The 68,536-nt window shown below is 38.1% G+C and overlaps 2 protein-coding genes, 1 long non-coding RNA gene and 2 pseudogenes across 3 annotated transcripts in view; 4 read left to right on the top strand and 1 right to left on the bottom strand.

The window, feature by feature from the left end:
- Positions 1-9,936: 9,936 nt before the first annotated feature.
- On the bottom strand, positions 9,937-12,399 carry LOC149038099 (uncharacterized protein KIAA1958-like; annotated as a pseudogene).
- Positions 12,400-24,525: 12,126 nt separating this feature from the next.
- Positions 24,526-39,772, top strand: LOC149038098 (uncharacterized). The gene is made up of 5 exons (XM_089187177.1): positions 24,526-24,657; positions 25,642-25,803; positions 26,065-26,142; positions 32,647-32,714; positions 33,723-39,772. The coding sequence occupies exons 1-5, from the start codon at positions 24,561-24,563 to the stop codon at positions 37,752-37,754; spliced, it is 4,437 nt and encodes a 1,478-aa protein (XP_089043303.1). The 5' UTR covers positions 24,526-24,560; the 3' UTR covers positions 37,755-39,772.
- Positions 39,773-43,798: 4,026 nt separating this feature from the next.
- LOC149038097 (uncharacterized) lies at positions 43,799-45,565 on the top strand (annotated as a pseudogene).
- Positions 45,566-51,736: 6,171 nt separating this feature from the next.
- LOC149038096 (uncharacterized) lies at positions 51,737-53,079 on the top strand. Its single transcript, XR_016181055.1, has 2 exons — positions 51,737-52,097; positions 52,584-53,079. It is a non-coding gene; the product is annotated as an uncharacterized LOC149038096 (long non-coding RNA).
- A 3,940-nt stretch (positions 53,080-57,019) lies between these two features.
- LOC149038095 (uncharacterized) overlaps positions 57,020-68,536 on the top strand; it is a 13,101-nt gene continuing 1,584 nt past the window's right edge. The window contains exons 1-4 of the mRNA XM_089187149.1: positions 57,020-57,177; positions 57,440-57,517; positions 64,665-64,732; positions 65,448-68,536. The exon at positions 65,448-68,536 is cut by the window's right edge and continues 1,584 nt beyond it. Coding sequence (XP_089043275.1) covers positions 57,108-57,177; positions 57,440-57,517; positions 64,665-64,732; positions 65,448-68,519 — 3,288 coding nt within the window. The 5' untranslated portion in view covers positions 57,020-57,107 and the 3' untranslated portion in view covers positions 68,520-68,536. The remainder of the gene's footprint in view (positions 57,178-57,439; positions 57,518-64,664; positions 64,733-65,447) is intronic.

Here is a 68,536-nt window from a genome sequence, read left to right as displayed (position 1 = left end):
GCTTCATGAAACGAGTTCAAAGAAAAAGGAGCAAAAGTTAGGAACAGTTAATCACTCGGAGTTGGAAAACATAGGATCAATAAAACTTGAAGAAAACACAGGCCAGTATTAAACTGGATATATCAAATATTTCAAATATAAGTAGAAATCTGTAATAGCAACGAGAAAAATATTTTGTTTACACGCCAATTGCACGACGATGATTTCTGGAACCCTATTTCCTACATGACATCTCAAATAAAAACTTCTTGACTACTGTTTACATGTTTGAAATACGTCTGAAAATTGTTTTCTGTGTCAAAAAAGTTTTTGTTTTGTGCCTAACTTGTCACTGATGAACATCACGTATGAAATAACAATAAGGGGCAAATATTTAAAGACATCTTTAAGATTATTTTTTTCATGTTGCAACAAACAATTCCGCTTTATTTAGCTTGCGAGAAGGCACTCACTATCAAGGCTTCAGTACGAGTTACTTCGCCCGTGAATCAGTTTGAGACTTTGAGCAGCATGAACCGAAGCGAAGGAACGTCGTGCCGCAGTGCTAATAATTCGAACATGGAACCATCGAGGGCCGATGTTTACAGTTTGATCGATATTGGGTGGCAATCAAATGTCCATATCATTTGCGTGAATAAGGTTGACCCATTGCCACAGATGCAAACTTACTTCAAAATGTTTGAATTAAACAGTGTCATTAGTAACATTTAGTGGCTCTTTTAGCTCCGTTTCGTCTCGGACAAAACGAGAAACAAAACAGAAGAAAAGCAGGAAATTACTTTTTTAAACAATTTTTCGCTGTTTCTTTTACATTCTCTATTTGTTCTCCTCCTTTCGCCAAAAATTTTAAAATGATAGTCCTGGAAAAAATTACATAACAAATTTCGCCTAAATTTTTCTCTGCCAACGCTTTCATGTATATAGCAGTGACTGAATTCTTCATGTCGTAATTCCCCTGAGCGATTGGCAATTCTCCTCCGATAACCAAAGTTATATATGAATGTGCTAAATTGGACACGATAATCTATTGACCGAGACGGAAAATGAAAGAATGGATACTTAAAAACTATCAACACTCGATAAAAATATTTAACAATTATTTGCCGAAGATGAAGTGAATAATAATATTGCTGATTATTCCCGCGACGATGTCGAGTTAAAAACTACACCTTGTTAAACATACATAAACAGCATTTATTATTTATGAACCTACGATCACTCTTGGTTGCGTGTTAAGTAACTCCCGCGTATCTTTCAAGCTCTCCAAACTTCCTGCGTTTATCATATATTTAATGACCGCACAGTGACACACGAAACAACTGTTAAAAATACCCTGTTAAAGTTTAGGAAAAATTAGTTAAGCACCACAAACACGCCGCCTCATTTTAAGTTGGAAAAATTTTCGTTTTTGCAAAATGATTTCTCTCTATCGATTTAATATTTTATTCCAGCTTCAAATTCGTCATTTCATTTACCAACGGAGGATTAGCTGACAGAAAAATCAGACGAAAACTTAATCGCTGAACATGCGTCAATCCCTCCCTTAACAAGAGTTCTTTCCCAGGGAATTTTCTTTCTGATCCTCTATGATAATTCAGTACCTTGATAAATAAACAAGAACATGTTCGTCGCAACCAGCTGTTGATTTCAGTAAATAAAGTTTCAGTTTAATTTCAAATTAGCACTGAAAGTGAATTCCCTTGACAAACACAAAGACATGGGCTATGTTTTTTGTTTTACAATACGATATGGGCCTCCTAAGTCTTAAAAGATCCATTTTGTCACTTCTTTAATGGGTGAAATAAACATGTCGTTTTTAGGGCGATAATTAGATGATATGATATTGAAGCAAAGTCTGAGCTTATACAAAGCCTTGAAAACGACTCAAAAAAAAAAATTGTGGAACTTAGGGACAGCGGTTAGTCACTTGGAAATGGAGGAAATAAAATCCGTGAAACTCAGAGACAACCTAAAGATACATAAGCGACAAACTGGACATATGGTGACCTCTATACAAATGATGCGAAACTTGTTTTTCGCTGTTGCCAACATAATTTCAGAGCATCAATCGATTTGTAAAAAAATTCTGTGACTAACAGAGATGGTCAATTTTATTCCATTTACTCAGACTTCTTCTCATGAGCTCTACGGATATTTTTTTGATTACAAAACAAATTCAAGACTGAAGCTGGACCGTCCCTTTTGACAATATGGCGTCAACATCAACGCCAAGCGCTTTCTTTTAATTATAGGAAAACTATTTGAAATAGTTTTCTCGTAACACACAACATCGGCCTCAAACACATCTCTCAAACTACTCTTTGAAGTTTATCTGATACCTTCTTATTGCTAAGAGTAGAAAACTCGACAGTAAAATGTTTGCATATATTTTCTTGCGTTATGACATCTTGTCTTTTAGCACAGCGACAAGAAACCTTATTTTTGAAAACACATAGCTGGGGCTACTTAGTCCGTCGTTAAATTGTTCACGGAGATATAAAGACTATCGATAACAGCTTGCGCAACTGTTTCGTTGAGCCACTTATTTGGCTTTATCCAATAACTTATTTAACGACTGCTCTCTAATCAGACTTCAAAGCAGGCTTATAAAGTCTGATGAACAACTCAAGAAAGACCTATTTTAGCAAAGAGCTTCTTTCAGTGTCCGCTTCACTGCTTGTCTCACTGCACTAATCTTCCAGCAGTATAGGAACGGGTTTAAAGTCGAATTAAAGTAAAGTAAAATAATTGCTACTTTCCGTACGACGACTAAGAGTAATGAGTATTTGTTAGTGCGAGTGACCACAATTTCCACTGTATACATTGGCGCATAACAAACAACTAATGCTAACTGCACCCACAGTGCACTGTCCACTGCCTTTCTGAATCGTGCCATGTTCAGTGCATTTGTTTGGCTCGTCCGTTGTTGGTCTCCTACTTGTGCTTGACGATTTCTGAGAGTGCAAAAAATCTTTGTGTACGATGCGAAGAATATTACCAGGCAAAATGGTGAAACTAGGCAGCTGTACAAATAGATTATACTGGGATAAAAAATTCCACATAAAGAGGCGACAATGTTAAAAACCCAAAAGGTAGTTACAGTGATATACGTGCGCTTCAAAGTTACAATTTGTTTGTATCTCAGCCCCAACAACAGGGCGAGAAGTCTGTCCACGCTTATGGCCGTCATCGTCATCAAAGACACTAAAAACAATACATGGCTTGTGACGTAGCCTGCGTCCCTGGCGTATCGACAACGGCTCCAATGTTCTTGAAACACGGACATCCAATATGTAGCATAGAGAGGCTGGGCAACAAGACCAACCAACAGATCAGTGGTTGCCAGACAACGATACAGGAGTTTGGACGGCGGATGTAGGGAAGATTCTTTATAAAGGGCAATAAGGATGAGAGAATTCCCAGCAAATGCTGTGATTGAGAGGAGAATGTAAACTGCTAAGAAAAAAATTGATAGTTGTTGATGCCCACCCATCAAAGAGGGAGAGCATATCAGTTCTTCATATGATTTCGTGTGACTTCTGCCGCTACTACTGTCGTCGGCTTTTCCCTTTTCTTGTGGGTCTCTGTTCTTGCAACGAAAAATGGCAGCAATGACTCCTTAAGCCTAACTTTCTACTTAACAGGCGCATAAAGACTTACTTATTTAAAATGCATCAGGAAATTTTCTTTTGGGTCAAAAAAATATTTTTTTCCTCGGGAACCTTTGGGTTCCTCAGTTATGAGATAGCAACTAAAGGCAAATATAGAAACATCTGTTATTTCAGTGTTTTTACAATGCGGCAAAGAGTCGCTCTTTATCAGTATCAAATTCCATCAAAAAGAGACACTTTGTGATGAGAAAAGAAAAAATATATACATTTATACAGTCTATTGACAAAGTTTTTTTTAAATGGCAAAACATTTTCGAAAATAGGTTTATATATATTCATATATCAACTTTAGATTCATTGTTTTAATTCTGGACGGGAAGACTGCTGATAGACAAACCAACAACTCATCCAATTCTTTAATACAGAGTAAGAGTTTTATGCAGAAATTTTCAATTTTTGCAGCCGATCAAACTACTAAAGGCGTTTGTGTGGGCTGCGACAAGTTTTGAATCTCAAAGAATTTCAGTTTTAGTACAAATTAGCACTAAAAGGTAATTTCGTTGACAAACAAATAGACATCGGTTGTATTACTGTTTGACAATACGTTAGGAAAACTTTTTTTGTCATCTTTTTAAATGATGAAATAAGCAGTACATCAAGATAAGATGTCATCTGAGTGCCCAATTGAAATATTCTTCCTTTATTGAAGACAATACTAAACAATAACGAGGAAAAGTTAGCCTATGTGACCCTTTGATCTAATTTTCTTTCTTCCTACGTCTGGTTATTGAGATAATAAAAGTGTTTTTGTACCAAGAAAGCTCTCGTGTAAAAGGCAGGTAATTTTGCGATGCTCTGGGGCAAATGTCAAAATTTCCCTTTCATCACAACAGTTACATCTTAATACTGAAGTGAAGAAAACAATTTATAAGTGGTGGTCCAAAATCAATGGACGTATGCTAAGGAATTATCAAAACTCGCTGCACAGTTCTTCAATTCTACCTTCATCAGCAACATTTACTTCAGACTCCCTCACTAGCGTTTACTCTTTGAAAAGATTATTGACAAAAGATCGATGTACAACGATTCCATTGAACTTCTAATTTTCTCCGCTTAAGCAATATAATTTTTGACGAGCGCTCCCTAACAATTATCGTGACTTAATGAAAGTCTTACAAGACCAAACCGAGGAGGAGGTGACGCTAAGGACAGCAAAGTGCTTCTCTGATTGTCTGTTTTACTGTTTGTCTTACTTCACTAATTTTCCAGCAGTTAAGAACGGATATAACTTCAAGTTAGAGTAAAGTAAGACAACTGATGTTCTCCATATAACGACTAAGTGTGATTGATATGTTTTACTATAGATTGGTGTGCAACTAACGCTAACTGCACCCGCAGTGCACTGTACCTAGCCCCTCTGTATCGCGCCGACCGACTAGCGACTGCATCTGAACCAGTAAACAGAGTGTGTTAACCCCTTAACTCCCAGATCAAATTTGTAATTCTTCTTACTATCAGTCATACAATTCTTATAATGTTAGTCCAGAGAAAATAGTGTTGTATCAACTTATTATCACCAAATGGATATTTTCCTTGATACTTACCGCTTATCTGGCTGATTTTGTATTGATATTGTGAGGAGAAATTCTCTCTTGTTCACTCATGGGAATTAAAGGGTTAATTAATCACGATATTAAGCAAGCAGGAAGATGAGGAGACATCATCCAGCCATGACACCTACGGCCTCGTTTTGAGTACGAAATTTCATCAAATACTAAATTATTCATTTCGTAACATATTTACTTATCTTTCGACTCTACGTTATTCATTTTAACTTTTAATCAATTATTTTGTTCACCGATGGGGAAATAGCTGAGAATCAAACCACACGAGTGCCTTCATTGATAAACAAAATTCAACAACTTATTTGATTCTTGTGTATAAGTTCTTTTCCTGGCAATTCTCCTTCCCACTTTTCTCCTCTTTAATTATTCCGAATAGCGACTGCAGCTTGACCAGTAAACAGTAATAAATGGGCAACACAGCGGTCAAATGATTACGCATGCGCTTTTATATGGATAATTTGTTACTGTAAACATTGCGAATCTAAATGATGCGTAGTTTTTCGCTATTTTTGGGAAAGTTCAAAGTTTCTAAGGCCTAGATTTAGACCTGGACTCCTGTTATTCTAGTTTGGACTCTCGTATTTTTTCTACACTTTACTTGGCGGCGTGATGAAGTCGTAAGCTTGGCCGTGCTGGCGATGGTACAAGTAAGATTCTGTAATTTGCCTTCATCGCCGGAACAAGGCGTCTGCGTTAAAAATAAGTTGAGATATCTCACAATAAAATGAGACCAAGCTTTAAGCTTTCTCCAAAAACCCTCTTTCAACTGTATTACGCATTCAATTTGGAATAGTTAGGAACTTAAACTCTCCTTCTTCACTTTACGCAGTAAACGCGTTAGAAAATTTCCCGTATTCTTTTCAATACACGCGCATGCGCAGCGTTTGACCGCTGTGTTTAAATTGGCCGCTATTAGCTGCTTACCTCAATCAGTTAAATTTACTTCAAGTACAAATTAGCACTTAAGTCAAATCTCTTGGCAAACATGTCGACATTAGCTATATCAGTGTTTTAATACAATAGAGGAACTCGACTATGACTTTTTTAAGTAAAGAAATAAGCAGTCTATTTACATGTACTGCTATTTCTAGTCCCGATAATCAATTGGAAATATCCTCGTTGTATTTTGGTCAATTCTGAATTAAATAAAACTTTATGAAACGACTTGAAAGAAATATAGGGGGACGTTTGGCACAGTTAATCGCTCGGAAATGGTAAACATAGAATCAAAATCACTTGGAGACAACTGAAAAATACACTGGGAACAAATTGGTTATAAAAACGACCCATTCTAACTAATATTTTTAAAAGTCGATAATTTCTTTCATTCAATATTCCTTTTTCCCCGTTAGCATACAATTCCAGCAAAACGGTGAACCTGAAAGAGTACTTTGTACTAACCGTTCTTGCTTCAATTTTGTTCTTTACACTTTCTTATAATAACGAACGTGTGAGTATGATCATGCGCGCGCATATCTTTCCTTTCCTTTCCGAGGTCTTGAAAATACTGCCCGAGGCCGCAGGCCGAGGGCAGCATTTTCAAGACCGAGGCCACAGTTTTTCACCATACGGACCGACCCTTAGCCGGTAAATAACATATTTATTTTTTTAAACTTGACGAGATTCTCTCCGAAAGAACCCGAATGATTTAGGGCTGTAAATACGGCAAGATATTCCATAAACTGAACAATTTTTGAGCGAGTAAATGATAGTTAAAATAGAGGTGATGCAGATTAAAGAGAGATGCCTCACCGAAACATCTTCATTTGAGTAAGGATAAAGGTTATTTAAAAGGCTTCCAAACAAACTTTGAAACATTATTTTTGCAAGTATCTGTCACAATCTGACACCTGTCAATTAGAGAGCGTGTAAGAAAAGAAAAAGCGCAAGAACATTTGAAAAACAACGGAACTAGTTTGGCAAGGACTGTCACACATGCCAATGTTTTCTTCCAAAACTTTCAATGATCTAACGGAAAGTATTATTCACTCTCATCGACGATTCATTCATGTACGAAGATTTACCTCTGTTCGCTAAGTAAACGGCGAGGAAAGTAATTGTGAGTAAATTCAAATTGAGGTTGTGAAAGTTTGCTCGTTTGTTTGCTGCAATGGCGTGTGTAAATCTGGTCTTTCTTCCACAAAAACTAAATTCGATGGCACACTCCAATGAGACACAAGGGGATTTAATGCGGCCTTTTCTCAATAAATTCCTTCAGTTTCTATAGTACAATTTACGGTACAAATGTCTAAATTGAACGGACTCGGAAAGACTCACCGAGAGCGTATATTTGTTGTAAAACTGAATTTAAAACTTTGCTCGCTCTTTCACTAAGAACAAATTGTTTGAGAAAATTCAGATATTAAATGAATGAAGTTCCTTCGTTCAGTTTAACTGTAACCAAATACCTCACGTTTTAACTTTCTAGGTACTTTTTGTGAACGATTAAAATTAATTGCAGACGGTTTTCAGGCTGCTAGTCAACCAACGTAATGACACTATTGCTTAAACAAATTCTTTCTGAAACCAATATTTTTCTGTCAACCACAGTGATTTGAGAGAGAGAAAAGAGAGGATTCACAAGTTATTTATCGGCTTGAGGTAGTGACCGACGTGTTTGCATAAAAATACTGCCCAGCCGGAAAAACGAGATATAATTATGAAAAATGGCAACGAAATTTGGGATGTACTCGGCGACTCAAGAAAGCGTTACCGTGGCCCGTGGGCAGAGATAGGAAATTATTTCATGGGTACTGAGATTTACCCACAAAAATCGTAGTGAATAAAATTCGTACTGATTCTAAATGTAGCCAATCAGGAGTACGAACGACAAAATTTCACCGTGAAAAATTATCGTTCGTCCAATCAGCAACGCGAACGACGAAATTTCACTAATGATGAATGAACGTACTGAAGAGAACGTCATGCGAGAGCCGTTGCACAAAACCCGCGCGCTTTGAAAAAAGGGCGAGGGAAGGTTCGCTTCTGTTTACTCAGTTGAAGAATTCATTTTAGAACACGAAAACAAAATACCGCTCAAAAAACTGAAAGAGATATAAGACTGCTTGAGAGATTTTTGAAAACGAAGGACGAAGACAGGAAAATTGTAGATATTCTAGCGGCTGAGTTGAATGAATTCATTAGCGAATTTATTATCTCCGTACCCACTAAAGATGTCAACGAGTACGAGCCGACCTCGCTTGGTAAGCTTAAGTGTTATGAACTTTATGCACTTTTATTAACTTGTTGTTGAGAAATTTTTAAACTACTTTTTACGCTTTTCATCGCCCCGTTTGTGCTATTTGTCTACCAAAGACAACACGAAAAAATCTCAGCACCTATGAAATAAACACATTACAGCATGGAAAATGCTTTGTACGATTTTCATTCACTCGTTGATACGTATCAGAAAACTCACTCGTTCGCTGCGCTCACTCGTTCGTTTTCTGATACTACACAACTCGTGAATAAAAATCGTACGCGCGCATTTTCCATGAAGTAATCTCTATATATTGACCGGGTTGAGAACCAATCAGGTTGCAGGATTCGTTACCGTGCCCTCTAAAAAAGAAAAGCAATTCTTTCTCATCGCATGTGTTCTGTATGATCTCTTCATTTGCACGAAAAGACTTAGCCTTTAATTCCTTCCGGGTTTTCATTGATTCAAATAAGGTTCATACAAGTCAGGAAGTCCATCGGCACCATTTCGACTATATCTACAAACAAATGTTATAAATATAAGTCTTCTTCACTTTTACGAAATATTTTGCCATCAAACCAAAAAATTGCTGGTTAATATTGAAGGGATTTCTTCAAGAATTAAGTGTATGAAACTTTTACTAGCCTCAGGAAAGACTACAGAAGACTACAACATCTCGAAAGTTGATATTTCACTAGGCTTTCATCTTTTGACACTTAGGGCCAGTTGTTCAAACAAAGTTTAGTCGTTCTTTGACAAAACTGCGTTCTGAGCCATCTTTAATTTAAATGCACCTTTTATCCGAGCATATATTTTTGTGAACAGTATATCAAGAGAGCCGAAAGCTAATAGAGGAAATATATGTTATTCACCAGACGTGAGGTCCGTATTGGGAAAAACTGTGATCGAGGTCTTGGATACCTCTATAGACACAAGACGGAGGGCACAGTTTTTCCCAATACGGACCGACCTTGGCTGGTGAATAACATTTCTATTTTTTTCTAAAACCTAACAAATGGTTGCGAAAAGAACCTGAATGATAAAGGGCTGTAATTACGGCAAGATTCTCCGTAAACGGAACAATCTATTAGCGAGTAGATGGTAGAGAAAACAAGGGCAATGCAAATGAAAGAGAGAGGTTTCATCAAAACATATTTATTTGCGTAATGCTATTAAAAGGTGATTTAAAAGGCTTCCAGGAAAACTTCGAAACATTTTTGAAAAGTATTTGTCACGATCTGACACCTGTCAATTTAAGAGCGCGTAGGGACAAATCACATGCGCATTTTTTAACAAACAACAGTTCTGATTGTCAGCGTGGCAAACAAATTTAAGCTAAATGACTCTGCAATGATGAAATCTTGAATGAAAAAAGTCAAAGGATCCGAAGGAAAGTATTTTCCGAAGACAGTGGATTAAGTTCAGTTAACTAATCAAAATCGGAATCATCGCTGGTGATGATTCTTCTTTTCTTGGGCTTCGTGGACTTTGGGCTTTCTCCTTATTCACGAGCAATGTTGAACATGAAGGTGTAGCCTTCAATTTTCCCGATGCAAGCGCCTGAGAAAACTCCTAATTTACTGACATCTTTGGGAAGATTCGCCGGCAAAGTGGTGTTCTCGTAGACGCTTACTGTCGATGTCTGAATACTTTCTTGGCCGGAGCGGCTTAAAATTAAGGACATTTTTCGCTGATGGTCGGCGGACGCTGCTTTGTAAGAATCGAGGCTCTTCAAATTTCTGTGCCCGCTTAATTGAGCGACGTAATTTAAGGAAACCTCTGCATCCATCAGGCGAGATATACAAGTTTTTCGAACAGTGTGATTGGTAAAATTTCCCTGCAAGCCTGCTGATTGCGCAGCCGTTTTCATCAGCTTACAAATCTCGTTCTTGCCGAGTGGTGCCCTCATGTACCAGATGTTGCTGCCAGGTCGTCGCCGATAATTTATGGCCTAGTAAAACGGGCTGTCAGCGCTATTCATTTCTTCTGGACGGTGTCTCTTGAATTCCTTGTAATAGAAAACTGGACAACGTTCGTTGTTTGTTGCCTGCGCGGTTGGATTAGATGCTCGTGTATCACCATTGCCGCGGCGGGTCTTGGATCCTCTTTCTGATTTCCAAATCAGAAATTCCTTGCCCGTTCCGCTGTCTGTTTGAAGAACAATGTCGCCCCATTTTAGTTTCCTGCTTTCGTCTCGGGCACGGAATCCAAAGTGCAGTGCCAATAACCACCAAACTGTGCGTTGGAGGGCTTCAGGGTTTTCAGCGCCGAATTTACCGGTGCGAAACAAGAAATCTTCTTCGGCGTTGGATAGTTCTTTTGCAGGGCGATTTCCTTTCGCTTCTTCAAAAACCAGCTGTTTCTTTTTAGAGAGAAGAACTTCCCTGGACTTAAGGAATTCTCAGTCTTTGAGAATGTTCAGTTTGGAGTTCTTATCATTTAGATATCGTTGCAGGCTTCTTTGAAATGATTGTAGCGTTGCCGGCTCATACGATCGGCCATCTTTCTTCTTTATCACTATCAGGAACTGACATATCAAGATGTTGAGCTCGTCTGCCGGTATTTCTTCAATTTTTCTGGCCTCGCCCACCTCAAGAAAGAATCTTTTCCAAACGTGTAGGTCGTATTCTGTTTTTTTCACCGTGTTTTTTTTGCACACTAGCCATCGTAAACTGAGCCTTCTGTTAGTTTTCTTTCCGTTGCGAACCGATATTTTCTTTGTCACTGAACTTTTCTACCTCATCAGGGTAATAAAACTCGCTCTCGCTCTAATCTGAGTCCATGCCGAAATTAATATTTGCCGTAAAAAGTGAATCGTTTATACGATAAGTATCAATTTGGTAAATAAAAAGTTGCAGCGACGCAATTGATGTAATCTCATCACGCAAAGAATCGGATACCGCCCGCTGTGAGCGGGCCAGATGGGGACAATACTGCCCGCTCTCGGAACCAATCAGATTGCAAGATTTGTAGAATACCGCCCGCCCATGACCTGAGAAAAAAACTAGAACATTTATTTTACTAAATCAACCCTCTTGTAGAAAACACCCGAGGTTCACTGCTTGAGTAAATCCGTGGTTTGGGTTAGACCTCGGGTCTTAAAGTTTTGATTAAACATACAATCTATATTGCTGCAACACTTTTCAGTATTTACAGTAAGTTTCCTTCTTACTAATCAGTTAGTTTCATTTAACAAATAGAGAAATCTTGACTGTGCTCTGTTCTGTTATAAAGCACGCAGGAAGCGGTTAGAGCACGAAAGAAGTGTAGGGAGAAACACGAGACGTAGTCGAGTGTTTCCCTCTCCACTTCTTTTGTGCTCTAGCTGCTTCCTGCGTGCTTTATAACAGAACAGAGCACGGTCAAGGCTTCTCTATTTGTTTTATAATAAAGAATCCGTTAAATTTGCCAAGCAAACTCCCAAGCATTACTTTCAATTTTCAAAACAAACTTTAATTGTAAAGCGAACAACAGTGTTGTCAGCATGCTCTATACTCCCATAAAGCACGCTACAATAAGCGAATCAGAATCCCTGTTAGAATGGTTCAAACAATCTGATTGGCTGTACAAGACGAAAGCTGTCAAAAGTGTCAAACCATCAAAGTTCACAATATGCGATAGTTTATACACTAAAATAGTTCGGCAGGTCGAATTTAACACTTTTGCCTGAAGTTTTTAAGTCTAATACAGAATCTTGAGGTGAAATGTTCAGTGAACTTCAGCCGAAATATGGCTCATAAAAACACGCGAGTTTTTTTCACATGACAAGGTAGAAAACAAACTGTTTTCATGTAGAAAACAAACTTTTTTCCTATTGTTTCGATCGTCTTGCAACTAAAAATAGAAGTAAAATCTATTGGTAACGAATGAGGAACGAAGAATAAAAAAAACATGGAAGTCATCAAGAATAATCTCGCCAAAGACCTTCCTATATACCAAGGAGTTATACCACTGGATTCGACATATGTTAGTAAGCTACTTTCACATAACATGACATCCAGTTAGGATCAGCATACTGTTTCCCCTATTTCTCCATTTAAACGATTCCAATCCTAATAGTGGTATGATATTTTTTATAAAAAACTCAGTGTCAACTCGAAACTCTTCATTCATTTTTTTTTTTAGGAAACGAAACGCAACCAACCAGAGATGGCAAGTATTTAAAACAGTTACCGTTTAAACACTTTCTTCCCAATGACGCTCTTAATGGGCTCAATAAGCTCCCAAAATTCTCTTAAAATGCATTTTTGTTCGTGTAACAGCGGAATGTCTCTGATTCTCGAAGTCGATGTTGCCGCAGCAACTGAGACTTATATTTTGATTCTGTTATTTCGCGACGCAAAACAACCCATGGCATTTACAGTTTGACTGTTAAACCTAAAATGAAGATGTGTAGACACTAGCTGAATAGGTTAATGAATCTAGCTGTTTTCCCTTAAGAAAGCTGTCATACGCTGTCATGATGGGTGATGTATAAAAACTCTGACGTTATCTGTGCAAAACGTATGTCTTTATATCGACCAACATCTTGACTTGTTGTACACACTAACTGAAAAGGAAAAAATTCCGAATGTATGCTCGAAAAAACTGCCATTTGGTCGAGAAAGAGCAGATCAGCCCTGTCTCCACCAAAAGCCTTGATACAAGGCTTAGTGATTCGTGCATAAGTGACCAGTTAAGATTCTGAGTTGTTCCCCTGATATGTTTCGAGTCTAAACCTATCGCCGAATAGTCTCCCTTGGCGATTGGGCCTCTATGATGAGGTATTTTGAAATGTTCTTACTCTTATTTATTTGCAGATGTTGTTGGACTAACCATCAGATATTGATGGGAAACCGCTAATTTTCAAGCACAGTTAAAGCTAGTTCTATAAGTATAGACAATGTGCAGTTATACGCCATACTTATGTAATTGGAAGAATTCATTTCGCGACCTTCAAACCACTAATTGTCTAATATTTTTGCGGTACTTTCATTATTTATTCATTACAATTTCTTGCAAATGTAAAACGTAGACTAAAGCTGGCTCGATATGTCTTTATGGGGCATCCGGTGAAAACGCGTGAACCATTATATTGGTGCGGAAGAATTATACTTCTTTAGTTATTTCGACATCCCTCAACGCACGAATTCAGGCGAATTTATTCATTCTATAAGTTGTGGAGTCCGAAATTAAGAGCGTCCCATCTACTAGAAAATATTGCGCTGTGGAACGTTTGCGCTAAAATGGAACTTGATACCTGTTCAAGACAAAGGGATTTTTCATAACATCTTTGCTTCGAATAGTCAAATGATGATTTGAACCCTTCCAGACAAGTAAAAGTTTCCCTTCGTCCTTAACGAAGTGATTTGTGACAGTTATATTGCTGTGTGTAGTTTTGAAGTGATCCTTAAGTGACATACTCCAGTACATGACGAGATATAACCTCTCTCAGTTAGATTAACTTTGTATTCTTCCCTGATGTGACATAATGATAAATGACGTCACAAACTTGGGCTCCAGGCTTCTGCAGTGATCATGATGCTGACGAATAATGCAATGAGCGTATGTCTGTGACGAGAAAATTTTTCAGGGATTTTATTCCACGCATTAGCATTAGTTCATGTCTTGTGTGAGCAAATTAATTTGATTTGAGTCTATGGAATTATCTGCTGAGAACTTAGCGATTAGCGATTTCTTGCTCAACCCGACAGAAAATTAACGAAAGGAAGAAAACCATGGAGAAAAATTCTCAAACTAAATTTTCACGCCACTCATTGATGTCTAAAAATGTAAAAGAGAAGGAGAGCTCAAAAGAAACTTAGGAAAGAAAGCAGGCCAGGGGCACGCTCCAGAGATGCAAAAAAAGGTGAGGATCTGAACGGTAATTAGAAACGACAACATAAAACATTAAACCTAAACTATCATAACTTACAAATCAATTCTTTTTTACTTATTCAGCACCACGCTTAGAAAGAGAATTGAGAGGTAATTATTTTTGCACTATAAAGAGAGCGGCTTTCTATTCTTGAAACCCCCACGGACTACTGCTACTGGAGTCAGTACAATGTCAATCCAGGTTACCTGAGGTCGGTATATGCTTATTGCCCGTCTCATGAGAAAATTATGAACAGAGAGAGAAAATCAGGATGTTGGCTAGATATATCGATTACATTTCAGTTATTTTTAGTTTGAAGTGGAAAGCATTGTGGTTTCCTAATTTAGTTTCTTTATTGGCAAAGTCTGAGATTAAAAGAGCCAATCTCCTCGCCGTTTACCAATACATCAATTATATTCACAGGCAACTACAGCTCCCTGAAAGAGGACGGACTTTTTCCGAAACGAATGCGATGACAGTCTGAGGAGGCGAGCGTGGCCTAGTGGTTAGGGCGCTGGACTTGCAAGTCCTCCTTCCTGCCGCTAGATGGATTTGTCTTCGGTGGCCCCGAACTCAACTCCTGCGTAAATAGCCAACTGGTTCGCCTCCTGCCAGTTGGGATTCTTATGATGTTATGTTAGTTTGCTGTTTCATATTTGTTTGTAACGCGCATTTGAACATATTCACATGGAATTTGCGCGATATAAATGTTTATTTTTTTTTTTTTTATTTAAAAATTTTTTTTTTTTTTTAGTCAAATTCAGACTCAAATGTTTACCATATGTTACAGTATTAGGTCATGTATGGCATCACGTTCAGAGACGTCACGCGACGCAACCAACTCTGTCTCTACCGTTACGTAAAAATTTTGAACAACCTAATAAGAATATTTTAACTGTTTCTCGTCGAGGAGCAGTGTTATAAATTTAAGCCGTATATCCCTCGGAAGCTGAACTGGCCGGGGTTCCCTCTCGTAGATGAAAAATCTCAAAAGGTTAAACTGGAAAACACTTTACCTTAAAAAACGTTTTTAGGTTGAAATCTTAAAGTCATTAGTTGTCAGCGACATCCGGTGACAACAGCCTTTTACGTTCCTGACGACTTTTCTAACAAGCAGCATTTAACATCAATATCATTGGAGAAATATTTTGATAATTCTGAAATTCTTAATAAAATTTTCAAAATTGAAAAATTTTAATAGCTTTTACATTAAAAAAAATTTGGAAAACTGCGACAGTCAGATATGAATTACACATTTTTAGAGTTCTTCCTCGAATTCGAATCGAATAGTGTTCTCAGGTTTTTAGACGAGAATTCGATGGCACCCTTTCTAACTAAGCCTTAGTCAACCACTGTATCTCTACGGAAAGGAACTTTTATGTTTTACGCTCAAAACACAAACCCTCTGAAGAAATCAATTAAGATCTATACATAAATGCTTCTAATTTTTTTTGGTGAATTTTAGGGTAACACACTCTTAGTGGACCTTTTCACGCATATATTTAGTTCCTATAATTCGAGCGAATCACACTCTTAGTGGACCTTTTCACGCATATATTTAGTTCCTATAATTTGAGCGAATCATTTTGGTGATGTGAAGGGAAGATCTTGTCGTTAATGACTCAGCAGTTTTATAATACTCATTTTTTTTCGCTATTTTCTGTTCACCTTGAGAATCTACTAAATAACCTTGGCGTTACCTTGGAGTGACGTCGCCTTGGAGTGACGTTTTCTTCGTTTTCCTTATAAGCAGAAAAATACAAACGAGACAGGAAATTGCTGCTGATTTTCCAATTCTGAATAGCGAGTCGTTCCTACTGCTATTTTTTAGTGTCAGAAACTCGTGTTAAGTTCGTTTTAGATACACGGTGAAACGATGCCGTCGGCAAAGTATTTTCGGTAATAAGTTAGCTTATTGATAAGAACATATTCTGCCTGTAGGTTTAATTAGAAGTTTACATTCTTCAGCTTATTTCAAAAAAGTTCCGTAGTTTCTAAGGTTTCGTAGGCGAAAAGACATCTGATCAACTCCCAGCTGGTGTGTTTGGACAAAAATTGCATTGGATATAATGAGGCACACCAAGGTATTGTTAGGGAAGCTATGGTAGCTGAAATATTCTTTACTGCTAGAGTAACAATTCAACTTTTTTGGCTCATTTGAATACTTGCTGTCTTATTGTAGACGAAGGGCAAATATACCTAGTAACTGACAGGAAATATAACAACTTTTGTTTATTTTTTCACGAGTAGACCCGGCATTAATAAATGTATTTTCTCACGTTCTCACAAAAAAACAAAAGATCAGTTGGTTGTTTCTGTTATATCACCCTGGTCTTTTGCATGCTCTTGACCTGAATTGACCTTAGTTTTTTTCCAAATCAATAGCATACACGTAAATCCTATAATTGAGTCAACGTATACGTGCGAATCTTAAAACGCACATGAACCTTTTCCAGTGCTGGATATTCATCTGACGGTCCCTTTCGGCGCATGAATAAAAAGCAGTTACACACAACAACCTCAACTATTAAATTATTATTATACTTTATACACTATAACTATACTATACAGTTATATAAACGACAAGTTTTCCTTAGTGCTCATAACAACAACGTATGAATAACTGGGTTTAGTTTCTAAGGAAATTGTGATGTCGCGTCGATGAGGGGTACAACGAGATAATTTGGTTTTATAATCCAACTGCACAAGGTCGAGTTCAAATAACGCGAATATATGTATATACCACATGTATACAGTTGGTTATTTTGTATTGTAAAAAAACCTGTTTAACCGGTCGGCTACGCACGCTGCGCTTCTCTATCCACTTTGCTTTTCCCGCCTTATGAGAAATGAGCAGAAAGACATGGCGGAATAAAAAACAGTTGGATCATAAATAACCTAGTAGACCATTCATTGGTTTGTAGTATTGCCTAGTACTTTCACTCCTTGTTTGAATTTGACGAGCCAGTGGGGAAAGTCAAAATACGGCACAACTCATAAAAATACTCAGGTATGCCACCGCCAGATAAAGAAAATCCGCAAAAATCCGCAAAAATCACCATGAATCTTATTTCGCAAGATGATCATCTCGCAGCTGGAGTTTGGGCTGCCTGTGGTGTGAGTTCAGACAAGGTGAAGTAACGCGATATTTTCCTCCGTTTGAAGGTCATGCTCTTTTTCTGTTACAGAAATGAAAACATTAGGTACACAAAGTGTCCCATCTCAACCCGCCCATGCTAGGTATACCTATGTTCTTATAGATGATGTCATGGATCAGAGGGCTGTGCACAAAGAATATTATTAACCAGAAATCTTGGGCTCATTTGATAAGTGTGGTGGTTTGTGGTCTTCGCGAGAGCCTCGTTGATTAAGGTCGAGATTTATCTGGACATGGAAGTTTCGCATTTCATTTTTTGTATTATTTTTAAGTCAAACGTGTTTTTACGGCTCCTTTACGCGCAACGGACACGCCTAACAACTCACGTTCTATCACGTACCATATAAACAACGTCCAAAGTCCATTAGAATATACCCAATCATTGCACAACGTGAACATTAGGCAATTTTTCACGTGCTTGAATTGTATTCCATCAACCAAATTCGCATCTACGCGCGCCCGTGTATTATTCACTATTTATGACTCACTTCCTCGGGAAAGTTCACAATATGTCATCAACTTTTGGTTTCCCTGAGAATGTCACGCAATGGTAAAAACATCATTATGGTCGTGAAACAAAAAGTGAGTCATTTGCATCCTTTTGGTGGCAGCGAGAAATTTTTAACGCTCGCCATCCCCAGCTCGAAGCATTCCTTCTAGGTTATCGCGAGCTAAATTTCAGAGGAATAAAATCGAATATTCCTACATTGTGAGACCACTTGGAAAAGAGTACCCTCTGGACACCGTTCGTGTTATAAGTCGCCTTCTGAAGAACTCATCAAAATATCTTCGGTCTTGCAAAATTTTACAAATTTAACAGGTTCTTAAGGACGAATTGAACCCTCCATCGCTGACGAAACGTCGTTTTAAGGTAAGCTCTGAAATAATGAATTAGACCAAGTGGATTTTTGTCTCACCCACTCGCAGTGTTCCATCAATAACATTGCCAGTTTGTATTAACAAAGAAAAACTTATTACATTGTAAAATATAGACAATCCGGTATGAGGCGTGGGGTCTTGGTTTCATATAGGTCTTTCAGCAAAGTAAGCCGGCAACAACACACTAGACCATATGATCGCAGACAAGAGCAAGTTATGAAAATGTTATCGATCTAAAGTGCTATGTCCCTATTTACTCTTTTTTTTTTAGAAGAATATTTAGTGAGAACCGAGAAAACTGAGTGTTACGAGATAATCTGAAGCCTTTTTCCTTTTTATTTTGATTATAAACTACCGTCTACGTGTTACATCCTGCTCGCATTATAGAAATTGAAAGAGGAAGCAGTTGTCACAAACACACGTTTCGAGGGGAAGATGTAAAACGTTCCTTGCTTATTAAATGATACAAAACTTGGCAGGTATTTTCAGTCAGAGCAAAATTTAAGGCGACAAATCAAAATAAGAATTCTTTAACACATCATTTGACTTCTTTTGAAAAAATGTAGGTTATATTAAGAACACAGCGTAACTGAATATTTATCAGCACACCTGTAGAAAATGAAAATAAGCTGAAATCCAGCTCACACATAGATTTTGGAATAAATGATCGTCTTCTTTGCTCTTTTTTTTTGTCCTACATAAATTAACGAGTGAACCACATGCTCCTCGTTCTTGTTCGTCATAACTCGAGTCGGAAATTGAACGAAAATTTGAAATGAGATTGCCTAATTGCATTTGCTCGTTTTACATAAAATCATGAGTGCTACCCGTTGGTGATTTTCATTGAAGGCATTCTGGGTGTCGAATATTTATCTATTAGTTTAGTTTGAAATGACAGAAAGAAATAGATCCTGAACGATCTTGGTAGGAAAATTTTGAAGATTCGTAAAGATCTTGGCAAGAAAATTAAAGATCTTGGAAAGAAAATAAAAGACCCCTGAAGATCTTGACAAGAAAATGAAAGATCCTTGAAGATTTTGAACATTTATTTTTAATCCCACACATTTCTTTATAATTGTTTCTTGGCAAAGGCCTGGAGAGGTCAATTATGATCGATATCTTGGATTTCTGGTAATGGAAAACTACCTTGTTGTCTCAAATAGAGTGAATTAATACTTAGAAACGAAATTACCATCAGAAAAGCGAGTAGAAGGAGGCAGTAGGGGAGGGGGTGTGCAGATTTTTGGGATATGTATATTTCTTTTTATTTTTCCTCCTTAACCTAGTCTGCTGATTACAAATTTTATTTCGCCGATTAAATTCCATTTTGCCAAATTAAACTTCGCTCCATCACGTGTCATTTCCTTGTAAACAATCTGCATTTAATTACGTATTCTAATCGCAATGTCCAACCCCACTGGAAAAAATTACCACTAACTGCTACCGATAGTGAACTTTTAACGCAATTCTCCCGCGTTTTGACTTTTTCTACGAATAAACTCGGCTTTTAACTACCATGAACTTAATCCAATCGCGTGTTTATTCCTTGTAAACAACCTGCATTTTATAAAGTATTTCACACACAGTGGGCAAAGGCCAGATAGGCAACAACCAATCAAGGAGCCCTCTCTCAAATATTATCCTTTTCTCTTGTGAAATGTATCTTCATTGGTCGAGATCGCAATATATCTTTGGTTAGAGTCTATTGGAGATACAACAGAGTTTCAGTTTGATTTTCGTTGTAGAATTACATGGAATTATATTTTTCAGGCATCTAACTGTAGACGAATAATTTTGATTTTCTCTCTGGTAGAGGAACGGCAGTAAGCGTGGTCTCTTTCGCAACTATTATTTGGTCTCATCACGCTACGCGCTCTCTCTCCGTCGGGGAATAGATGGTGTTGTGTGACGAGACCAAACAACTGCTGCGAAGGAGAAAACATTAAGCGTGGCACCGATCCATTTTATTTTTGCTTAGAAGTATTTAGACAATAGAGAAAATAGACCACAAGATACCTGTGTGAGTTAAGCTAAATTACCTTTTTTATCTCTTTCTCTTAAGGTGAAGTAATGCAATATTTTCGATCTTTTATAAAGTTATGCTCTTTTTCTGTTACAAAAATAAAAAAAATTAGGTACACAAAGTGTCCTATCTCATCCCACCCGGTCAAAAAAAAATAACTCTTGCATGCTACACATGCCTATGTTTTTACTTGGAAGCCCGAAAATTCCCAATAAACTAGTTTAGTGCAAGTGACATTAATGCATGAGTATCACCTTGCTTTCGTGAACTGTACTGAGAAATATTGGCACTATGACATTTCTATACTGCCGTAACCTTCGGCCAATATTCCTTAGTAAAGACTCGTGCTCGAATGGTTAGTAAGAAGTTAGTACTGGCTTTCGAAAATGTGATCTACACTGTACATGTATCTAAGGCTATTTTGAATTCCAGAACAATTGATTTCCTTGTTCCTCTACATTTCTTGAAATTTTTTGTACGTGAAGACAGCCAGCAAGGATTTTATGATATTTGAAAAACAACTAGTCTGGATTATCAGGATAGTTAAATTTAGCATCAAAGACAAATCAATTCTGTGCACAAAACAGTGTAAACGTGAAATGATTGCAAAAACAATTAGTTTAATATACATATACTGATAAACCACAAACATCAGCACCTGTACCAAATTGAAATCCATATCAACATACATCAGCATGCATTAGTGTATATATTTCATTGTTTTTCCTGTCATAAGTGTCCAGTTGAACTAACAGCCAGCTGCACACATATGGATGTCGGTTCAACTGGAGGAAATTGAATAAAAAACTTACACATTTTGTAAGTTTTGACCATTAATCCCTATTTAAAAACCAGCTAAGAGAATTTTACTTTGGTTTTGCAAAAGTTGTTTCTTATGAGAAAGGATTCACCATAAACTCTCCCCTCTTGTGGAGACACGGTGGCCTTATGATCAGTGAGGTGGAGTCAGGGTCAAGAGATCTGCATTTGTAACCTGGTCAGGTCATGTGTCTTGTTTTTGTGCAAAATAATTTACTCTCATAGTACTCCTCTCCACCCAGGAGTATAAATGGGTACCAGAAATTAGTCAGGGGAACCTGATGAAATGACAAGAGGGAAGAGGGAGGGGGGAGGCGGGGTAACCATGGGGTGGACTGTCATCATGTCTAGGGAGGAGTAGTAATACCAAGTCGCTTCATGTGAGGAATCCAGGATTATAAGCTCAGGGCCTTGATGGGCCACTGCTTAAATACAGACTTTACCTAACTAGCTACTACAGCCTCTGGTTTAAATAATTTCAATTGCTTCTGTTACGAATTATACGAACTTGCAACATACAGATGATGATTTTTTTGCCCAATTTATCTCAGTCAATTAGGACTGTCTTTTGTAAATCTTGAAATTTTCAAAAATCAAGACAGAGGCGGAGTTTTCTATACTAATGTCTGAGCACTTTGTAGGCTTCCCGCAAACTGGTGGGACGCGTAATTAAGCACACAGTGGTAAAGGGCCCTTCCGCAGTGGCTACAAGACGCTGACAAAACTTTTTTCTCTTCACCGAAAATCCCATCAAAATTTGCCTTTGCTAAATTTCAAGTGTGCTGCACGTATCAGCACCCCCCGGGAACCCCTTTATATAAGAGGGCGAGGATGCGGGCCGGAATTTCGAAAACGACCCCTATAAAATTATAAAAGGTACCTGAGTCTTATCCGTGTGGGAGTGGCAACAAAAGATATCTACCCCCGTAAAGTACCAATTTAAACTAAAAAAAATTGAAAAATTCCAAAAATAAGAACTTCTTTATCGATGTGCTCTAGAGGCTTAAGTCAGATCATTAAAATCGTCCTAGTTCTTATTAATTGCTTATTTCAGGTATTTTATTGAGCGAAAAACATCTTAAAAGGTACCAGCTAGGTCTCTGGCAGTCCACCAAAGTTGGAGACACCATAAAAGGTACCAGTACACTGATTTTGACCCCTGAAAGGTACGACAAGCGTCCTCACCAATTTCTGATCTCCTCCTTCCCCACATCCCCCACCAGCCCTGTCAGCACCTAAAAACAAAAGATGTGATTTTCCAACTACGAGCTGTCAGTCTCACCTCGTAAAATTCACGTAAAGTGGTTATTTACTTATAAAAACTTTAGGCACTGATCTGTCAGATTTTTATGCTGACAAAATCTGTCCTGCCTCGAGGCAGGACGGCTGTACTTTTTTTTTGTTTTTTTTCGTCTTGACATAATTTGGTAGGGATTAAAATAACTGTACGTCTGCATTTGTTAAACAGACTATTCAAGTGCATCCGGAACTCGATCTGTGCACTTCTAGTGCATAACGTATTCTTTTGTAACATAGCCAAAGATCTCTCGATGTCTACTTTTCAAGCCTTTTTCTCTTTTCAAAGAGGCATCAGAATTATTTTCATGTCAAATTTGCAGTAAACAGCTTGCGTGTCATCCTTTGTTTTCAAGGTGTCCGACCAGGTATGACTGAAAATGGCACCTCGCTTTGATGGGAATCCTTTTGTTGTTGCTTCTTACTTCCTGAAATTATCACTTGAAATTCGCTCGGTAATGTAAAAAAAACAACAACAACAACACGAGTAATACTTTTATATCCAAATTCTTTTATCACAGGAAAAGTTGTAGGACCTGAAAGCATCTTAGGGACGGAGCATTAGATTTTTGATGCGGGCGGGGGGGGGGGGTGTTAGGGTGTTGGGCAATAACCCCCGAAAAAATCGAGCACGGGCTCAATGGAAAAGGACCCCCCTTCCCCGCATCAACAATCTAATGGTCCGTCAATAAGGTACCTTTTACATTATTCCAAAATGGGTTTCATTCCGGAATGAAATGAATTTCATGCCGCGTTTACATGCAAGATTATTTAGATTATAAAAACAAGTAGTAAAAACAAGTATTTACGTCCTTTTTCTATGCTTCCCTCGCTCCTAAAGAGGATTCATACAGATATGAGTGTCGTACCGCGTTTACTTTACACAGGTACAAAAGGTCGTCCAGAATAAGTGTTTCGTTCTGGAATGAAAACCTCAATAAACTCATTCACAAATGACTCGTTTCGAATAATTTCACTCTGAACAAAACTCATTACGATATCATGTAAAAGGCCCCAAAGAGTTTTTATTCCCAGAGCATCATGCTTTGCTTTCCTGCCAGAACACTATAAATTTCAATAGCGTTGAAGCAACAACCCGCTTTGAACTATTCATTTGTGTTGGTATCAATTATTGCGTGACTAGCTTCTAATATAACTGGGATAGGGGAAAACACAACGTAAAACCTGAGCTCCCGGCAAAAAGTAATACCCAAGCGTAATATAATGACCGAAACAGTTATTGGTCATATAAAATCATAAATAAACTAGCGAAGAGTGTTGTGTTAGATTTGTTTACAAATTGTAGTGATTTATGCCTCGATATGCCAATAAAAGGTAGCGACAAGTAGGCACACCATGTATATTTCATAGTCGCTAGCAAGTAAATTTTGCCGGACTTTGAGTTCGTCTTACAATAGAACAACACAATTGCACAATAAAATTTTTACGGTAACTTTATAACCATTCTTTTGTCTTTTAAAAGCTAGAAGCTCAGTAGATTTTGTCATATCGGTCATTGTTAAAACTGTCTTTGTTTTGATGCTACTTTTCGACATAGAAAAAGTATGTCGGACAAAAATATTTACCAAAAAATAAATATTTCTTTGCCAGCCTCAATAATGTCAGGGGATTAAGTTTAGTTGATAAAACAAAGGATTATGCCGACAGAAATACCGGAGGTCAAGTAAATTCGTTATATGAGTTCACACAACTCGGGTAATATTCAGACTGAAAATTTGCATATTTGAGCGGTCCAACGAAAAAAATCATTTCTCAAAAACTAAAATGTATTTTCACAAAAAAACTACACCACAATTATTAGGACATATTGGGCTACAAAATATGAAAGTAGGAGAGAAAACGAATTTGGGTGACTTGCCGCCGTTTGTCTGATGCATGTTGACATTAGCTCTTCATTGGCTTTTCATTTTGTGTCTATGTATCCCTCCCATTCTCAGAAGGGAAAAAATATTTATTTTGCAACTGGGTAATATGTTGAGCTGATGTTTATAACCATTTGCAATCACCTTTTTTCAGGCCAGGCTGACTTAAAAGAACAACTTTGTAAGAAGCATCAGTCTTCTTCCAGTTGCTATGGCTACAGGAAGAAGTTCAATTAAAGTTCCATGTGAAAATGAAGACTTACCTGACAAAGAAAATGCACCAAATTTTGACGAGGACACTTTACGAGGTGAGCTAGGTTCAACTTCGGCTTCAGTAATTGTTAGAACAATTTCTATTCGATCAGGATCAGTTTCAAGAATGCAAGCAGATGTGGAAAAGGATACATACACTGCATGAACACTGACTCTCATGACTCTCTTCTATGATTACAATATGCTGTTCATTGAGAAGATCTATGACACAGAAACTTTTGCTATTTTCTTTTCTAACAGTTCAAAGTAATAACACAAAGTTATAATAAGTTAAGACTTTATTTGATCATCATATAACATCCATTGTGTAAGTTTGCATCATAGGTACCATCATCATCATCACCATCATATTTCTATTTTAATGAAACATAATCACTTTGAAACCTTCAACATTCCCTCCCTTCTCCTCGAGCAACCCACAGGTATTTGATCTTCATCCAAGCCAAAGAGGGGGGAAGGGAGGGGTTTAACCCTGCCTGACTGGTGTCAGCGAATTTGAATAAAAACTGTCACATCTAATTTCCAGTAGAATACAAGTGTTAATTATCATTGAATATGGAGGTGTTTAAGGTAGATAGTGTACTTTCACTAACAAATGGCTCAGAAGAAATAAGGCTTCAAGGTCTAGGTTTTAAAGCTTGGTCAATTAGTTTTTAAAGCTTGATCAACTAGTTGAAAGTCAAATTGCTAATTATTTCGCCTTTTACATAAACTTGTGTGGGGCATTTGAACATTTTATTAATTTTTCCCAGGGAAAGGGAATTTTAGGGAAACCTATCTCCAAAAATTTAAATGCTCAGGGGTTTGCCTCAAGTTGAGTGATGCTTAACTCTCATCATTATTCTTACCCATGTTGTCACCTACATCATTGGCATCATCATAACTATTGAAAATCTGCAGATTTGAAATCTCCAGATCTTAACAGCTCTGATTATACACTAATAATTATTAAATAATACCACAGACTTTGACACCTATTTTAGAATTTTTTTTCGAATTATTTTATTTTTTCTTTGCAGCCACAGCTGATGTTTATAGAAATGAGGGTAATGAGGCCTTCAAGAAAGGAGATTTCATCAATGCTATTCATTTTTACACCAAAGGAATTAAAATGAACTGCAACGAGAAAGAACTGAAGGCCAAACTGCACAACAACAGGGCTATTGCACATTCTAAACTTGGTAAGATGATGAGAGCTTTAATAGGCATTTTTTTTTCTATTTTGAAGCTATTGAGTTGTCAGTAGTAGTTTTCTGAAAAAGGTGATCATTTTGAATGCATGCCCGGAAAAATTTACATCTTATCTTGGCCTCTCAAATATACAAAGAAGTAACCTCTTACCCCAGATATCAACGAGCATCACAAGTTTTTCTCAAAATTATAGTAATGGTAGTTGGTTTGCAACATGTATGGCTAATCAGAGATATTTATTTCAATAACAGGAAATCACCAGGATTCACTAAAGGATGCAGAAGCAGCCATTGAGATAAATCCAACTTTCCTCAAGGCAATTGCGAGAGGTTAGATATGTTAGCTATACTATAATAATAATAATAATAATAATAAAAAAAAGAACTCAACACTCTAAGGTTAAAATGAGGTTAAATAGAGTTCAATCTTGTCTCAATGGACTTTAATTAAGAGGTCGAGACCACCCTGATGTACATTTGAATCCAGCTCTTGACTGCTACGCCATTACTTCCATTAATCATGATGAGAATATTATTTTGAACCGGGTGAGGAACTCAATGCGGAATGCAAAGCAAAATTTCAGCATGAATATTTTAGTTCCTTAAGTCCAATGAGTCACAGGTGTCAGATATGTTAAGAGCGTGTCCACGAGAGCACCGGGCGCTCGTGCTACATGCCATCTCACCGATTTCAATGAAACTTTGCCTGTTTAAAGGGTCTACTCCAAAACTCAAAACGACAAACTGGTTTCTGTTTTGGTTTTTTTTCCGGGGGGAGATAGACCACCGCCCCGGTTTTTCTTGGTTTTCACCAAGGAAATCGCTTCAAATAGGTAAAATGTATGAAGCTCTCACTGCGATGGTATTTAACTGATTACTTTGAGAATTTGCACGCATATTTTTACATCCTTAGTTAATGTCTGCTGCGAGTATCAGTCAGTTTGATCAACGGCTTGTCAATCAACAGAGGCAAATATACGATGGTGTTTTTAGACTTTTTGATTCATCTAAATATTTGACAACTTTGAGGTCAAATATCACCCGTTGCCAGAAAGCTACAACACTAATCTTAATTACCCTTTATAACCCATCATTTCATCTCTGAAAATCATCAAAAAAATATTTGGGCACTACCGTATTTTTGTCTTGGATGCCTTTTAAAATCTGCGACTGTGACAAGTTTCTCTCAACTACACCTGTCACGCAATTCTTGCTCTAGGCAGTCACTTGACAAAATAAACCTACATTTTTTAGCTCTTTATACAAGATGATTGATCAAGAAAGGTAAAAATTGTGAAAAACTTTCGAGAAAAACTTTCGAGATACATGTAGAAGAAAAATCAATGGGAAAATCGTTTCTTTCTTGGGTCGTTTAATACTTTGAAGATTTGCTAAAATGAGCAGATATGGCTTTTGTACTGCACAAAACATTCGTTATTTTATAATTTGATTGTTTACCATCATCACTGCTCATTTTAGGAGATTTTAAAGTCACATGCTGCGTGTTGGCTGATATTACTACATGTTCCAGTGTGCTACAACTTCGGCTTTCACAGACGAGAAATTCTGCGCTCTCGCTCGAGAGCAAATATAAATTGTTCTATCGGACTAAAAACTGTGCTTCTATCCCGAAAATAAAATTAAAATAGTGTTGACGTTGTCACTTACCGTCATCGAACATTTCCATACAGAACTGCGCTATGCTAACATCTGTTGTGTGACCCGAAGACTCTCTGTAGGAATTATTCAAGCGCGTTGTTCATGCTATCTGCAAGATAACAATTTCAGAATAATCTACCTGCTTCGATCGTAACATATCTGCATATTTTTTCAAGCATTCTATTATTACATATAAATCTACATCTCTCTAGATCGAGTGTTGCCGGCGTTTAATTGCGTGACTTGTAAAATTTTTGAATAAGAATGAGCCAGCAGTAATTTGACAAGTAGCCTTCCTGCAAATTTCCCTTAATGAAATCCCAAGACATAGCCAGTTGTTTTCGTGAGCAAAGACAATAAATATGACAGAAAAGTGAGATGCGAATGTGTGTTGTTTTTTTTTTTAGCTTAATAGCAGCTGTTCCCTCTCCTGCAGTCTTCGTCTAACTTTTGCAAGGTCCCTCCTTATCTTCTGCCTTGTTCGGTCAGTTTCGAATTCTGAAGCTGGCATCGGCCTCTCAGTCCTCATTCATATTTACAGAGGAGTACCTCATCAATAAACCAATTTTTGTTACAGCAGATAACCGGCTGAAGTATCGAGCGATTTGCTGCTGTATCAACCGGTCAGTCTTAGACAACATTTCTGGCTGGTGTCGTCTCTTAAACTCTCTCGATATTTGGGAAATGACATTAGAGGCGGTTGTCTTACTAGTTTCCTCCCTTGCCCAGCACACGTCTAGGAGATAATTCCCTGCTTTCTGAGAAAAGGTGGCTGTTTTTTGTGTTTTCCACAGAGCCCATCCAAAGTCCTCTTGGCTAGTTAGGGATTGTTCGTCAGAATTTTTACCTGAAGTCCGACCTCGAACGTAGCCGTCCCCTATAGAATGGCAAGCCGGTCTTAGTCCATTTCATCTTGATCTTATCCTAGGCGGAATTTTTTTGTCGGCTTCACTGTGTTTGTCTTTGTCAGGGTACATTTGGATGGCAGCCAATGACTGAAACGTCTTGATACATCCTTCTTTTAGCAAGAATATCTCGCTTTCTTGTTCCATCTATGACGGATTGGGTATAGTTCTCGCGATGACCTACGTTCAGAAATCTGTGTTTGCTAATAACCACCCGCTTCTACGACCAGTTTGCTGAAGGTTTCTAATGTGACGAGCCTAGTGAGACCCTGAGGTGCTTCAAACTGTGCCAGTTGGTCTGCGCTATAAACTTGTCGCAGTTCTTAAGTCAGAGGGAGGATCGCCCACCTCTATCTACGTAAGCGCCTCTACAGTACCTGCGTATCCCTAGCAATCATATGATATAAAGTTCATCTCAGTCACAAATCACCAGTTAGGAAAACTGATGTTCAGATAAGAGCTCTTCTTGCCCTTCTTCCTTATTCATTGTCGACTCTAAGATAGCAGTTACAGTACGCGTTCTATTTAGGTTTAAAGTCACCTTGCCGCCACCAGAAAGACTCGCCACCAGCTTTGATTTCTTCTGCCATCTGCAGATTCATCTCTCTCTCTCTCACTTTATGTCTCCGATTTTTATGAGGAGGAAACCGGCATTTACGAACCCGAAGGTCTGAATCACACACCAAGTTGTGCACGATATTTGAGGTACATCGTGAAATCGCGGCCTTCGTAATCTCCAAATAAGCCAATACGCGCTAGAATGAGGTCCATCTCGGACGAAACGCATGTTTGGGATACATCGACGTCTCTCAAATGTTTTTTTTTTTTTTTTTTTTTAAGCTGTATACCCACGAATTTAGAGGTATGAGCTTTTGCCGTCCCTGGCAAGCGCGAGAAAAGTAACATTTGGTTCTACAGTTAGTTGCAAATGAACAAGACAACTGCACCATCTTGACTTTATCAATTCGAGTGTTAGATTGAATTGAGGGCTTTTTAGACAATCGATTTCTTATATGGCATCACTATGAAGACGTAATACAACTGATACACCTACACTACATTGGATTAACAATGTATGTTGCGCTGTTGCGAGAAGGAGGAAAATATACGAAAGTGTACGCTCTTTTTAAAAAGAGTTTCAGAGACATTTCAGAGATGTCTATCTTTGATCGGCTTTCACAAAAAAATGACCCCCACTTAAATTTACTAGGAAAAATGAACTTACCAACTCCTTGAAAAAATTGGAATTCATTTGACCGATACGCCGGTTGTTTCAATTTTTCTTTTTCCTCGGGCTGCTATGAAACAGTTCATAAGTGACTAATGATTAAAGTGTTTTGAAATGCCGTTCGGGATTTGTCTTTTTTTTCTGCGTGCAAATCAGGGGTAGACAAAGTTTTTAAAACATTTGACTAGACTTTCATGGAGTTCACCTCAATAATTTTTGTCGGCCAGAGTCACGACGCGCCAAGCTAAGCGACATCGCCCTCCAGTAAAAAAATTTTCCAAAGAATAAACGTGGCGAGCGTGAGGAAATGCAAATTTTTTTCATCATTGTGATCAAAGCCCAATGATGTACCTAAATTGGTACTTACGGTATCAAACCATTGATTATGACAGAAAAAACTTGTATTTATCTCCCACGCGTTTCGTCTGACAATAGTAGACTTCATCAAGGATTTTTTCAAGCAGGGTAAATAAGCTTGCTGATATACAATTAGTAAATAAGTTATCTCTTTACTATTGAAGTCAGTGGATAGAATACGCCAGGTGCGCCTACGGTGTTATACATGCGTGACATTTTCCGGACGTTACATGTACGAGTACGTGATCCGTTTAAGGGTCAAAGATTTAGTGTAAATATTTCACTCCTCAACATCACCCAATGTCTCTAGTTTACAGAGGTCTTAGAACGTGTCATTATATGGAGTTGCCTTCTGCGGGTAGAAGACTACATACGAATTTCTCAGGCGTAATTGCCTTTGATTTCTCAATTGATGTTGTCGCTAACAGTTTTTGGGAGTCACGAGACAAAAAAACTTATTAGGACCTAGTTTCATGTTCTAATGGAAATAAATAGCAAATAAAAACACATTTTCTTGAGAAATAGTCACAAATGACGGGGGTTCTCCGAAACAAATAATGATAAAAAAGGATTTCAGTTCTGGTCAATATTGACTTTTCATGGCCTATTTCCAAATCTGAGGGAACGTGCTGAGGGAATAAAAAAACATAAATGTGTGATAATGCAAGCAAGAGAATGAAAATACAAATAAAGAAAAAGAAGAAAACATAGGAACCCGTGTGCAGATATCTTTTGAACCAGACCTACACACATAAGCCCGACACCAGCCAGAGAAACTCGAAAGAGTCCCGTATATGAACTAGCTCGCACGTGCACGCAGGAAAGGCCATGACAATCAGCGAAAATAATAGCAAATGCAGATGATATTTGGAAGATTAGGAACTTTTTAGAAACGTCTTCTTGAAAAAAAAAAAAAAAACAATTTTTACTTCTCATAAAAGGTCACGCAGTGACCCTACAAATACTATTCCTATACGTGGAATTTCTTGATGGTGGAAAGTGGAAAAAACATTTTCCACTCTTATTTTCTGGAAACACGGCGTAGTTAATGAATTTATGGGGCTATTGATATTTAACAAATAGAGAAGCCTTGACTGTGCTCTGTTCTGTTATAAAGCACGCAGAAAGCGGCTTACACACGTAAATTACGGCGCCTGGTATGTTTACAAACCTTTGTTTGATTCTTCTGTTGCTACTTGCCGACTCGCTTCAGTTTCGAAATTCCAATTATCGGAAAAAAGCTGAAAAGAAGTCCCGGAAAAGGTCGAACATAGTACAATTGGCAGATGGCGTGACAGCTTTAGCTCAGCTCTATGCTCTATACTCTCATAGAGCACGCTCTTTCAACCAATGACAGCGCGCGTTATATGCGAACTTTCTTATAATTCCTAACAAATAAGGGGGGCAGAGTTTCCCGTCATTCGCGGTATGGAAAAGCCGAAGTTGTTACACTCGGAACTTGTACGTCAACAAGCAGGCGACATGTGACCTTAAAATCTCCTCTCCTGTTAAAGTTTCCTAATTGTAAACTGTGCGATAATGATAATAGACGATCAAAGTATAGGCTAATGAATGTTTTGTTCTGTACAAGAGCCCTATGTCCTGATTTTAGCAAATCTTCAAAGTAATAAACGACTGAAGAAAGAAACGCTACGATTTTCCCACTAATCTTCCGTCAACATGCATCTCTCTAAATGTGAAAATTGCCATTCCTACAAATTATCTCGAAAGTTTTTCACATTTTTCACCTTTCTTGAGCAATCATCTTGTATAAAGAGCTAAAAAATGTAGGTTTATTTTGTCAAGTGACCGCCTAGAGCAAGAATTGCGTGACAGGTGTAGTTGAGAGAAACTTGTCACAGTCGCAGATTTTAAAAAGTATCCAAGGCAAAAATACGGTAGTGCCCAAATATTTTTTTGATGATTTTCAGAGATGAAATGATGGGTTATAAAGGGTAATTAAGATTAGTGTTGTAGCTTTCTGGCAACGGGTGATATTTGACCTCAAAGTTGACAAATATTTAGATGAATCAAAAAGTCTAAAAACACCATCGTATATTTGCCTCTGTTGATTGACAAGCCGTCGATCAAACTGACTGATACTCGCGGCGGCCATTAACTAAGGATGTTAAAATATGTGTGCAGATCTTCAAAGTAATCGGTTGAATACCATTGCAGTGAGAGCTTCATACATTTTACCTATTTGAAACGATTTCCTTGGTGAAAACCAAGAAAAAGCGGGGGGTGGTCTATCTCCCCCTGGAACCAAAACAGAAATCAGACTGTTTTTTGGAGTTTTGGGGTAGACCCTTTAAACTGACAAAGTTTCATTGAAATCGGTGAGATGGCATGTAGCACGACTGAACGGTGCTCTCGTGGACATGCTCTGAAGTCACTGTCTAGCTGTTTTAAAAAGAAGGATCAGGACTTACCTAACTTTTAGTGTTTTTGTGGGAGTTGTTGATCCTAATTTAAGTGTTCTTAGAAGTTTCAGTTGTCTGTAAGGCTAAATAAATCTAACTGAAACCTAATAGGGCCTGTTTATTCTTTTCCGTTTAGTTTTTTTTGCATTGTTTTGTTTTGTCTTTTTTTTTCTTCTGGTCTGTAAGGATTTCAATGGTTTCAGGTTCTTTTTTCAGAATTGAGCTACAGTAATAGTATGCTTCTTTGTGTTGTTGCCTACAGGAGCCTCTGCTTGTGTTGAATTGAAGAGATTTGAAGAAGCAATCACTTGGTGTGATAAGGGACTAGCTGTATCCTTTGAAGGAATCTTTCATTTTTAACCGTTGGTATAATGGAAAAAAGTTTCCATAATTTGATGTTTCAAGGGTGAAAATACAAAGAAGGGTATTAATTATGATGGGAACTTGTCAGCTCATATACTTTAAGTGTGCGTGATTAAAAACATAGGAGAAGCTATTACCTCATGACTTATTAATTAAATTACTCCTTTTAGCCAATTTGACTTAATTCTACTATCCATGCCAATAACTGGTACATTAGTTTACATAACCCTTTAATTTCCCAGACCAAATTTGTAATTATCCTTACTGTCAACCATACAATTCTTGTAATGTTAGTACAGAGAATTCAGTATTGCATCAACTAACTATTTTTAAATTGATATATCTTTTTTACTCTCAACACTTATCTGATTGATATTGTATTGCTATTGTAAGGAGAAATTCTCTTTTGGTCACTCACAGGAGTTAAAGGGTTAGAAGACTAAATTTTATCCAGTTTATGCATCTTACTTGGGTAGATGATCTCTCTAAAATAAGCCAAAACAAAAAGCTCGGTAATGTTTACATATCTCATGCAGATTTTCTTGCCTTCGACCTTTTGCCACTACTTAGAGACTCGGAAACTTTCGTTGTGCTTTCCTATGGACAAATAAAAATTTTAAAGACACGTATTTGTGTTATAGACTCATTTCTTCCACTGCTGTAAAACATTTGTCTGATGTTAAGGCTATATTAATTTAAAAATTGAGCAAGTGCTGCTCAGTTTTTGGAAACTAGGGATTAAATCTAGATATTGCGCTTTAAATTTTGAGGCTGCACACAGAAAAAAAACATTTTTTGAAGTGTAGATTTACTTCATAACTGACTTTAAGACTGAATTTTGATAAATCCTCTACCTTTCATGCAAAGCCCTCCTAACGGGCCATTTTATAGTTAAAATGGACTATTACATATCAATATGATCAGAAACATAACCTTTTTTGTTTTTTCCACATTTGCAACCTTAACATAAAAAAGATTGACAAAAACAATAGGATCTTCTTGTCATTAAGACTTCAGTCTGTCAGTGAAGTGAGAGATAAATCCATGGAGAAAAAAGTACCTATTAGTCATGACCACGGTAGTGCAAGTTCAGGTGATGTCAAGAAAGTCATAGTTCTCTATAATCAGGGAGAAAAAGCCATAGAGTACCACAACCTACATCTTAAAAAAGCTAAAGAAGTAGGAGACAAGCATGGAGAGAGTAAGGCTTATGGCAATCTTGGCAATGCTTATCACCGTCTGGGTGATTTCAAAAAAGCCATAGAGTACCACAACCTACATCTTAAAATAGCTAAAGAAGTAGGAGACAAGCATGGGGAGGGTGTTGCTTATGGCAATCTTGGCAATGCTTATCACCGTCTGGGTGATTTCAAAAAAGCCATAGAATACCACAACCTACATCTTAAAATAGCTAAAGAAGTAGGAGACAAGCATGGGGAGGGTGGTGCTTATGGCAATCTTGGCAATGCTTATTTTAGTCTGGGCGATTTCAAAAAAGCCATAGAGTACTACAACCTACATCTTAAAATAGCTAAAGAAGTAGGAGACAAGCATGGGGAGGGTGTTGCTTATGGCAATCTTGGCAATGCTTATGGCCGTCTGGGTGATTTCAAAAAAGCCATAGAGTACCACAACCTAGATCTTAAAATAGCTAAAGAAGTAGGAGACAACCATGAAGAGGGTGTTGCTTATGGCAATCTTGGCAATGCTTATCTTAGTCTAGGTGATTTCAAAAAAGCCATAGAGTACCACAACCTACATCTTAAAATAGCTAAAGAAGTAGGAGACAAGCATGGGGAGGGTGTTGCTTATGGCAATCTTGGCAATGCTTATCACCGTCTGGGTGATTTCAAAAAAGCCATAGAGTACCAAAACCTAGATCTTAAAATAGCTAAAGAAGTAGGAGACAACCATGGGGAGGGTGTTGCTTATGGCAATCTTGGCATTGCTTATCTTAGTCTAGGTGATTTCAAAAAAGCCATAGAGTACCACAACCTACATCTTAAAATAGCTAAAGAAGTAGGAGACAAGCATGGGGAGGGTGTTGCTTATGGCAATCTTGGCAATGCTTATCACCGTCTGGGTGATTTCAAAAAAGCCATAGAGTACCACAACCTAGATCTTAAAATAGCTAAAGAAGTAGGAGACAACCATGGGGAGGGTGTTGCTTATGGCAATCTTGGCAATGCTTATCTTAGTCTAGGTGATTTCAAAAAAGCCATAGAGTACCACAACCTACATCTTAAAATAGCTAAAGAAGTAGGAGTCAAGCATGGGGAGGGTGTTGCTTATGGCAATCTTGGCAATGCTTATCACCGTCTGGGTGATTTCAAAAAAGCCATAGAGTACCACAACCTAGATCTTAAAATAGCTAAAGAAGTAGGAGACAAGCATGGGGAGGGTAACGCTTATGGCAATCTTGGCAATGCTTATCACAGTCTGGGTGATTTCAAAAAAGCCATAGAGTACCAAAACCTAGATCTTAAAATAGCTAAAGAAGTAGGAGACAACCATGGGGAGGGTGTTGCTTATGGCAATCTTGGCATTGCTTATCTTAGTCTAGGTGATTTCAAAAAAGCCATAGAGTACCACAACCTACATCTTAAAATAGCTAAAGAAGTAGGAGTCAAGCATGGGGAGGGTGTTGCTTATGGCAATCTTGGCAATGCTTATCACCGTCTGGGTGATTTCAAAAAAGCCATAGAGTACCACAACCTAGATCTTAAAATAGCTAAAGAAGTAGGAGACAAGCATGGGGAGGGTAACGCTTATGGCAATCTTGGCAATGCTTATCACAGTCTGGGTGATTTCAAAAAAGCCATAGAGTACCAAAACCTAGATCTTAAAATAGCTAAAGAAGTAGGAGACAACCATGGGGAGGGTGTTGCTTATGGCAATCTTGGCATTGCTTATCTTAGTCTAGGTGATTTCAAAAAAGCCATAGAGTACCACAACCTACATCTTAAAATAGCTAAAGAAGTAGGAGACAAGCATGGGGAGGGTAACGCTTATGGCAATCTTGGCAATGCTTATGGCCGTCTGGGTGATTTCAAAAAAGCCATAGAGTACCACAACCTACATCTTAAAATAGCTAAAGAAGTAGGAGACAAGCATGGGGAGGGTGGTTCTTATGGCAATCTTGGCAATGCTTATCACAGTCTCGGTGATTTAAAAAAAGCCATAGAGTACCACAACCTGAATCTTAAAATAGCTAAAGAAGTAGGAGACAACCATGGGGAGGGTGTTGCTTATGGCAATCTTGGCAATGCTTATCACCGTCTCGGTGATTTCAAAAAAGCCATAGAGTACCACAACCTACATCTTAAAATAGCTAAAGAAGTAGGAGACAAGCATGGGGAGGGTGGTTCTTATGGCAATCTTGGCAATGCTTATGGCCGTCTGGGTGATTTAAAAAAAGCCATAGAGTACCACAACCTACATCTTATAGTAGCTAAAGAAGTAGGAGACAAATCCATGGAGTCAAAGGCCTACCATTCATTAGGATGGGTTTGTGAGTTGCAAGGTGGACTGCCTAAAGCCGTTGAACATTACCAAGCTAGCATAAACTTATTCAATTCCTTGAGAGTACTTCTAATATCTAAAGATGAGTGGAAAGTTAATTTTCGAAATCAGCATCAAGTGGCGTATACGGGTTTGTGGAGAGTTCTCGTAGAACAAGGTAATGTAGATGAAGCCTTATTTATTGCTGAGAAAGGACGAGCTCAAGCTCTGACCGACCTCATGGAATCCAGTTTTTGTGGTGGAACAAGTCACCACAAGGGAGAAGATGAAGATTGCGCAGTTTTAAAAAACGTTCCATCAAACACTGTCTTTCAGGCAGTGGACGAAGCTAACGTCCATCTTTGGGTTGTGTCCGAAGGAAAACAAGTTCAGTTAAGACAAAGTAAACTCAAAGGTTTTGTTTCAGAGAATAGGGGATCTAGCCTGTCCTTTGAGTCGTTCATGCTCGGTGTCTATACACAACTTGGTGTTCGTTTTAATGTGAGATGCGAGAATCGATCTTTAGATGCTTTGAGGGAGAGCCGTTCGAAAGTGGATGAGAAAACCAAAGAAGCCAAGCCTCAGCCTCACATCCAACAAGACGGATGCTTGAGCACTTTGTATGATATCGTTATGAAGCCGGTGGCGGACATGATTGAAGGGGATGAGCTACTCATTATTCCTGATGGACCCCTGTGGATCGCTCCTTACGCTGCATTGAAGGATGGTAATTCTAAATACCTGTGTGAATCGTTCACAATCCGAGTCGCTCCATCGTTAGCAAGTCTTAGACTCATTGCCGATTGCCCAGATGATTATCACAAAAGCAGTGGTGCGTTACTTGTAGGAGATCCGTTGGTATCCGAGGTTACTAACAGCGAGGGAAAGAAAGTCTTGGAGCAGCTTGAGTATGCTAAAAAAGAAGTAGAAATGATCGGAAAAATTCTGAATATCACGCCAATCACTGGCAGTCAGGCCACGAAACGTGAGGTGTTGAAAAGACTCAGTTCCGTTTCCCTAGTTCACTTTGCGGCACACGGATGTATGGAAACTGGCGAAATTGCTCTTACACCTGACCCAGACCGAGTATCTACTGCGCCAACCGAGGAAGATTACATTTTAACAATTGGAGATGTGTTGAATGCTCAACTTCGGGCCAAACTTGTTGTGCTTAGTTGCTGCCACAGCGGCCGGGGCGAGATCAAGGCTGAAGGTGTGGTTGGCATTGCGCGCGCTTTTATGGGGGCTGGTGCTCGGTCTATTGTGGCGTCCCTGTGGGCGATTGATGACGAGGCTACTCTTGAGTTCATGAAATACTTTTATCAACATCTTGCAGGAGGTAAACCAGCAAGCGAGTCACTGAAGCTGGCCATGAAAAGCCTCAGAGAATCAGACAAGTTCTGCGACATCAAACACTGGGCGCCCTTTTTGCTGATTGGAGATGACGTCACTCTTGACTTCAAGGGAAAGGAAAGAGAAAATTTGAATATGAAATCACATAAATGAAAACTTTTTTATTTCATCTCAAAATGAGTGACGAAGGAACTTGGAAGGTTTAAATGCTTCTCCATTTTGGCGCTTTTTGGCTATTTTTCATTACTTTTCACTTTTTTGTTAGATGGAACTTGAGATGTGTGACTTTACTTTGGTGAAGAAATAAAACAGACTATTTCAGTATATTTTGTTCAGTGGAATTGCTATATTTTTACCTTTACAAATTTAGATGCTTGCGAAGAGAACAAGATGCAACAAGGCTTCTGTTGTTAATGCCTGAAGTTGTTGAAGGCGACTACGAGGTTTTCGTTTCGCCAAAATGACACTCAGATCTGTTCCTTTATTGCAATCAGTTATGTGTAAAATAATTTAAAGGTTTCTTTTCTTGTACACAACCAGGAGCTTGTCCACTGGGTTTTAATTACGTTGATACTCTAAGCTTTTGATAAGCAAAGAAACAATTTGTCATTTGCAAAAGGTGGTGAAATTTTAATTTCAAAAATGTGATTTGCAAACTTCGCAGCCATATGTGAATTGATCTTAATGGTTTTTCTACGTCATAAATTACTTTGTTGCAATTTGCAATTATCTTTACAAAAAAATTGATTATCATTTTCAACCTTTTTTGAATCCATTTTAATGCAATCTAATTCCATCGGTGCCAAGATTGCCATTCTAAGCTTAATTTGAAGAAGTAATCATCAGAGATGATGTTGTTGAATTTACTGACCATATGTTAGAGACATAAGACCTACTCTCAGGGGTGTGGTCAGCCTCTAGTTCCGTGGGCCCAGCCTACAATTGTTTTCCGCCCGCTTGACTTTTTAATATGACTCTTACAAATGTTGAAACAAAAATTGAAATTTCTAAGGGAAAAGGCCTACAACAAGTCAAAGAGCTGGCTACAACGGCCTGCTTTCAATCAAACGAGTTTGATCAATTTTAGTCCGTTTTATCAAACACTCATCAGTTTGTTTTAGAGAACGACGACAGAGATAAATTGTCCATGTAATCTAAACAAGGAAATAGCGAAGCAGAGTTTACTTTAACTAAAGTTTCCATTGCTGTGACTTTTAATGTAGGTGACATGGAATTTTTTGTTTTCATTAGGAAAATATTTACGCCAATAAATTAGGGAAACACTTGAAGTAAGGCATGTAGTCCTCAGTGGGAATTATTTTGGTGAAAATGTTCATGAATAAATGTAAATCTAGGCCGTAGTTAAAAAGGTTCAGGGCTTCGGGATAAAACTTGCATTTTTTTGAAAATTTGCTGTTCAAATTTTTTTCATGGCTTTAAATTTACCCTAGTATAATTTGGAGATGTCTGATGATATCTTTCTTAGATTTAAGAATTTATACTTAGGTATTCAGAGCACGCTGTGTAATTAGAACCCGTTATGTGGTCAAAAGTTTAAGGTATACTGTTTCACAGCTGTTCTAAAAGAAATTTTTGTAAAATCAATGTTAATTTTTGACAGATTTTCATAACTACCATTGGTATATGCTGGTATAAAATGTAATAGTTAACCTTGCACATGGTTGAATATGATGTAACGTAGGATTTTAAAAACAAGCTGGGACAATTTCGACTAAACATTCTTTTTATAATGTCAGTGTATTTGGTGTGAATTGTTTTGATGCTGTTTGTATTTAAAGTTGAAGCTATTTGTTCATTTACCTTAGTTTTAATTCATTAACCCATTAACTCCCAAGTTGTGAAGAAAAATTCTACCAACTGATAAGAATGTGTTTCTTTGTTGCTTCATTCTGAGAATTCGATGAAACATAACGTTCCTAGTGAAAAATAATCCGCTAGTTTAGATTTTCTCTAATTCTTATTAACACCATGTTTGTCGGTACATTAATTTTGCGAGGAGAATTTAAGTTATGATCAATCTTGGGAATAAATGGGTTCATTTTAGTGTCTCCGTTTAGCGCGTACTTTACTTAATGCCTTGAACAATTTAATGCAGTTTGTATTGTACTTTTTTTTACTTTTTTGTGTAAGAGAAATAGAGAGTGTATAAACTACAAAAACTGCGTTTATTTTCATTGTCTGTCTCCATATTCTAAGGATTCGCGTGAGATGCAGGGAGAACAGATCCTACGGGGACTTCAATGCTTGTTTTGACCCGCGCGCGCCAAGTTGATAATCTTTGCAGCTGACAGTGTACTGATATTCCATGTTTCAAACCCCCACCCACTTAACAAACGCTCGTCGACTCTTCGATTGTGTCTCTTTCACTGTCTACAGTTCTCCATATTGTCACACGATTTTGAATGCCGACGGACGTGTTCATACTGTTACCTGTGTGCGCCCTTTTTACCTTTTTACACCTTTTCACATTTGTGCGTCTCTTTTTTCTCCTTTCTTTTGTTCTTTCCCTTTTTTTCATCGCACTTTTCCTTTATTCACATCTTTACGCACACTTCTTTCATCGCCATCAACTTTATTCTTCTACGCGCTTCATTAGACGCGACTATCTCCTTGTCTGTTTCAGTTTTCATTCGTCTCAATCCTCGCGCAACGTCAGGTCTCTTACAACTCATATACCTCCTTACTTCCCCAGAGTAGTTGTTATTATGCTTATTTTGTTCACTTTAGGATGCTGTCCTCTTAGCATCATGTCTAGTAAAATCTTAGTTTTCCTTTCGACTCATTCCAAGTCCACAGGGTCTCAATTTTAAGTCTCACTTGCCAGTGTTTGCTCTCCTTGGTCCTCTCATCACAGTAGCAGCTATAAAACGAAAGAGCTCCCTCTAAGTCTCTGCGACATAATCGATGCATTTTGTTGGAAACGAGTCCTTCAATGTCCAAATTAAGGCTTCTTCTATCATCTGATTGGGAATGGATCAAACTCTCGCCCAGGGTCCACCTACATCGTGAGTCCAAGATGGCAGTAGGCCAATCCACAGACTTCTCCGAGTCGGTAGCCGTCATCTTGGATGCAGACGCAGAGAGGACCTTGAAAAAGTGTTTTTACAAAACAATAATCAAGAAAGGTAAGTTATTGTAATGCTTCCTAAGAGGTAGTCGATAACAGCCCGAGAGATTCATTAGGAGCAAACACGTTCCGTCCATTATTGGACTCCATGTCTCCTTACGTTGTAGAACAAACTCCTCGAATACGCACGCCTATATGCCCCTCTCCTCCTCCCCTAAATAGCACTATACATCCCTTTATTGCATCTTTTAAAATTATACAGCACAATACAACATTATACCCCTGAGTAGCACTGTATATCCGTAAAATGAAGTAACTGTGCAGCGCATCACAACAATATGAACCCCTAAATAGTACTATGCTTCCCTTTACTGAATTTTTTTCAGCATACAGCGCTCTATAAACTATTGCTCCAATTTGGCACGAAAATAATTGTGGATATTTGTCCGCCGACATTATCTATTCCAAGATGCCAAAACTGTGAGCTTCGAGGGACAATGTCCAAGGACAAATATCCGAACATATTTTCGTGCAAAATAGAGGCTATTGTGATTTTTATCCTTCAATTATTTTGCAACGCTCGTGAAAGAATCTTTATGAACAGCTCACTGAATTGAATTAAACTTGAAACGAAGACTTATCGAGGTAGACGTAAGGTTTGCGAATTGGGCAATATCGTTTGCGTGATATTCTTGGATATCATCCAGTATTAGTTGGGGGATATTTAGTCACTTGCTGCGTTTACACCAATTGCGCGCGAGCAAAAATATTTGATGGATCATAAAAAGCAACAAGTACCCCTAGATAGCACTGTACTTCCACAATTTACATCACAATACAGCGCTATAAAACAACATGTACCCTTAAATAGTACTATACGTCTCTCTTCTGCAGTTTACATCACTATACAGCGCTGTACAACAATATATACCCCTAGATAGCATTATACTTCTCGCTACTGCAGTTTACATCCATATACAGCGCTATACAACAATATGCACCCCTAGATACCACTATACTTCACTCTTTTGCACTCTACATCACGATACAGCGCTATACAACATTATCTACCCCTAGATAGCATTATACTTCTCGCTACTGCAGTTTACATTACTATACAGCTCTATACAACAATATTTACCCCTAAGTAAATAACCAGCGCAGTCGTGACTCGTTTGACGTGAAGACACAGAGATGGCGAGTTGATTAAGGCTTTAAATTTCAAACTCTTAAAGACGGGAAATATTTCTGAAACAAAATCATTCACGAACATCACTATTAATTCTGAATAATGTAAATTCGATTCACGTTTACTTTAGATAATAAATTTTACTCCCATTTTGCCAATCATACAAAGAAATCAATACACTAAGCAATACCTACAACAACAAGACACAGTTACACAGTTGTAAATCTCCATCCTCATCCTCAGTAGAACTATGCTATCACAAAGGTGGAATAATTGCGGAAGAATAACCGCGCTTAAGACCTTCCTATATACCAAGGAATTCGTGCCACTGGATTCGACATGTGCCAGTAACCTACTTTCACATTTAACGTGACGTTTAGCTAAGATCAGCAAACTGTTTCTTTTTTTCTTCATTTTAAACGATTCCAATCCTAATAGTGGTATCATATTTGGATAAGAAAGCTAATGTCAACTCGAGACTCTGCTTTAATTTTTTTTGATGAAATGAAACAGAACAAACCAGAGATACCACGTACTTAAAACACTAACCGTTTAAACATTTTCTTCCACATGACGCTCTTAACGGGCTCAACGAGCTGCCAAAATTCTCTTCAAATCCGTTTTCGTTCGTGTGATAGCTTGACTTCTATTTCTATTTGACAGTTCAGTTCGACAGTTTGACTGTTAAACCTTAAATGAAGATTTGTAGACACCAGCTGAATAGATTTATGAATTTGCTTAACGGTGAATGAACGCATTGAAATCAAAATTGATTTTCTTTAAGCTCAGCTCACTGAACTACAAGTCTGCTGTCAGATGATTAACGTGGACGCTATTTTAGTCCCTTAAATTTCTCATTTCTCAATGCGTCAGAAATTGAAATTATATTCATGAAACAGGGACGCATTTTGCGATACAAATCTTGGCAATGACTGGTGTAAGCCGCAAAGGTACAACGGACGATTACTGGTCATTCTGATTTTTCGGTCATTGCTAACGTAGTACTTGTGGTCATAAGCATCATCCTAAGCAGGCCCTTGCAAAAGTTTCACCAAAACTGCAGAGACCTGGAGATTTTCGCTAAAACACACAACATTGGGGTAATATCAAGGTAAGAAAAAAAAACTATTTTTGATTTTAATGAAGCCTTTTGAATTTTCTGAAACACACTTACAAGTGCAATGACAGCTGAATGTTCCTAATAAAGACGAAATAACCTTGGCTTTGCTCCCTAAAATAATGACTTAATATTTAGAAAGCAATCATATGATTTGAGTGATCAGTTCCGTAATGTTTACCCTGAAACGGCATTTAAAAAATCGAAAACCATTTCTAGCTTCCTCACAGAACTCATGTTGTGCTTCTTGTGTTGTTTCGCTGCTCGTCTGTCTTCGTCCTTTAAAATGATAAGTTTGTTTGGGACATTAGGATTAGTTTTTTTTAGCAAAATAACTGGCCCAGCTATGACTGCCCTATTTACCGGACCAGGTAGGAATTCGCATTAGCTGATCTTTTTTATTTTTTTTCTCAGTTTAACACAGAGAACTCTTACACAATAAACTTTCAGCACCTTTGCTCTCTCAAAGTTCAGAGCCCTCTTACTTCATAACTTTTTCATTCAGTACGATGGTGTTGTAGTCTTCACGGCTTACTGTTTTGAAAAATTCCTAAACTACACAGCATTGAATCGTCGTTGTTAAGTGCTTCTTAATAATTGTGTGCTGAATATAATACGCGCCTATCAAAATAACATGTCCATTTAATATGAAGCGAAACTAACGACGTACATCTAAAAAGTTCTGCTTTGATTCTTTTTTATCCCTTAGTATTGATCAAAGGATCAACAGTTTTTAAGGAGAGATCAGTGTGTTGTGTTTCAACAATGAAGTGATTGAACGAATATTTATGGAAGATTTTACGATGACAACCCGTGTGGACATAGACGAGCATGCATCACTCCTGCACCGCTCAAGCTATTACCTGCCTCTTCCAAACGAAGACAGGCAAAACAAAAGATTCATCAAACTGTGGGCTGTAGGCTTTGACTTGCTGTTACTATGGAATGTTGGTGGCCCATGTGTGTACGTGATTCGTAGTGTAAATTGTTTCAAAGACAATTCCTCTGTCTATTTTTGTGAGAAAGGCGCAGTGTTTCCATATTCCGAAGAACTGGTTATAACATGGCTTGCTACACTCTCTGTTTTCACAATCATCATCATCTTGGCACTGCTGACGACACACACCTTACATATGCGGGCGGGCGGTGATCTTGAGAGTATACAGCTTTGTCTGAATGAGGACTTAACAAACGTTTTCAACTGGCTACAAGCGAATAAACTCACACTGAATATGACAAAAACCGAATTCATGCTAATAGGGTCAAGGCAGAGACTGGGTACTCTCACAGCTTCACCAACAATTAGAATGAACAGCACTCAGGTGAGCCAGGTTACTTCTACAAAATCGCTTGGTGTGATTATAGACGATAGGCTCGATTGGCATAGTCACATCGAAAAATTAACAAAAAAGATTGCCTCTGGTATCGGGTGCCTAAAGCGAGTCAGGCATCTGATCCCAGCATCGACCTTACATCTGCTTTACCAAGCTTCAGTAAAACCTCACTTTGATTACTGTGACATTGTCTGGGGTAGCTGTGGGATAACGCTACGAGATAAGCTGCAGAAATTACAGATTAGAGCAGCCCGTGTTTTGACATTTTCCAGCTATGATGCCGATGCAACTAAGCTACTTGAATTTTTAAGCTGGAAAAATCTGACAAGCCAGCAGGAAATTCATAGAGTTACCATGGTTTTCAAATGTCTGCACGGGCTAGCTCCTGAATATCTTAATTCTAAGTTTAAATGGCGTAACTCTGCTTATGACCTCAGGGACTCTGAAAATAAACTCAATGTTCCTCTACCTCGCACTAACTATTATCGAAAAAGCTTTAGCTATAGTGGAGCCACATTATGGAATAGTCTTCCATGTGATATAAGGAACACAGAGTCTCTGGGGTTATTTAAACGCAAGATCAATGCCACTCTATAACGCACGGCATTCACGGAAAACAGCTTTTAAATATTAGTTAGTGTTTTAATTTTTAAATAGTTTTAGTTAATGTAATTGCTGATGAATTGTTTCGTGCTTAAATAAAGATTATACTACTATACTTATACTATACTACTACTATACTGCAGAAAGTTCCAGATTTTCTTGGATACAAAGTCATCCTACATCAGATGAAATTTCTTCCCTCCTGTTGGACTCTGATAATTCTTTTGTTTGTATCCTTGACCAGATACATCAAGCCCGCTATATCTGCCAAATCCATCAATTCCTGGATGATATTGATGGGTTTGGCTTTTAACTATATTCTTAAAACTTTATTTGTTGGCTTTTTGAATTATACGCAGTTGAATTTTTTGAAGCGTCAATATCCCAGTTATATCTTTGTTTTGTCAAAGCTTTCCGTGCTGGTGTTATTTGCCATCTCTCTAATGAACTTGCTTGCCACCATTTTAGAACTTACTGTTCAAGTTCAACACAGAATATTTTGAAATGATAAATGATCTTCTTCGTTACTTTGGTACATCCACTTTTAGATTCAAAATAACGAGTTTCTTTCGGCAGAAACTTTTCATTGATGATAAGAATAATATTCTCTCTAACCAAGCACCTTTGCAGTGATAACATGGATGATAGAGCAGTAAAACAGAGAGTGTATAGATTTGTGGGAGTGACCGCCTCTCATCCCATTTGGCGCAATTTTCGATTGAGTATCGAAAGTAATCGGAAATTTGCTTCACCACGCTCTGTGATTGGTCCAGAAAATTTGAATTCTCGCTCCCTTCGGAACTAATCAGATGCAACGCTAAACCCAATTGCGACTCGTACCCTCGCGTGTTTCCACGACCTTTGCAGTTTTGCTTGGGTTTACTTTGAATTCGTATCTGTTCTTTGAGATAATTTCCTCTCCTCTGATTGGTCGATGTATTAACTTTGGCTTTGATTTCAAGACACGCAATCGAAATGCACTATTAGGAATTCTATTACTTTCTATCTATGCGAACCACCGAGAAAATGGCTCTAACGAATTGTAAAGAGCCCGTTCCCCATCTCTCTGGTTAAAAAAGCACATGACATAATATTCGTGTTTTCGTGTCTCAAGCGAAATTGTTAGTTACTTCTTAGATGTTTCCCTTAACATATAAACGGGTTTAAATCCTAATATACCAATTTCATTTCATTTTTATTACTGAGACTCATTAAATTTTTATTTGCTTGCTCTTTTTGTTACGTACACGTTCAAACGCAAATAATTTAATGTTTAAACCAATAAAAGGTGAGTTTGATTCAAAGGTTTTGCGCATCCTCAATGCACATATTTATAGTGCAAAATCGTTGCAGTGAACGGCTTTGAACTTGAAAAGCGCCTAACTCCAAGTGGCACCATGAGTGTTCGTGTCAATCAGGAGAATCTGGGGCGTGAGTCATCGATTCCCACGCACGAAAATTGGAATGGTTTTAATCTAATCTAAAATTTCTTTGCGAATGGGGAGTCTACATTTCCATCAGTCTGTTCTAAACGGCGAAAGATTAGTCTTTAAATGCAGCCAAATAATTTCCGCCTGAGTGCGACACCAAATCAACAAGCCGCTAGTTAATGAGGGTATCAGCGGCCATCCCGAGGGGTCGACCCCCGGGCAACCCAAGGGCAACCCACGGGCTTAGCAGGGGATTTGTAGCAAAGGCATGCCCCGCACGTGGGGCATTAGAGCACTTTTGCGTTGTTGGCAAAATACCCCGGGGCCATACCCACGGGATTTGCACGTAATCTGCTGTCTCAACGTTCAGCGGTTTTCCCCACAGGACAAGCAAGCTCGCTCGCTCGATGTTCTTCTAGCCCTCGAGGTAATATTTTCCTGTGTACCATGGTCAAGTATTGTGCTGTTGCTCTGTGCCGTAATGGGAGTAAGAAACGACCTGATCTCAGTTATTTTTGCTTTCCTACAAGGCCCAATGAGCGTAAGAAGTGGGAGGTTTTCTGTAAGCGAGCGGATAAAAAATTCAAGACACTCGGCGATCCAAGAATCTGTTCATTGCATTTTAAGGAAAGCGACATCGAGATTTCAATTTCATACGGTTAGTTCGCATTCGAAGCGTCTTGCCGATAGGAAGAGACAGTGTGATGAACAACCGCAAGCCAAGAAAGTTTGCCCCAGAAAGCTCGAATTTGAGGACTCCATAGAGACTTGTGTGGATTTTAGTGCTGATGTGGCTTCAGTAAACCATGATCACTCGTACTTTTGCATCGAGGAACCGGCAACACCGACTATATGTTGCCCAGGTTGCTCCAGGGGTGGGGGTATTTGTCCGAATTTTTTGCCCTACCCGAGGGGCTTTAGCATGTATTTGTCACGGCAGCTGTGACAAATGCCCCTGGGTGCCCGGGGGTCGGCCCCTCGGGATGGCCGCTGATACCCGCATAAATAGTTGTATGTTAGTGAATATTTTATAATAGTGGTGTCTACGCTAGCGCGTGACAGTCTGCCACTTCATTAAGCAAGAAACAATAAAGTTCCGCAAAGAAACTTGTGAAAAACAAATATAAATGCGAGTTGAAAAGAGTTTCGTAAAATAAATACCTGCTTTAGAATGTCTGTTTTTAAGGAGTGCGTGCGCGCATATCAGTGCAATAAAATGCCGCTTTGCCTTTTTCAGAACAGCTAACGATAGTGTGGCTGGCTTCGCTGTGTATTTTCACCGCTGGCTCAGTTGTTGCTTTTCGGAATGTTCTACAGTTCCCCGGTCACAAGGCAATTCTATATCAGCTCATGTTTGTTCCTTCATTCGTGACTTTGGTTTATCTTCTCACCCTCGCCTTGTGTCGATACATCAACCTATTCATTTCTATCGAGTCTTCTTCATCTTGGGTCACAATTTTTTTCCTCGATAGTAAGTTATATTCTCAAAAGTTTAGCTGTAGCATTTCTAATTTACACCTATGGGCGGCCGTCACCGCCAAAAATACAAAAATATAATTGGTTGGTAATTAGTCTAATTGTCTTTTGGAGAACGCTTGATCTTATCTTAAGAGATTTATTTAAAATACAAATGGACAAGTCGCCTTTGGTGAAATGAAATATTCAAACAAAAATGTTTATACAATTCAGGAGCTGTGTAGCCAACCTTGTTGAACTTATTCAAGTAAAACACGAGTGGCCAAGAGTTGACTGAAATGGTTCAGTGTCGAAATGAGAAACAGTTCAGCTAACCGTACTTTAGTGACTTGACACAAACGGTTCAGAGTGGTATGAAACGGCTTAAGTTATCGGCAAATGGTTAATCGTAGGCCGCAATGGTTTAGTATCGAATCAATCTCCTCACCGTAAAGTGAAATGGTTTAGCGTGACCTCAAATGCTTTAGCGTGACGACAAATGGTTTAGTACAAACCGAAATGGTTTAGTGTTACAACAGTTGGTTTACGCCGTAACCGCCAAAAATACAAAAGGGAAATAGGTAAGTCAAGCTTGAAATAAAACAGTCTATGTGGGGTCTGACGTCACAACCTACGTCATTCAGATCCAATTTGGCGCGAAATTCGCCAGAAGGAGGCATTCGCCAGGCCGTCCACTCGACGTTCACCACAGGGAAAAATTATTTCTGTAGCCTCGTCGTCCTTGTCCACTGGACTCAAAGAGCCTCACTCCGGTAATAACTTTTTTCACATTTGTCTATTTTAACTTGTTAGCGAATAAATTTATACCCTCATCATCTTGCCGCAATATCAGTAAGTAAATGATATTTCGGAACAAAAGGAATAACAAAATATACAGATAAAATGCATCATTTTACGCGACAGCACATTTACCGTCTAGACAGTAAGAACCAAAGCTGGGAAACGTGATAAAGCGATTCATTGTTTTAAGACGACGAAACTACAACTAAAGGGCGCCTAAAAACTATATAGTTTTTATAGTTTTGAGGCGCCCTTGAGATTCTTATCCCATCCAATTTCAAGCTTGACTTTTCCATTTAACTTTTGTATTTTTGGCGGTTACGGTGTAAACCAACTGCACCAACCGCTGCAACGCGAAACCATTTCGGTTTGTACGAAACCATTTGTCGTCATGCTAAACCATTTGGGGTCACGCTAAACCATTTGGGGTCACGCTAAACCATTTGGGGTCACGCTAAACCATTTGGGGTCACGCTAAACCATTTGGGGTCACGCTAAACCATTTGGGGTCACTTTACGGTGAGTAGATTGATGGGGTACTAAACCATTGCGGCTACGATTAACCATTTGCCGATAACCTAGGCCATTTCACACCTCTCTGAACCGTTTTTGTCAAGTTACTGAACCAAAGTACAGTTAGCTGAACCGTTTGTCGACGATCGATTTCGACACTGAACCATTTCAGTTAACACTTGGCCACTCATGTTTTTATTGAATCAGTTCAACAAGGATGGCTACACAGCTCCTCAATTGTATAAACCATTTTTTGTTTGAATATTTCATTTCACCAAATGCGACTTGTCCATTTGTATTTGAAATAAATCTCTTAGGATAAGTTAAATCGTTCTCCAAAAGACAATTAGACTCTATCTGTTATTACAAACCAATTCTATTTTTGTATTTTTGGCGATGACAGCCGCCCATATGTGGGTTCTTCTTTCAAATTCAGTCGGAGAATTTCCGGCTTCAAGCTTGCACAGATTTATGAGCCAAGGAACCCCCTATTTCATTTTCACAACATGCCGTTGCAATTCTCCGTTTCATAACATAGCTTTCGAGTCTTTCTTAGTACTTTCTCTGTCTTAGTGACTTTGAAACGTTTTCATGACGGACTGACCCTTGCGAACTGAATTCCCAGTTTTCTGGGAATTCCTAGGAATTCCTAGGAATTCCTAGGAATTCTCAAAAATTCCCAATTATGCAAATGACCCTTGCAAACCGAATTCCCAGTTTTCTGGGAATTTCTGGGAATTCCTAGGAATTCCTAAAAATTCCTAGGAATTCCTAGGAATTCCTAGGAATTCTCAAAAATTCCCAACTATGCAAATTAACTCTGATTTAAAAAGCTTGGAATTACTGGGAATTTCTGGGAAAGGAAGACTCCAGTTTTGTGAGGACTTGGAATCCCTAGGAATTCCTAGGAATTCTCAGCTTTACAAACTACCTATAATTTAAGAAGTGTGGAACTCTTGGGAATTTCTGGGAATTGAATTTGAGGCAATTTTAATACCCTGAGGTCCACATAAATTCTAAGAAATTCTCAATACCTTGAATGTGAAGGTTTTAAGAAAAAGAGTAATTTCAGAGGCTTAAAACTTTGGCTCAATAAAAGGTATGCTATACAAAACTTACCAAGAGATATACATACATGTACATGTTTATAACTTAAAGATCATGAAATTTATTACTCAAACTAAGTTTTAGTAAATCTTGACATTAATATGGATTTTCTCATGAACCAGCTGTCAGTTATGTTAAATGGAAATTGCCAACTTCCACAATAATTAACAATAATTACATTGTTATCTTACTTCCCTAACCTACATTACTGGTTGCCTTTGTTAGAAAACCTTGGAACAGTCAAGCTCAGTTGCCTCAAACGCTGTCAGAGACTTTTTGTTGACAATACTTTTAGTAGAAATTTCATGCCTTAGACAAACAAATTCAACACCTAATTAATCTTTCTTTTTTCATGATTGTTGTTGCTGCTTTTTTTTTCAGTTTTTTGCTCTATTTTCATGACTAATTGCTGTAATTTGTTTTGCTGTTTTTATTCTTACAAAACATTTTTGTAAGAAAAGGGGAACAGTGACTACCTCTGTCCTGTCTGCATGCCAAATGTTTGCAAAGTGTGTGGATGATCCACAAGTATTGGAACTCTTACAAAAATGTTTTGTATATGTTCCAATACTTGTGGATCATCCACACACTTTGCAAACATTTGGCATGCAGACAACACAAAGGTAGTCAATGTTCCCTTAGAGGAAAAACACCTTTTATATGACGTCTTCAATTTACTTTATTTGAAACTCTGATCTGAAAATATTTGTCAACAAGACTTGTTAGTAGTGAGAAGTACCAACCAAGTTTCCTTTCATAACTTAATTTCTTAAATGTCCCAATCACTGGATCTCCCAAAAAAATATTACATCTTTTTATTTTTGGTGCAAATTACAAGTCCTTCTTTATATAAAAATGAAAAGTGATAGTCACACTTCAATAATAACAGCTCTTAAGTTTACTTGTTGTTCTTCTCTGTCTGTCAGCTATCAACAAGATTGTTTTATACTTCGGGCAGTGCATAACTATTTGTGGACCAGAGTTCCAACGCACCTCTGTAATTGCATATAGCTACTCCTGTCTCTTGTACAAATGTTTCTCCTTTTTAAGACGCACTCTACTCTGTTGTCAATACTGCTTTAAGTTCATTGGAAACGACTGACTGAGGAATCGAGATGGCGGTGTTGGAACGTGTTGCTGAACGCTTGCTACGGTCAAGCTTTGTAGATTTAGGTACTGGTACACTGGGATCATCTATGTATCTCTTATACTTCCGAATGTGGTATCCTTCTTTTATAAATATGAGGGTAAAAGACGATTTGTAGTCGCATTCAAAACTGTGATTGGCTTGTGTTATTTCTCACCTTGGCCATTAACACAACTCAAGTGAGTTTCGAGTCTTTGTTTCCTCGACAACTTTCGGCCACAAATCGTGCATTTGTAATACGATCGATCCTTTTCGATTATTTCTACATAGAGTGAGCTCACATCTTTATTTGTATCACCAAGCTATCCATCTTCTAGAAGCAGAGAACCGGTCGGAGAAGTCAGAGTTAGGCGCTTCTCTTAACACTGCAATCGGCAAGCCAGCGGATTCACTTTGCTAGCCAATTACAAGTCCTAAAAGATCCACGTGATCATGCCCGTGATCGGAAACAAAGAAGACTCCATTTGGCGCTCATCTTTGAATGTACTTTGGATCGGTTGATCGCTTTTCTCAACTGTTTTGCTTAATATAACATTTCTAAAGATAGCTTTTATTGTGGTTCAATGAGAAAACGAGAATAGCGTGAGTGTTGTAAAAGAAAAGAAAGTCGTTGGCGCCGTGGAGTTAAAAGAAGGGACAACAGTTGACATATTGACTGGTACAAACAAGGGTCGAGTGGCCATCTGTAAAGCTACGATTTTGAAAGTTTGTGGTGAGTAAAAATTGCGATATTCGTTACGTGATCAAAATCTTATAAAAGAATAGATGTAGCGGGTTGAATTAAGCTTACGTAACGCTCGGCGCAACTGAAACTAGAATAATTCTGAGAATCGAATCGGTCACTTGCATGCCGCAGTTTCTTAAGCTTATGCTTTACAATGAAATAAACCTATCAGTAAGGTTTCAAGATTCCTCTAGTCACGTTTGGGAACATTCAAGATTCATAATAGGAACTGTTATTAAACAAACCTTAGTACATAAAGAAGCCCTGCTTGGTAAAAACAAAATAATGTATTCAGCCCTTTTTTAGTAAAATCCATGAGAGAGATGTACTAACTCCAATATAAAAGTCACTCAATATAACAGAGATTTCTCAATTTGAGAATCCAATGAATGCCCTTTTCCTCATAGCCATCTTAAAAGCCTGGTCTGAGCTTTAAATATACATATTTTAATATATTATTTTTTTCAAATTCAGATGTCAAGGAATCCAGATACAAAATGGTCAAGGTTCTTGTTGACAACCTCATTCAAGGCCAACTCATTGTGAGCCCAGGAAAAAAAATACAAACAGTACAAACAGCAGCTAAGTTTGCAGTTTAGGATAACTTCATTCTAATTTATTGTTACAGTTACAACAAGATTTTAATCAAAAAATCAATTTTATTTGTCTGTAATTAGCCCCTTCACTCCCAAGAGTGCTTGGTTTTCAAATATAACTTAAGATATTGTATTTTATGGAAAAGAATCAACAGATTTTATTCACAATTTGTGTCAAACCAAATTTAATGATTGATTAGAACTATTTTATATGAATAGCTGTAATTGAGGATTAATCCGTATGAAGTTTTCAAGAAAAGAAAAATAAATCAAATCCCATCCTAATATTACCACACATTGATGTTATTTAATCAAAAATATTTTACATGTAAGCCTTAATTAAGCTTCTAAATAAATTTCATTGAATACTTGAATTTTAGCTGGTTTTTTTTTAATTTAAAGTATTTATTTTATATTAGCCTCAAATTTTTGCTTAAAATTCCCAGTAATTCTTAAACATTCCCAAAAATTCCCAAAAATTCCCAGAAATTCCCAGAAATTCCCAGAAATTCCTAGAAATTTTTTAGATTTACAGCTTTTCAGGAAAAGTCATTGGTTCTCTGAGTTGGAATTCCTAGGAATTCCTAGGAATTCCAAGTCCTGTTGGCTATAAACTTGGAATTTCTGGGAATTTCTGGGAATTTCTGGGAATTTCTAGGAATTTCTAGGTTTTTAGAACCAGAGTTGTTCTGGTTGGGAATTCCTAGGAATTCCTAGGAATTCCCAGTCCGAATTTACCGTGAAAATTCACACCTTTATTCCTAGGAATTCCTAGGAATTCCTAGGAATTCCTAGGAATAAATTCCTAGGAATTCCTAGGAAAATCCTAGGAATTCCTAGGAATTCCAAAAGCCATTTCGCAAGGGGAGGAAGCAAGGTCGTAAAATAGTCAAAGGTGCCTTCCATTTCCGCGACAGAGGTAAGATCGCATGGTTGTATCAGATTATTGAATGTAAGGTAAATACTTTAATTTTTAATTTTTTTTAGTTGAGATTTCCTCCTTCAAATGTTCCTCATCTTTCCGAACTTTCTCTGATTTCCGACAATGAAAGACGTTCCTGCAGTCAAGTGACGACGATTGCCAACTTTTACTTTATTCTGGCGTGTATTAATTGTGTTGCCGCTTCGTGTTAGTTACAAGCTTATTAAGCTGAGCTTGTTTGAACAAGCTACAGCTGTCGAATTCACAAAAATTCGCAAGCAATGCCTGGCATTTACCTTGGACAAAATAAGTAATTCGGGAGAGTTACAAAGGATATCCAAATTATCGATTTGATTCAGTACAAGCCCTTTTGATCGCAACGCTTTCAGTTTCGTTTGCGTGTCATGCGGAGCATGTACACAATCGTGTTTGGCACTTAAGCTTTCATGTCGGGCTTATGTACGTATTAACTTACTTTGCTCCCGTATTTACGATGCATTTGATCAAAAAGCGATAAACATTTTCAGCGTATTTCATGTGTTTATGTTTATCATTTTATACTGTAGTTTGAAAGTTATTTTTTCTTTTCGATAGACAGCTTAGATTGTCCTTCCAAACTGTACTGATTTCCTTGTTAAATATTGAGACAAGTTGATTTTTCTTCAAATTCAGCTAGTTATTTACTGCAAGAGTCCTTTCAATTAACTGTATTCGAGTTTTAGGAATCCAATTCATCAACTGGTAATGATTGATTAGTGTCTGGGTGAAGTTTTACCTTTTGTCATCTGCTAATCAACATACGATCAATCAATAATCATATCAACTGAATGTTTTCGATCAATTTTTTTTTTAATCAAAACTGGTTTAGTTCTACATGAGGCTGCATGCATCCAAGTATGTGTTTGTTGATAATTTATGTTGGCAAGGTAGTCTTGGGATAAATGTAAAGTTCTGATTGGTTCTTACTTGGTCAGGATTTTGCCACATAGACCATCATTGCACCATACAGAAAATCATAAAACATGTAAATTCATTGTAAACTAGTTTAATCCAAGTGACATTGGTGCATTGCAATTACCTTGCTCTCTTGAGGGGTACTGGGAAATATTGGCACCATGTCATTCCTATACTGTTACAACCTTGGGCCAATATACCTCTGTAAAGCCCTGGCAATCAGCTGGTTATATAGAAGTTTGTAGTGGTTTTTGTAAAAGCGATATACACTTACAGGCTATTTTGAATTCCAGTTCAATTGACTTCCTTGCTACTCCACATTTATTGAATTTTTCTGTACATGTGAAGACAGCCAGCAAGGATTATTTAAAAAACAACCAGTCATGATTATTAGGAGAATTAAAGTTAGCATCAAAGACAAATCAATTTTGTGCACAGACAAAAAATACAAAAAATATACATATACTAATAAAGCAAAAATGTCAGCACCTGTACCATATTGAAATCCATTTCAACATACATCAGCATGCATAAATGTAAATATTTCACTGTTTTTCCTGTGATAAAGTGAAACAGTTGAGCTAACAATCACCTATACAAATATGGGCATCAGCTCAACTGTAAGAAATTGAATAAATGAAATACATCTTTTATAAGTTTTGAGCAGTAATCCCTATTTAAAAATCAAATATGAAAATTTTACTTTGCTGTTGTAAAATTTGTTTCTTATGAGAAATGATTCAGCATAAACTCTCTCCTCTTGCAGAGACATGGTGGGCTTATGATTAGTGAGGTGGACGCACGGTCAAGAGGTCTGCATTTGTAGCCTGGCCTGTGCTGGACTCAGGGTCAAGAGGTCTGGGTTCCAGTCAATGTGTTGTGTTCTTGTGCAAAACACTTTACTCGTACAGTGTCTGTCTCCACCCAGGAGTATAAATGGGTAGCAAAAATTAGTTAAGGAAACCTGATAAAATGCAAGGGGGGTGAAAGGGGGGGGGGGGGGGAAAGAGATGACAGTGGAATGGACTTGCATCCTGTCCAGGGTTGGGTAGAAATACTCCCAGTTGCTTCATGTAAGGAAACCAGGATTAAGTAAAGCTCAGGCCCTGGACAGGCCACTTTTCAAATCCAGATGTGACCTAACTACCTACCACCTCTTAGTTTAAATGATTTAAATTGCTACTGTTACAAATTATATAAACTTGAAACACACAGATGTTGATTTTTGCCCAATTTATTTCAGTCAATTGCATAGGAATGTCTTTGGTAAATCTTGAAATTTATTGTAACGAGAAGTGAATTACTGTTTATTTAAATATCAATGCTTGTTTTCTTCAGTATATATATCTTTTGTTCTTTTACTGCTTTAAATATGCTATTAATATTAATTGCTTGTGATTCTGTGTCTATGTATCCCTCCCATTCTCAGGAGGGAAAAAATATTTAGTTTACAATTGGGTAATATGTTGAGCTAATTTTTTACCATTTGCAACCATCTTTTTTTTAAGGCCAGGATGACTTAAAACAGCAACGTTTTGAAAGAAGCATCCCCTTACAGTTGCTACGGCTAAAGAAAGAAGTCCAATTAAGTTTCCATCTAAAAATGAAGACTTACCTGACAAAGAAAATGCTCCAGATTTTGATGAGGACACTTTACGAGGTGAGCTAGGTTCAACTTTGGCTTCAGTCACTGTTAAAACGTTTTCTATTCTACCAGTTTCAAGAATGTAAGCAGATGTGGAGAAGGATATTAATACACTGCATGACCACCTTAAAGGATGTTTGGTCAGTAATGACTCTCTTCTATGATTACAATATGCTATTCATTGACTGAGAGGATCCATGACATATTTGTTATTTTCTTTTCTCAAATTTCAAAGCAAGTACACAAAGTTATAATAAGTAAAGACTTTATTTGATCATCATATAACATTCATTTTGTAAGTTTGCATCATAAGTACCATCATCATCATCATCTTTCCATTATATTATGCAACATTAAATTGAAAGTTTCAACTTCCCCTAAGCAACCAATTTCCAGTAGAGTGCAAGTGTTATATCATTGAATATGGAGGTGTTTAACCCTTGACACCCTAACATCAGTATCCATATTCTCCATACTATTCTTTGTATGTTTCTTGTGGTACTGAAAAAGAGAATTCATTTGAAGATCAATGCTTCTTAGGTTGGTGATCATTTCCTTTATTCTCATGAGCTTAGTGAATGATTCAGCAGTATTACTCCAAGCTTTTCAGGGGATGGGTCAAGTCAGGCAGGTACAAAAGTGGCAGCTGGCACTAAAGGAAAAATCTGCAGATTTTAAATCTCCAGATCTTGGCAGCTCTGCTTATGCACTAATTAACTACAACCACAGGTAATTATTAACTACAACCACAGACTTTGACACAAATTATTTTTTATTTTTTCTTTGCAGCCACAGCTGATGTTTATAGGAATGAGGGTAATGAGGCCTTTAACAAAGGAGATTTCATCAATGCTATTCATTTTTACACCAAAGGAATTAAAATGAACTGCAATGAGAAAGAACTGAAGGCCAAACTGCACAACAACAAGGCTATTGCACATTCTAAACTTGGTAAGATGATGAGAGCTTTAATATGCATTTTTTTTTGCTATTTTGAAGCTATTGAGTTGTCAGTAGTAGTTTTCAGAAAAAGGTGATAATTTTGAATGCCTGCCCGCAAAAATTTACATCTTATCTTGGCCTCTCAAATATACGAAGAAGTAACCTCTTACCCCAGAAATCAATGAGCATCACAAGTTTTTCCCAAAATTATAGTAATGGTAGTTGGTTTGCAACATGTATGGCTAATCAGAGATATCTATTTCAATAACAGGAAATCACCAGGATTCACTAAGGGATGCAGAAGCAGCCATTGAGTTAAATCCAACTTTCCTTATGGCAATTGTGAGAGGTTAGATTTGTTAGCTGTGCTATAATAATAATAATAATAACAAAAGAACTCAACACTCTAAGGTTAAATGAGGTTAAATGGAGTTCAATCTTGTCTCAATTGACTTTAATTAAGAGGTCGAGACCACCCTGATGTACATTTGAATCCAGCTCTTGACTGCTATGCCATTACTTTCCATTAAACATGATAAGAATATTATTTTTAACGGGATGAAGAACTCAATGCGGAATGCAAAGCAAAATTTCAGCATGAATATTTTAGTTCCTTAAGTCCAATGAGTCACAGGTGTCAGATATGTTAAGAGCGTGTCCACGAGATCGCCGGGCAGTCGTGCTACAAGCCATCTCACCGATTTCAATGAAACTTTGGCAGAACTGGTTTCTGTTTTGGTTCTTCCGGGGGGAGATAGACCACCCCCGGTTTTTCTTGGTTTTCACGAAGGAAATCGCTTCAAATGGGTAAAATGTATGAAGCTCTCACGGCGATGGTATTTAACCGATTACTTTGAAGATTTGCACACATATTTTTACATCCTTAGTTAATGTCTGCTGAGAGTATCAGTCAGTTTGATTGACGGCTTGTCAATCAACAGAGGCAAATATACGACTTTGGTTTTAGACTTTTCGATTCATCCAAATATTTGACAACTTTGAGGTCAAATATCTCCCGTTGCCAGAAAGGTACAACACTATTCCTAATTCCCCTTTATAACCCATTGTTTCATCTCTGAAAATCATCAAAAAAATCTTTGGGTACTACCGTATTTTTGTCTTGGATGCCTTTTAAAATCTGCGACTGTAACAAGTCTCTCTTAACTACACCTATCACGCAATTCTTGCTCTAGGCGGTCACTTGACAAAATAAACCTATATTTTTTAGCTCTTTATACAAGATGATTGATCAAGAAAGGTGAAAAATGTGAAAAATTTTCGAGATTTTTTGTAGGAATGGAAAATTTCACGTTTAGAGAGATGCATGTAAACGAAAAATCAATGGCAAAATCGTAGCGTTTCTTTCTTCAGTCGTTTATTACTTTTTTACTTTTTATTACAACTTCGGCTTTTACGAACAAGAAGTGATTTTGAAAAGCATTTCACTATAAAAAATTGCGATAAAACATTTCTTAAAATCATTTTTAACATTTTCGGCGTTTCTTTCTTCTGTCGTTTATTACTTTATTACTTTTTATTACAACTTCGGCTTTTACGGACAAGAAGTGATTTTGAAAAGCATTTCACTATAAAAAATTGCGATAAAACATTTCTTAAAATCATTTCTAACATTTTCGGCTTTTACAGACGAGAAATTCTGCGCTCTCGCTCGAGAGCAAATATCAATAGTTCTATCGGACTAAAAACTGTACCTCTATCCCGAAAAAAAAATTAAAATAGTGTTGTCATTGTCACTTACCGCCATCGAAAAATTTCCATGCAGAACTCCGCTAAGCTAACATCTGTTGTGTGACCCGAAGACTCTTAGTAGGAATTATTCAAGCGCGTTGTTCATGCTGTCTGCTAGATAACAATTTCAGAATAATCTGCAGATCTCTAGGATTATTTGCCTGCTTCGATCGTAAAATATCTGCATATTTTTTTCAAGCATTCTATTACTACACATAAATCTACATCTCTCTAGATCGAGTGTTGCTGGCGTTTAATTGCGTGACTTGTAAAATTTTTAAATGAGAATCTGAGCCAGCGGTAATTTGACGAGTAGCCTTCCTGCAAATTTCAAATTTCGCTTGATGAAATCCCAAGACATAGCCAGTTGTTTTCGTGAGCAAAGACAATAAATATGAGAGAAAAGTGTGATGAAAATGTCTTTTTTTTTTTTAGCTTAATAGCAGCTTTACCCTCTCCTGCAGTCTTCGTCTAAATTTTGCAAGGTCCCTCCTTATCTTCTGCCTTGTTCGGTCAGTTTCGAATTCTGAAGCTAGATCATTGGCATCGGCCTCTCCGTCCTTATTCATATTTACAGAGGGGGACCTCATCAATAAACCAATTTTTGTTACGGCAGATAACCGGCTGAAGTATCGAGCGATTTGCTGCTGTATCAACCGGTCAGTCTTAGACAACATTTCTGGCTGGTGTCGTCTATTAAACTCGATATTTGGGAAATCACATTAGAAGCGGTTGCCTTACTAGTTTCCTCCCTTTTCCAGCACACGTCTAGGAGATAATTCTCTGCTTTCTGAGAAAAGGTGGCTGTTTTTTGTGTTTTCCAAAGAGCCCATCCAAATTCCTCTTGGTTAGTTAGGGATTGTTCGTCAGAATTTTTACCTGAGGTCCGACCTTGAACGTAGCCGTCCCCTATAGAATGGCAAGCCGGTCTTAGTCCATTTCCTCTTGATCTTATCCTAGGCGGAATTTTTTTGTCGGCCTCACTGTGTTTGTCTTTGTCAGGGTACATTTGGATGGCAGCCAATGACTGAAACGTCTTGATACATCCTTCTTTTAGCAAGAATATCTCGCTTTCTTGTTCCGTTTATGACGGATTGGGTATAGCTCTCGCAATGACTCGCGTTCAGAAATCTGAGCACGTTGCTGATAACCACCCGCTGCTACGATTAGTTTGCTGGAGGTTTCTAATGTGACGAGCCTAGTAAGACCCCGAGGTGCTTCAAACTGTGCCAGTTGGTCTGCGCTATAAACTTGTCGCAGTTTTTAAGTCAGAGGGAGGATCGCCCCCCTATGTGAGCGCCTCTACAGTACCTGCGTATCCCTACAATCATATGATATAAAGTTCATCTCAGTCACAAATCACCAGGAAAACTGATGTTCAGATAAGCGCTCTTCTTGCCCCTCTTCCCTATTCATTGCCGACTCTAAGATAGCAGCTACAGTACGCGTTCTATTTAGGTTTACAGTCACCTTGCCGCCACCAGGAAGACTCGCCACCAGCTTTGATTTCTTCTGCCATCTGCAGATTCATCTCTCTCTCACTTTATGTCTCCGATTTTTATGAGGAGGATACTGGCATTTACGAACCCGAAGGTCTGAATCTCACACCAAGTTGTGCAGGATATTTGAGGTACATCGTGAAATCGCGGCCTTCGTAATCTCCAAATAAGCCGATACGCGCTAGAATAAGCTCTATCTCGGACGAAACGTATGTTTGGGATACATCGACGTCTCTCAAATGTTTTTTTTTTTTTAAGCTGTATACCGACGAATTTAGAGATGTGAACTGTTGCCGTCCCTGGCCAGCGCGAGAACAATAACATTTGGTTGTACAGTTAGTTGCAAATGAACAAGACAACTGCACCATCTTGACTTTATCAATTCGAGTGTTAGATTGAATTGAGGGCTTTTTAGACACTCGATTTCTTATATGACATCACTATGAAGACGTCATACAACTGATACACCTACACTACATAGGATTAACAATGTCTGTTGCGCTGTTACGAGAAGGAGGAAAATATTACCGGAAGTGTAAACTCTTTTTAAAAAGAGTTTCAGAGACGTTTCAGAGATGTCTATCTTTGATCGGCTGTCACAAAAAAATGACCCCCACTTAAATTTACTAGGAAAAATGAACTTACCAACTCCTTGTTGAAAAAATTGGAGTTCATTTGACCGATACGCCGGTTGTTTCAATTTTGTTTTTTCCTCGGGCTGCTATAAAACAGTTCATTAATTGACTAATGAATAAAATGTTTTGAAATATCGTTCGGAATTTGCCTTTTTTTCTGCGTGCAGATCAAGGGTAGACAAAGTCACCTCGATAATTTTCGTCGGCCAGAGTCAAGACGCGCCAAGGTAAGCGACATCGCCCTCTAGTAAAATAATTTTCCAAAGAATAAACGTGGCGAGCGTGAGGAAACGCAGTTTTTTTTTCATCATTGTGATCAAAGCCCAATGATGTACCTAAATTGGTACTTACGGGATCAAACCATTGATTATGACAGGGTGAGCTTAGTTTTTCTGTCGAGGTCGACGTGACTTCACATTAAAAGTGACCAAACTAGTGAGCATCACTGCACGAACTAAGAAAGTAAAAACTTGTATTTATCTCCCACGCGTTTCGTCTGACAATAGTAGACTTCATCAAGGATTTTTTCAAGTAGGGTAAATAAGCTTGCTCATATACAAATAGTAAATAAGTTGTCTCTTTGCTATGGAAGCCAGTGGATAGAATTCGCATGGTGCGCCTACGGTGTTATACATGCGTGACATTTTCCGGACGTTACACGTACGAGTACGTGATCCGTTTGAGGGTCACAGATTTAGTGTAAATATTTCACTCCTCAACATCACCCAATATCTCTAGTTTACAGAGGTCTTAGAACGTTTCATTATATGGAGTTGCCTTCTGCGGGTAGAAGGCTACAAGCGAATTTCTTAGGTGTAATTGCCTTTGATTTCTCAATTGATGTTGTTGCAAACACAGTTTTTGGGAGTCAGGAGACAAAAAAACTTATCAGGACCTAGTTTCATGTTCTAATGGAAATAAATAGCAAATAAAAACACATTTTCTTGAGAAATAAAGTCGCAAATGACGGGGGTTCTCTGAAACAAATAGTGATAGAAAAGGATTTCAGTTCTGGTCAATATTGACTTTTCTTGGCCTACTTGCAAATATGAGGGAACGTGCTGAGGGAATAAAAAAAAACATAAATGTGTGATAATGCAAGTAAGAGAATAAAAATACAAATAAAGAAAAAGGAGAAAACATAGGAACCCGTGTTGCAGCGTGCAGATATCTTTTGAACCAGACCTACACACATAAGCCTGACACCAGCCAGAGAAACTCGAAAGAGTCCTGTATATGAACTAGCTCGCACGTGCACGCAGGAAAGGCCATGACAATCAGCGAAAATAATAGCAAATGCAGATGATATTTGCAGTCAAAAAACAACAAAATAAGATAACAGAAGGATTAGAAACTTTTTAGAAGTGTCTTCTTGAAAAAAAAAAAACAATTTTTACTTCTCATAAAAGGTCACGCAGTGACCCTACAAATACTATTCCTATACGTGGAATTTCTTGATGGTGGAAAGTGGTAAAAACATTTTCCACTCTTATTTTCTGGAAACATGGCGTAGTTAATGAATTTATGAGGCTATTGATATTTAACAAATAGAGAAGCCTTGACTGTGCTCTGTTCTGTTATAAAGCACGCAGGAAGCGGCTAGAGCACGAAAGAAGTGTAGGGAGAAACAGGAGACTTAGTCGAGTGCTTCTTCCCACTTCTTGAGTGCTCTAGCCGCTTCCTAAGTGCTTTATAACAGAACAGAGCACAGTCAAGGCTTCTCTATTTGTTTTATAATAAAGAATCCGTTAAATTACCCAAGCATTACTTTCAATTTCCAAAACAAACTTTATTTCCAAAGCGAACAACAATGTCGTCAGCATGCTCTGTACTCTCATAAAGCACACTGCAATAAGCCAATCAGAATCCCTGTTAGAATGATTCAAATAATCTGATTGGCTGTACAAGACTAAAGCTGTCAAAAGTGTCAAACCATCAAAGTCCAAAAACCATCAAAGTTCACATTCTACGATAGTTTACAAACTAAAATAGTTCGGCAAGTCGAACTTGACAATTTTGCGTGAAGTTTTTGAGTCTCTAATACAGAATCTTGAAGTGAAATGTTCAGTGAACTTCAGCCGAATTATGGCTCATAAAAACACGCGAGTTTTTTCCACATGACAAGGCAGAAAACAAACTATTCAAGGCGAGTGTTTTTTGAATGAACGACAGCCGAATTCACCGGAACATAAAGATCGCTCGTGATGAAAGCGCCGCAAAACTCGGTTGCAGTGGCTGATGTGAATTGCTCTAGCTCAGCTCTATGCTCTATACTCTCATAGAGCACGCTTTTTCAACCAATGACAGCGTGCGTTATATGCGAACTTTATTATAATTCCTAACAAATAAGGGGGGCAGAGTTTCCCGTCATTCGCGGTATGGAAAAGCCGAAGTTGTTACTCTCTGAACTTGTACGTCAACAAGCAGGCGACATGTGACCTTAAAATCTCCTCTCCTGATTATAATGATAATAGACGATCAAAGTATAGGCTAATGAATGTTTTGTTCTGCACAAGAGCCCTATGTCCTGATTTTAGCAAATCTTCAAAGTAATAAACAAACTGAAGGAAGAAACGCTACGATTTTCCCATTGATTTTCCGTCAACATGCATCTCTCTAAACGTGAAATTTTCCATTCCTACAAATTATCTCGAAAGTTTTTCACATTTTTCACCTTTCTTGACCAATCATCTTGTATAAAGAGCTAAAAAATGTAGGTTTATTTTGTCAAGTGACCGCCTAGAGCAAGAATTGCGTGATAGGTGTAGTTGAGAGAAACTTGTCACAGTCGCAGATTTTAAAAGGTATCCAAGACAAAAATACGGTAATGCCCAAAGATTTTTTTGATGATTTTCAGAGATGTAATGATGGGTTATTAAGGGTAATTAAGATTAGTGTTGTTGCTCTCTGGCAACGGGAGATATTTGACCTCAAAGTTGTCAAATATTTAGATGAATCGAAAAGTCTAAAAATACCATCGTATATTTGTCTCTGTTGATTGACAAGCCGTCGATCAAACTGACTGATACTCGCGGCAGCCATTAATTAAGGATGTTAAAATATGTGTGCAAATCTTTAAAGTAATCGGTTTAATACCATCGCAGTGAGAGCTTCATACATTTTACCTATTTGAAGCGATTTCCTTGGTGAAAACCAAGAAAAAGCGGGGGGTGGTCTATCTCCCCCCGGAAAGAAACAAAACAGAAATCAGTCTGTTTTTTGGAGTTTTGGGTTAGACCCTTTAAACTGACAAAGTTTCATTGAAATCGGTGAGATGGCATGTAGTACGACTGCCCGGTGCTCTCGTGGACACGCTCTGAAGTCACTATCTAGCTGTTTTAAAAAGAAGGATCAGGACTTACCTAACTTTTAGTGTTTTTGTGGCAGTTGTTGATCCCAATTTAAGTGTTCTTAGAAGTTTCAGTTGTCTGTAAGGCTAAATAAATCTAACAAACCTAATAGGGCCTGTTTATTCTTTTCCGTTTAGTTTTTTTTGTATTGTTTTGTTTTGTCTTTTTTTTTCTTCTGGTCTGTAATGATTTCAATGGTTTCAGGTTCTTTTCTCAGAATTGAGCTACAGTAATAGTATGCTTCTTTGTGTTGTTGCCTACAGGAGCCACTGCTTGTGTTGAATTGAAGAGATTTGAAGAAGCAATCACTTGGTGTGATAAGGGACTAGCTGTATCCTTTGAAGGAATCTTTCATTTTTAACTGTGGGTATAATGGAAAAAATTTTCCATAATTTGATGTTTCAAGGGAGAAAATACAAAGAAGGGTATTAATTATGATGGGAACTTGTCAGCTCATATACTTTAAGTATGTGTGATTAAAAACATAGGAGAAGTTATTACCTCATGACTTATTAATGAAATTACTCCTTTTAGCCAATTTGACTTAGTTCTACTATCCATGCCAATAACTGGTACATTAGTTTAAATAACCCTTTAATTTCCCAGACGAAATTTGTAATTACCCTTACTGTCAACCATACAATTCTTGTAATGTTAGTACAGAGAATTCATTATTGCATCAACTAACTATTTTTAAATTGATATATTTTTTTTACTCTCAACACTCATCTGATTGATATTGTATTGCTATTGTAAGAAGAAATTCTCTTTTGGTCACTCACGGGAGTTAAAGGGTTAGAAGACTAATATTCATCCAGTTTATACAGAGTACTTGGGTAGATGATCTCTCTAAAACAAGCCAGAACAAAAAGCTCTTTATTGTTTAGATATCTTATGCACACTTTCTGCCTTCGACCTTTTGCCTCTACTTAGAGACTCAGAAACTTTCGTTGTGCTCTCCTATGGACAAATAAAAATTTTAAAGATATGTATTTATTTTATGTATTTTTGTTTTTTCCACATTTTTAACCCTTAACATAAAAAAGATTGACAAAAACAATAGGATCTTGTCGTCATTAAGACTTCAGTCTGTCAGTGAAGTGGGAGATAAGTTCATGGAGGAAAAAGATCCTATTAGTCATGACCACGGTAGTGCAAGTTCAGGTGATGTCAAGAAAGTCATACATCTCTATAATCAGGGAAAAAAAGCCATAGAGTACCACAACCTACATCTTAAAATAGCTAAAGAAGTAGGAGACAAGCATGGGAAGGGTAACGCTTATGGCAGTCTTGGCAATGCTTATGACCGTCTGGGTGATTTCAAAAAAGCCATAGAGTACTACAACCTACATCTTAAAATAGCTAAAGAAGTAGGAGACAAGCATGGGGAGGGTAACGCTTATGGCAGTCTTGGCAATGCTTATCACCGTCTGGGTGATTTCAAAAAAGCCATAGAGTACCACAACCTACATCTTAAAATAGCTAAAGAAGTAGGAGACAAGCATGGGGAGGGTGGTGCTTATGGCAATCTTGGCAATGCTTATGACAGTCTGGGTGATTTCAAAAAAGCCATAGAGTACCACAACCTACATCTTAAAATAGCTAAAGAAGTAGGAGACAAGCATGGGGAGGGTGCTGCTTATGGCAATCTTGGCAATGCTTATCACCGTCTGGGTGATTTCAAAAAAGCCATAGAGTACCACAACCTACATCTTAAAATAGCTAAAGAAGTAGGAGACAAGCATGGGGAGGGTAACGCTTATGGCAGTCTTGGCAATGCTTATCACCGTCTGGGTGATTGCAAAAAAGCCATAGAGTACCAGTACCCTCATCTTAAAATAGCTAAAGAAGTAGGAGACAAGCATGGGGAGGGTAACGCTTATGGCAATCTTGGCATTACTTATGGCAGTCTGGGTGATTTAAAAACAGCCATAGACTACCACAACCTAAATCTTAAAATCGCTAGAGAAGTAGGAGACAAGCATGGGGAGGGTAACACTTATGGCAATCTTGGCAATGCTTATCGCCGTCTGGGTGATTTCAAAAAAGCCATAGAGTACCACAACCTAGTTCTTAAAATAGCTAAAGAAGTAGGAGACAAGCATGGGGAGGGTAACGCTTATGGCAGTCTTGGCAATGCTTATCACCGTCTGGGTGATTTCAAAAAAGCCATAGAGTACCACAACCTACATCTTAAAATAGCTAAAGAAGTAGGAGACAAGCATGGGGAGGGTAACGCTTATGGCAGTCTTGGCAATGCTTATCACAGTCTGGGTGATTTCAAAAAAGCCATAGAGTACCACAACCTAATTCTTAAAATCGCTAGAGAAGTAGGAGACAAGCATGGGGAGGGTAACGCTTATGGCAATCTTGGCATTACTTATGGCAGTCTGGGTGATTTAAAAACAGCCATAGAGTACCACAACCTACATCTTAAAATAGCTAAAGAAGTAGGAGACAAGCGTGGGGAGGGTAACGCTTATGGCAATCTTGGCATTGCTTATCGCCGTCTGGGTGATTTAAAAAAAGCCATAGAGTACCACAACCTACATCTTATAATAGCTAAAGAAGTAGGAGACAAATCCTCGGAGGCAATGGCCTACTGTTCATTAGGATTGGTTTTTGAGTTACAAGGTGGACTGCCAAAAGCCGTTGATTATTACCAAGCTAGCATAAACTTATTCAATTCCTTGAGAGTACTTCTAATATCTAAAGATGAGTGGAAAGTTAATTTTCGAAATCAGCATCAAGTGGCGTATACGGGTTTGTGGAGAGTTCTCGTAGAACAAGGTAATGTAGATGAAGCCTTATTTGTTGCTGAGAAAGGACGAGCTCAAGCTCTGACCGACCTCATGGAATCCAGTTTTTGTGGTGGAACAAGTCACCACAAGGGAGAAGATGAAGATTGCGCAGTTTTAAAAAACGTTCCATTAAACACTGTCTTTCAGGCAGTGGACAAAGCTAACGTCAATCTTTGGGTTGTGTCCGAAGGAAAACAAGTTCAGTTAAGACAAAGTAAACTCCAAGGTTTTGTTTCAGAGAATAGTGGATCTAGCCTGTCCTTTGAGTCGTTCATGCATGGTGTCTATACGCAACTTGGTGTTCGTTCTAATGTGAGATGCGAGAACCGATCTTTAGATGCTTTGAGGGAGGGCAGTTCAAAAGTGGATGAGAAAACCAAAAAAGCCAAGCCTCAACCTCACATCCAACAAGACGGATGCTTGAGCACTTTATATGATATCGTTATGAGGCCGGTGGCGGACTTGATTGAAGGGGATGAGCTACTCATTATTCCTGATGGACCCCTGTGGATCGCTCCTTACGCTGCATTGAAGGATGCTAATTCTAAATACCTGTGTGAATCGTTCACAATTCGAGTCGCTCCATCGTTAGCAAGTCTTAGACTCATTGCCGATTGCCCAGATGATTATCACAAAAGCAGTGGTGCGTTACTTGTAGGAGACCCGTGGGTATCCGAGGTTACTAACAGCGAAGGAAAGAAAGTCTTCGAGCAGCTTGAGTATGCTAAAAAAGAAGTAGAAATGATCGGAAAAATTCTGAATATTACACCAATCACTGGCAGTCAGGCCACGAAACGTGAGGTGTTGAAAAGGCTTAGTTCCGTTTCCCTAGTTCACTTTGCGGCACACGGATGTATGGAAACTGGCGAAATTGCTCTTACACCTGACCCAGACCGAATATCTACTCTGCCAACGGAGGAGGATTACATTTTAACAATTGGAGATGTGTTGAATGCTCAACCTCGGGCCAAACTTGTTGTGCTTAGTTGCTGCCACAGCGGCCGGGGCGAGATCAAGGCTGAAGGTGTGGTTGGCATTGCGCGCGCTTTTATGGGGGCTGGTGCTCGGTCTATTGTGGCGTCCCTATGGGCGATTGATGACGAGGCTACTCTTGAGTTCATGAAACACTTTTATCAAAAACTTGCAGAAGGTAAACCAGCAAGCGAGTCACTGAACCTGGCCATGAAAAGCCTCAGAGAATCAGACAAGTTCTGCGAGATCAAACACTGGGCGCCCTTTTTGCTGATTGGAGATGACGTCACTCTTGACTTCATGGCAAAGGAAAGAGAAAATTTGAATATGAAATCACATAAATGAAAACTTTTTTATTCCAT

This window comes from Pocillopora damicornis, chromosome 11 (assembly GCF_964200805.1).
Source record: "Pocillopora damicornis chromosome 11, jaPocDami1.2, whole genome shotgun sequence".
Lineage (NCBI taxonomy): Eukaryota > Metazoa > Cnidaria > Anthozoa > Scleractinia > Pocilloporidae > Pocillopora > Pocillopora damicornis.
Note: the sequence above shows the minus strand (reverse complement) of the source record. Positions and strands in the feature narration are given on the sequence as shown.

Bases quoted from the DNA above. Each gene is read 5' to 3' on its own strand.
- LOC149038098 (XM_089187177.1), top strand. From the start codon at position 24,561: ATGGCTACAGGAAGAAGTTCAATTAAAGTTCCATGTGAAAATGAAGAC. The intron at 26,143-32,646 runs GTTAGATATGTT...TGTTGCCTACAG, and splicing joins CCTCAAGGCAATTGCGAGAG to GAGCCTCTGCTTGTGTTGAA. The intron at 32,715-33,722 runs GTATCCTTTGAA...AACATAAAAAAG, and splicing joins GGTGTGATAAGGGACTAGCT to ATTGACAAAAACAATAGGAT.